Source organism: Oncorhynchus clarkii, chromosome 26 (genome assembly GCF_045791955.1).
Source record: "Oncorhynchus clarkii lewisi isolate Uvic-CL-2024 chromosome 26, UVic_Ocla_1.0, whole genome shotgun sequence".
NCBI classification, from domain to species: domain Eukaryota; kingdom Metazoa; phylum Chordata; class Actinopteri; order Salmoniformes; family Salmonidae; genus Oncorhynchus; species Oncorhynchus clarkii.
This window is the reverse complement of record NC_092172.1, coordinates 12,387,614-12,459,305: the sequence shown is the minus strand read 5'-3', so window position 1 is coordinate 12,459,305 and position 71,692 is coordinate 12,387,614. Positions and strand designations below refer to the sequence as shown.

The 71,692-nt window shown below is 42.8% G+C and overlaps 3 protein-coding genes across 5 annotated transcripts; 1 reads left to right on the top strand and 2 right to left on the bottom strand.

Moving 5' to 3' along the window:
* Positions 1-32,151: 32,151 nt before the first annotated feature.
* On the bottom strand, positions 32,152-45,356 carry LOC139384446 (two pore segment channel 2). 2 transcript variants are annotated; one of them, XM_071129212.1, is made up of 24 exons: positions 44,868-45,356; positions 40,932-40,987; positions 40,726-40,802; positions 40,236-40,413; positions 39,972-40,088; positions 39,735-39,841; positions 39,373-39,445; positions 39,003-39,102; positions 38,844-38,909; positions 38,675-38,739; positions 38,458-38,567; positions 38,288-38,369; positions 38,070-38,156; positions 37,785-37,904; positions 37,483-37,671; positions 37,021-37,070; positions 35,680-35,779; positions 35,340-35,411; positions 35,123-35,196; positions 34,874-34,979; positions 34,374-34,456; positions 33,867-33,948; positions 33,670-33,761; positions 32,152-32,923 (listed from the first exon to the last, which is right to left on the bottom strand). In XM_071129212.1, the coding sequence occupies exons 1-24, from the start codon at positions 45,004-45,006 to the stop codon at positions 32,848-32,850; spliced, it is 2,301 nt and encodes a 766-aa protein (XP_070985313.1). In that variant the 5' UTR covers positions 45,007-45,356; the 3' UTR covers positions 32,152-32,847. The 2 variants fall into 2 exon arrangements, with proteins under 2 accessions (XP_070985313.1, XP_070985314.1); XM_071129213.1 differs by having other exon boundaries at positions 34,874-34,961; positions 44,868-45,298.
* A 203-nt stretch (positions 45,357-45,559) lies between these two features.
* LOC139384388 (glutamine-dependent NAD(+) synthetase-like) lies at positions 45,560-59,003 on the bottom strand. Of its 2 annotated transcripts, none has more exons than XM_071129136.1 (21): positions 58,758-59,003; positions 58,412-58,472; positions 58,050-58,166; positions 57,859-57,912; positions 57,669-57,758; positions 57,247-57,298; positions 55,432-55,520; positions 55,073-55,190; positions 54,417-54,548; positions 54,136-54,207; positions 53,709-53,833; positions 53,190-53,238; positions 52,963-53,065; positions 52,649-52,817; positions 52,373-52,508; positions 51,982-52,088; positions 51,682-51,813; positions 51,502-51,571; positions 50,907-51,035; positions 50,333-50,509; positions 45,560-45,981 (listed from the first exon to the last, which is right to left on the bottom strand). In XM_071129136.1, the coding sequence occupies exons 1-21, from the start codon at positions 58,840-58,842 to the stop codon at positions 45,943-45,945; spliced, it is 2,106 nt and encodes a 701-aa protein (XP_070985237.1). In that variant the 5' UTR covers positions 58,843-59,003; the 3' UTR covers positions 45,560-45,942. The 2 variants fall into 2 exon arrangements, with proteins under 2 accessions (XP_070985237.1, XP_070985238.1); XM_071129137.1 differs by having other exon boundaries at positions 58,630-58,990.
* Positions 59,004-60,051: 1,048 nt separating this feature from the next.
* Positions 60,052-69,389, top strand: LOC139385094 (7-dehydrocholesterol reductase-like). The gene is made up of 9 exons (XM_071130144.1): positions 60,052-60,093; positions 63,083-63,194; positions 66,202-66,424; positions 66,534-66,624; positions 67,059-67,272; positions 67,366-67,570; positions 67,724-67,855; positions 68,068-69,199; positions 69,244-69,389. Exons 2-8 carry the CDS (start codon positions 63,085-63,087, stop codon positions 68,530-68,532), a joined length of 1,440 nt encoding a protein of 479 aa, XP_070986245.1. The 5' UTR covers positions 60,052-60,093; positions 63,083-63,084; the 3' UTR covers positions 68,533-69,199; positions 69,244-69,389.
* The last annotated feature ends 2,303 nt before the right edge of the window (positions 69,390-71,692 follow it).

Sequence of the window (71,692 nt, the reverse complement as noted above, 5' to 3'; positions counted from 1 at the left end):
CAGCTGCAGAGGGAGGTTTTTAGTGCCAGGATCCTTAGCTTAGGGATGAGCTTTGTGGGCACTATGGTGTTGAACGCTGAGCTGTAGTCAATGAACAGCATTTTCACATAGGTGTTCCTTTTGTCCAGGTGGGAAATGGCAGTGTGGAGTGCAATTGAGATTGCGTTATCTGTGGAACTGTTGGGGTGGTATGCGAATTTGAGTGGGTCTAGGGTATCCGGGAGGATGCTGTTGATGTGAGCCATGACCAGCCTTTCAAAGCATTTTATGGCTACCGACATGAGTAATCATTTAGGCAGGTTACCTTCGCTTCCTTGGGCACAGGGACTTTGGTGGTCTGCTTGAAACATGTAGGTATAACAGACTCGATCAGGGAGAGGTTGAAAATGTCAGTGAAGACACTTGCCAGTTGGTCTGCGCATGCTTTGAGGACACGTCCTGGTAATCCATCTGGCCCCGCAGCTTTGTGAATGTTGACCTGTTTAAAGATCTCACTCACATCGGCTACCGAGAGCGTTATCACACAGTCATCCAAAACAGTTGGTGCTCTCGTGCATGCTTCAGTGTTGCTTGCCTTGAAGCGAGTATAAAAGGCGTTTAGCTCGTCTTGTAGGCTCGCGCCGCTTGGCAGCTTGAGTTTGGGTTTCCCTTTGAAGTCCGTAATAGTTTTCAAGCCCTGCCACATCCTACGAGCGTCAGAGCCGGTGTTGTAGGATTCAATCTTAATCCTGTATTGGCACTTTGTTTGTTTGACGGTTCGTCTGAGGGCATAACGGGATTTCTTCTAAGTGTCCGGATTAGTGTCCCGGTCCTTGAAAGCGGCAGCTCTAGCCTTTAGCTCGATGTGGATGTTGCCGCCTGTAATCCATGGCTTCTGGTTGGAATATGTACGTACGGTCGTTGTGGGGACGACGTCGTCAATGCACTTGATGAAGCCGTATACTCGTCAATGCCATTGGACTGAGCCGCACCCCTGAGGGGATCCGTGTTGAGGATCAGCATGGCGGATGTGTTGTTCCCTACCCTTATTTTGGCTTATTTTGGTCATAAAGTCAGTCTCGTCTAAAACAGAGTTTGGAACCTCAGTGCCTAAACGAGTAAATGAAGGTTGGATTTGGATTACAGTTATGTCAACAAATCATGCCCCCCAACGTGCATATCACCCGTTCGCCCACTTCGCTTCCCTTAATTGAATGGGGCTCTGTTGTTTCATCTCCCCAAAGTATTAAAAGGTCACAGCCGTTTGAGACTGAAAATCCCTAGCTATACGGTTGACCAACTATGGTTTGCATGCCCTGCTGAAGGAACCTATCTTACGGAATAGGTGGTTGTGTCACGCCCTGATCTGCTTCACCTGTCCCTGTGATTGTCTCCACCCACTCCAGGTGTCGCTTATTTTCCCCGGTGTATTTATCCTTGTGTTTCCTGTCTCTCTGTGCCAGTTCGTCTTGTATGTTTTCCAAATCAACCAATGTTTTTCCAGTTCTCATGCTTTTTGCTATTCTACTTTTTCTAGTCCTCCCGGTTTTGACCCTTGCCTGTTTTTGGACTCTGTGCCTGCCTGCCTGACCATTCTGCCTGCCTTGACCACGAGCCTGTCTGCCACTCTGTACCTCCTGGACTCTGATCTGGTTTTAACCTTTTGTCTGTCCTTGACTATTCTCTTGCCTACTCCTTTTGAATTAATAAACATTGTAAGACTCCAACCATCTGCCTCCTGTGTCTGCATCTGGGTCTCGCCTTGTGTCATGATAGGTTGGAGTTCGTTGGTCCCTTGCGGTGGTGAGTATACTGGTAGCTAGACCATAGACTGCTGGTTATGTATCTGGTTATGTATATTTTGATAATCATTATCACCATCATCGCTAGCATAACTGACGTTAGCTACCTAACTAGCTAGCTCAATACAACTCGGATTTGATTTGTTAACATTTCAAAAGAAGGAAAATAATTAGTAGGAAAACCTTTTGTCACGGTTGTGATGTCGCCAGATTGACTTTCGATGCAGTATAATTTAGCCAGCTAACGACGTTTGAGGGGACCACTGTATTTTAGCAAGCTAACATTAGCATTGCTAGCTATCTTTGACAGACTTTGCTAGTAACAGTAATGGCACATTGCCATCTGTCTAAAGTAAATTTGACGACATCATAATATGGAAAAGTTGTTTCCTACTAATTCCTCCGAAGTGCAGCCCATGTCTAGGGCACAAAATAAGGACGCAGCTATGGTGGTACTAGCTAACTTATGTCAAGCAGCAACAAACCCAACCCAGGGCCATAGCAAAACATGTCACAGTTGGTTGAATAGTGTAACGGCGTCACCGGCCTGAATCTAATCCAATCTGGAACAAATCGGTCTACATCTTTAAAGCATAGAATTAGCTTCCAAAAGAGTTATTTCTCAAACTATGTTTATAACTGAGGGATGATGACAATTGCTGACCCTGTTTTTTGTTGTTGTTTTTTAAAACTTTGTTCTTATTGAGGAACACAAAGAAAGTACAAATAAAGAACAAAAAAGAACTGGCAGTTACAGCGCACATCATACAGTACGTTTATCAGATTAGTTACATTGATATCATCTTTCAATTAGACAATTGTCAAGTACGAAACCCATTTTTCCCAGCATTCCTCGTGGTGTATTTCCTTAGCAACATCTATCCATTGTGGGAGGGTCTTTTTGCAGCCATTTCCTAGCGATAGCCTTTTTACTGGCTGCCAGTAGGACCTTCAACAGGTAATTTTCTCTAGTGTGTAAGTTATCAGGTATTTCACCCAAGTACAAAGAAATGAATGTTTGTTCTGTCAAATCCCATTATTCTTCCAATGTTAGATCTTATTTCTGTTATGAAAAAACATATAACATTCTTCCAACAGAATTCTCTCCATGACCTTGAGTTGGTGGCGCTTTGTTGAGTCTCAAATACATTCAACCATGTTTCATCAGTTATGTCAATGTTAAGTTCCTCCTCCCATTTCTGTTTAATATAGTTTGTAGAATGTTTATTTGAGGCTTGAATACCCATGTAAAGATTTGAAATAGTTTTTTTGTTACTCCCCAAGTTGTCGGCGTTAGTGAATACTTGGATTCATTTTGGAGGTGCTCGAGGGTCAATCACTTTTATCTCCCTTTAAGAAATAGATTTGCGCTTGTAGGTATCTGTAAAACTTTACTTAGGTCCTGGAAGTTCTCTCTGTCCCCGTTCCTTATAATTGTACTGATTGATGTGATGCCTTTCTGCGTCCACTGTTTAAATCTGCTATCCTGAATTACAGGGATGAAGCTGGGGTTGTATGCGGGCCAATTCAGCAGCTAGACCTCTCTGTCTAAACATTTTTGCTTAACTACGCTAAACCATGTCTTCAGAGAGAAATTAATCCACTGATATATATTTCTATTACCATGTCCTTGTTTCCCAAAACTGACTGTATGGGTATCTCTATCAATGTAATCTCCATGTCTTTCCATTTGGATTCGTATTCTGAATTGCACCAACACACCAGAGGTCTCAATTGGTCTGACAAAAAATAATATTTTAGGCCATACCCCCACTGTTCTTTCGGTAATTGTAATGTTGTATAACTAATTATTGGTCTCTTACTGTTCCAGATCAACCTTGATATCCGTTTATCCCATTCCCTAAACTGTTTAGGCAGGATTTCTATGGGCAGTGATTAGAACAAATACAGTAATCTTGGCCGGATGTTCATTTTGATTGTTTAAATTCTACTACTAAGATCCAAGGGAAGTGAATTCCACCTGTCCAGGTTACCATATATTTTCTTGTTGATGTGATTGTAATTCATGTCCTAAAGTTTGGGGGTATTCTTTGGTAAATTTACTCCAAGATATTTCATGGATGAAGAGGTCCAGTGTAAGTTAATCCTACTCTTCAGCTCTTCCTGAGGGGTATAATTATATACTAGGGCTTGGGTCTTGTGTACGTTAAGCATATACCCTGAATATGTTCTAAATGTTTGTAAAACATCCATTAATCCATCAATCTTACACTTGAGCCTGGGTCTTTAAGGAATAACAGAACGTCATTAGCATACATGCATATCTTATGTTCACTTATTGTTATTCCCTCTAAAGATGGGTCCTGTCTTTATTGCCTGTGCTAAAAGTTTGATGTACAAGGAGAAGAGCGTGAGTGAAAGATTACAGCCTTGTCTTGCCCCTCGCTCTAATTTTATCGTTCGTGGCAAATGTCCATTTATCTTTATTCTAGCAGTCGGACATGAATACAGTGATTTTATGCACTGTATCACTTCTTTGTTGAAACCAAATCTTTCCATAACTTGGAATAGATTATCCAATCCGACTGAATCAAATGCTTTTTCTGCATCTAGACTGATTAATATAGCACTTGTCTTATTCTGAGTAATGTGGTCCATGACATGTAGAGTTCTTCTTATGTTGTCCTGTGTCTGCCTATTTTGTATGAAACCAGTTTGATCCTCGTCAATCAATTCTGGGATTACATTACTACAAATATTAATAGCTAATTATGGAAAATAAATTAACAGGATTTAAAAAATATATTTATTTATACAGTTGAAGTCAGAAGTTTACATACACTCAGGTTGGAATCATTAAAACTTGTTTTTCAACCACTCCACAAATGTCTTGTTAACAAACTATAGTTCGGCAAGTCGGTAAGGACATCTACTTTGTGCATGACACAAGTAATTTTTCCAACAATTGTTTACAGACAGATTATTTCACTTATAATTCACTGTATCACAATTCCAGTGGATCAGAAGTATACATACACTAAGTTGACTGTGCCTTTAAACAGCTTGGAAAATTCCAGAAAATTATGTCATGGCTTTAGAAGCTTCTGATAGGCTACCTGACATCATTTGAGTCAATTGGAGGTGTACCTGTGGATGTGTTTTAAGGCCTGCCTTCAAACTCAGTGCTTCTTTGCTTGACACCATGGGAAAATCAAAAGAAATCAGCCAAGACCTCAGACAAATAATTGTAGACCGCCACAAGTCTGGTTCATCCTTGGGAGCAATTTCCAAACACCTGAAGGTATCACGTTCATCTGTACAAACAATAGTACGCAAGTATAAACACCATGGAACCACGTAGCCATCATTACCGCTGAGGAAGGAGACACGTTCTGTCTCCTAGAGATGAACGTACTTTGGTGCGAAAAGTGCAAATCAGTCCCAGAACAACAGCAAAGGACCTTGTGAAGATGCTGGAGGAAACAGGTACAAAAGTATCTATATCAACAGTAAAACAAGTCCTATATCGACATAACCTGAAAGGCCGCTCAACAAGGAAGAAGCCACTGCTCCAAAACCACCATAAAAAAAGCCAGACTACGGTTTGCAACTGCACATGGGGACAAAGATTGTACCTTTTGGAGAAATGTCCTCTGGTCTGATGAAACATAAATATAACTGTTTGGCCATAATGACCATTGTTATGTTAGGAGGAAAAAGGGGGGGATTGCTAGCTGAAGAACACCATCCCAACCGTGAAGCATGGGAGTGGCAGCATCATGTTGGGGGTGCTTTCCTGCCAGAATAGTATGTCAACTCTCTCCTGTTTCATCTTTGCTATGTAACGCGATTCGTCTTCCTCTGACGAGGACTATGAAGGATCGGACCAATATGCAGCATGGTACGTGTCCATGTTTATCATTTATTAACATTGAACACCAAAAACAAAATAACAAGGAGAACGAACGAAAACGAAACAGTTCTGTCTGGTAGAGACAGAAACAATCAGCCACAACTAAAATGGGGAAAACAGGCTACCTATGTATGATTCTCAATCAGAGACAACGAACGACACCTGCCTCTGATTGAGAACCATACCAGGCCAAACACATAAATACTACATAGAAAAAAGAACATAGACTACCCACCCCAACTCACGCCCTGACCAAACTAACACAAAGACATAATAAAGGAACTAAGGTCAGAACGTGACATGCTTACTTCTCTTGATGGCACTCCCCAGTCCGTTTACATTGAGACTGATGACCTTAAATTCCCGATGACGCATCGATATTAAAAAAAAAAACTGTGCACCATAACTGCCTGCTTATCATGAGCCTGAAAATGAACGAAAAATCAAGAACGATAATAAAGTATACCAAAGTGGAAAAATACTTTGGTATTTGGACTCCTATGTCAGAGGACTGTCTCTTGCTTCTGGGGTTTGAGGGGATGAGCCTGTCCGCAGGAGGGGCCCCTCGCTCAAATATGAAAATGCGTGACGCAGTCGCAAACCAGACTTGTTGGAACCTAAAATAAAATGGGCGCCTATTTCATCGCTTATATCCATCGGTTAATTACAAGTGCAAACTATATCGGTCATGCTTGCATATCCTCCCCTTGATATGCCCTTCTGTCACCCCGTTGTCAATGTGTCATTAATCATAAGCTAATATGTTATTAACGTGACCATACATAATGTGTCCATAAAGAACACATACATATGGCTCATCACCCTTGCTCAGCATTGGGGGAAAATAGGGGAGACATTTTACCTATTGCAATGTCAACCCGTAACACCCTAATACGTCTTAACAGCTCACGGTAACTATTAAGTCTCGTTAAATCCGATTCAGTGTCTTCCATCTTCTCGTTGGAAATGCCTGAGTTTCTCTTGGATGTGAACATCCTCTCGCCGAGCTTTTTCTGTGACTCTGCTCGCCGACAACGATCCTTTGGAGGGCCTGCTCGAGTCTTTCCGCCGCTGAAGACACCTTTCTCCTGGCGGTATACTCCACTGGGACGCCCCTCGACTTCAGGTCCTCAGCTGCCTCGTCTGCATGCTTGTATGTAACTGGGCCATTTTCCAGAAATACCCGCATTTTTGCCCTGGAATGGTGTTTGGAAGCGAAAAACCCTTCTCTTTAAGTGCTTTCTTAATGGGGGTGTATTCCTTCCTTCTTTTCAGTACCTCTCCCGCGTAGTCATGATCAAAGAACACTCGTTGGCCTTGGAAGTTAACAGGCTTTTTTCAGGCTGCACGTAAGACGTGCCCTCAGCCACAGAATAAAGTCTAATGTTGTTTCGAAGTTCTGTCACTTTTGTCTGTAGTGCATGATGGCTTTTCAAAGACGGTTCAAGTATTTCCTTGACTGCAGTGTTCCATGTGTTCCATGTTTCCCCAATGCGCTGTTCTGCGTCCCCCATTCTTGTAGATAATGTCCTTCTTGAACTCCTTTGTTATTTTCGAACATCTTGAGGGTTATTTTGGGGATATTTTTGAGGGTTATTTTGCTGCTGCTAGCTTATTTGCGCTAGCATTAGCCATCTCTGTTTTGTCTACAATAATATATTCTGTGATAAGCTATTGTAACAACAGCTGTTTTTGTTACAGGCTGTTTTCCTATTTTCCCCTTTTCCATTTTGTGTAAGTTATTATAATGCTCAGAGTAAATTCTTGAATTTAGGGGGGAAACACCTAACCGATGTGCAGTACAAAAAACTAGGCAGCCATTTCCTAAATTGCGTCACCGGATGTCCCCGACCCTGTTTTTCTGTTAGACAAAGTGCACAGTTGGGTGCCAGACTGATCCCCTTGTCATGAATGGATCCTAGGACCTACCTGAAGGAGCAAAGGTGGCTATCAGAACATCTACAGCAATGTGATTGGAATGGTTTAGTAAATCACTGTTGATTTGCTATTTTTACAGCTTGTCAGGCAAGACCTGTTGCCAGTCTCCCTCGCCTCCTATGAAAAGGACATGCCATCATGAGGCCTCTGACAGTGGCCCGAGTTACAGCCCATTTGACACAGACGGCTTCATCAACAACGACAGGTAATGTTTGTTATGTGAAATGTGAAAAGTTGTATTCAAATATACCCAGCTTGATAAACTAGTAGCCTAATTCCCCAGCCAAGCAGATACAACTAGTAATTTTTGTTGTGAAATGCATTAGCAAAAAGCTTTGTATTTTCTATGGAACTAAATTCAATTGACCACTTGGCTGTCTATTATATCACCCTTTTACAGTCCCTCCCAGTCCACACCACCTTATAATATTGCCTGTTGCAGTTGTTCGAGAGATGTCCAGTTTGCAGCCGAACATGCAGCATAGAGAAGACCAGCAAGGGGGCCCTCATCAGCATCATGCAGACATGCCCTCACTGTGAGGATTCCTATGAATGGAACAGTCAGCCACATGTTGGCAAGTATCCGCCCAGCAACCTTCACCTGTCAGTGGCAACAGCTTTCACAGGTTCACCATTTGTTCAAATACAGAAGGTAACCCTCTTCATTACTTTGATACATTTGATAGCCCAATTGTGAAACCTAATATATGTAAACTGACATTACTTGTTGCTTATGTTCTACTTCTTAGATGCATATAATGTCCAGGGCATAACCTAGCCTGGTGGAACCAGTCTGATCGCTGTGTTCACCATTCTATTTCACTTCACATTTTATGACATCTGAAGTTAAATAGAAAGGTGACTGCAGCGATCAGGTTGTGTCAACCAGGTCAATCATAACCAACATTGATCATGTAATCAGTGCTCCGTGTGTGTGTGTGTGTGTGTGTGTATATGTGTGTGTGTGTGTGTGTGTGTGTGTGTGTGTGTGTGTGTGTGTGTGTGTGTGTGTGTGTGTGTGTGTGTGTGTGTGTGTGTGTGTGTGTGTGGGTGGGTGTGACCGACTGGTAACTTTGATGAGGGGCTGATCTACGCTGCTATGCCCGTCAAGGGGGCTCTGTCAAAGAATCTCACCTCCAGCATAACCACTTGCATGCTCACCAACGGTCGTCGATGGAGAGAAGAGAATTATGTAGGTTTAGTCTGACCTGTTCAAACGTCAGCATAGCACCTGTTTGTGTGTCAGATATGACCTCTCCTAACTGCCATTAGTAATAGAAAAGTGAAAGTGTGTGTTTGTGTTCACAGAAACATGTATGGAGCCAGCACACGGAGACTTGCAAAATTACGTGATGAAGTTCAGACTCACACTAAATCAAAGGAGATATACCTGGAGCTCGGCATAAACATTTTACTAGACATAACTTTTACTTGGGTCTTTTTTATTATTCAATTGAATGGTATCAGTCAATATGGGCAGGGAGAAACCCTGTGTATCCTGCACCAGGATCAGGGAACTCCTGTTGTACACGGGACGCCACACAGGAAGATATGACCACTCTGACATGTTTGCCAAGGTAGCCTCATTACCACCAGACAAAATGCCGATAGGCACAGTATCTGTATCGGCTGGGAATGACAATGGTGCACATTGTTATATGTGACTCGTTTCAGGCGTATGTCGCGTGTCACTACTTCACAGGAGAGCTATTTGAATGTAAACTCTTTTTTTAAATCAAAATGCGTTTTGGGGGAATAAAATTGTTAAATTACGAGCCTAGTTGGTTTAGCCATGGAAAAAGACAGCAACTTACCAGCTAGCCATGATTGGCTGAGATAATGAGTGGGCTGGACATGCCGAGAGATGAGTTCGGATTGGTCTACCATGTAGCACGCTTCTGTCTATAATATGAGCTGGTTAGTATGTGTTGGCTAATCCTTTTCAACGCGGCTTTTTTGAAAGATATCACGTAGTAGAACTGCATAAGTGTTGCTCTCCACTTTCTGGAGGATCGAGTTTTGAAATCAGTGGAATTAGAGTATGATAGCTAAGGAGATGGAAAAAAATCTGCCACTTGATTGCAAATATGCAGACAGAATTGAAAAGAGAACACAGAAGGCTCCGGATTACATCTTCAAACTAAGGGCAACCATGGCATCCCTGACAGAGAGAGAGAGAAGCGTCCATCCATGTATATGGGTAAGAGAGTCTAGCTAGCTACATTTTCAGATATTACGCATTTCTAATTTTGAAGTTAAAATGTACTGTTAGCTAGCTAGCTAACGTTAGCTGGCTGGCTATCTAGCTAATGTTACAGGTATGATATTTGTAGTATTACTAGTAGTACTATTTGCATTGCTAGTTATACCCGAATGTTAGCTAGCTAACAATGAACCTGGTTGGTTAGCTACCTGCAGATTCGTGCAGGGTAGTCATGTTATGAGTTGGGATTATGGTTAATTGTTTAAATGTCTAAACAAAAGACACCACTATGCAAGTAACTATTTCAATAGAATGTTTATGATGTCACTAAGACAACTGTCGATAGACGTAGCTGGTATATTTGCTCTGGATATCTACTCCAATTTCAGAGCACTCTCGTCTGAATGTGCCATTGCGCAGAATAACGGATGACTTTACAAACGCTCAATGAATATGGCCGGTGTCAGTAAATGTTGGCAAAAAATGCGTAATTAAATTGTTGTCTGCAGCACAGTTACAGTCATCAACACTTTGGATAACATAGAAACAGCCTAACCAGCTCTGCTAGGGCGAGTAAAATGGTCAGATTGAGCTGTTCTCTCATTTGTGTCTGGAAGTAGCTCGCAAGCTAGCCAACGTTAGCCAGTTAGCTTGGGTCCTTGACTGCTGTTGTTAGGTCAGAATGTTGGGATCAAACCTACTTTTCAGCCAGAGCGTTTCGCTCTCGGTGCTCACACTAGACGCTCTGGCTGAAAAGTAGGTTTGATCCCAACGTTCTGACCTAACAACAGCAGTCAAGGACCCAAACTAACTGGCTAACGTTGGCTAGCTTGCGAGCTACTTCTGAGTTTACTAATGCCCAGAGCACACTCTGGTACTCCAGATTAAATGTAAGAACACAACCGTAGTATAAACTAGCCTTTAGTCTTGAAATCTTTGGTTGTTTAGTACATGGCCTCACATGTGAATCCTCAAAGAGATGGATGGGGCTAAAGCTTAAGAGAGTGTGAATGATGCTGAATGGGTATAGACAAAGAAGAGCTCTCCAGTATGCACCAAAACATTCAAGGGCAATTTTCTCAAAAGTGAGGTTACAAGTTTATAAACTTACAAAGCAGAATGACTTTTCCATTGTTGTGCAACTGTAGTGTATGATATACCATTTTTTGTAGCTCTGAGTCTCTACTTTTATCCAATGTAAAAAACACAATTTCAAATTTTACTACATAAGACCGAATCGAGCCGGTCGGTCACATATTAGCAGAACACTTCTTCTATGGTATTATGTAAAGTGTTGTTTATTCTACATGGACATGTTACTACATTTGAAAGTAATCAAAACACTTAGTTTTGAATGTCTACATAAATTCAGCAATTGCATTCTCTTATTACTCTGTAGGCTGCTGACCTGTTCAAAGGTCATTTGCTGCCATTTAATTGCTGTTTTGTTTCATATTGTGTTTGATGGTTGTGTTGCCGTGGTCAGGGCAACACCTTGTGAATGAGACCCTAAAATAAATAAATACACCCTTCTTTTCCCGGCATCTTACCATACCATCTCGCCTGTAATTATTGAGTTCGACCTGCAGGAGGTTTGTTTGTTGTGACTGAGCGGCGGGAAACACAAGGTTCTGACAGATGGATGTATCTTGGTGCTGGCAACACACCCAAGAAACACCCGTATCAAACCACACCCCCAGGCCAACTCACGTTTGGTTTCTGTCTTGGCCGCCAGCATTTCTTGAAGAGCAAGCCAAAAAACGCTGGCCAAATCAGCGGGTGCAGTTCCCCTTTAAAATATTGTTGTCATTATATTATGCAATTTACAGTAGAAATATATGATAGGATGCATAAATGCATCCATGGGACTACCGAGTTAGGTTTGAATCATTTCACAATGTTAAGATTATGAACGTTAAAATAACTCAGTTTGCTTTCAGTTTATTTTATCGAGATACGCAGTCGACTACAACAATGTGAGGTACTGTGTCTGTAGACCACAGGAGGCTGGTGGCACCTTAATTGGGGAGAAGGGGCTCGTGGTAATGGCTGGAGCGGAATAGTTTCCATGTGTTTGATGCCATTCCATTTGCGCCGTTCCAGCCATTATTATGAGCTGTTCTCCCCTCAGCAGCCTCCTGTGGTGTACAGATACAGTACCTCACATTGTTGTAGTTGACTGCGTGGCAGATGGAGTTGGTTTAGGGAATGCACATGTTTTCCTTCTTCTGTTTTTTAACAGATGGGTAGCCTACACAGAGAGACTAATCCGAGTGGGTGTAGCCCTCAGAATGCATGCATTCAGTGATGCAAATGGGGCCACAAACAGATGTGGCTCTAAATAGCATCACACAGGGAACCCTGTGGCTCGGGCCCACTATGGCCCCTTGCTGCACTGGGTGGGGGAACCACAGAAATGAAAATAAATAAATGTCTCTGGGTTAAGCACCGGTTGGTTCGTGAGCATCGGAGGATGGAAGGGGGAAATCCGCATTTTGCACTGATGTGTGAAAATCTCTCATGGGTGAGGGGGATAGAGAAAGGGGTGAGGGGGATAGAGAAAGGGGTGAGGGGGTTGGAGAAGGGGTGAGGGGGTTGAAGAAGGTCATGAATACAGACTTGTCTCAGATACATCTGGGCACTGAACGGATCTGTGATTTTAATGGCTCAGTGGGTTAGGGTATGGTGCTGGAAACATCTGGGTTGTGGGCTTGATTGCCACATACTGAATATGCTGTTTGTATAAGTCCAATATATATATTTGGGTGGCAGGTAGCCTAGTGGTTAGAGTTTTGGGCCAATAACCGAAAGGTTGCTGGATCAAATCTCTGAGCTGACAAGGTAAAAATCTGTCCTGTTCCCCGGTAGGCCGTCATTGTAAAAAAGAATTTGTTCTTAACTGACTTGCCTAGTTAAATTAAGGTTGAATATCAGAAGTCTAATCCACTTCAGTCATTAAAAAGATCATGCCATAGAGGAGGCTGAGGTGAGATAACTGCTGTTCATCCTGTTACTGAATCAATGTTTCACCTTCCCAGTTCATAAAGCCGTTTCAGGCCACTAAGAATCTCAACAAAATCTCCAGCCAGGTGATGAGCCGACACTTTCAGTGTCAGTTGACAGCGAGTAACAACAGCTATTTTAGTAGGAGTGGATTGTGGACGGATAACACTCTCTTCACAGTGTCTTTGAAGTCATGAAAGCCTGGCTATGTGGCCACTGGGTGACGGGTGACGTCTGAGTTGAAGGAACCCCCCTGGTGTTAGACAGGCGAGAGAAGAGACTGGCTTTGTCCTCATGGGGGTTTGATTGGTTTTAGTGCATGGCCGTCTCTCCTAGATCCTTGAAGTGTCCTTTCCACAAAAATGTTGCAACTGCCTCGATGTCAATGAGTTACAAGTCCAAATAATACAAACTTCAAAACATTCCAATTAGAAGAGCAATGCTTAACACCATGTATGCAGTTGCATGCCAATTATGAGAATACCATTAAAAAAAAAGATAAGTAAACAGAAGAAACAGAAGAATGTGAGTGGCAGAGTAACAATAAGGACGTTCCTAGAGACGTCTGCCTGCTTAATCTTATTCCCCAATAAAGGGATTACGATTTGTCTTGTAAAGCTAGGAGTATTTTAAAGCATTTCACAGCCTTCCCTTACTGTGAGTGGAGTGGAAGTAAAGGCAGAATTTACAGGCTACTACAAGGATCCTGCCATCACTGGTGGTCCGATTAGGGGCCGATTAGGGGCCATTCGTTTTATTGACATTTTTTAAGGCCTTGGCATCCCAGTTGACCCAGAGCTTAACCCTACACTGGAGAGCACTATTCCAGAGCAGGGGCTGAAGATGCGGCTCGTTGGGAAGGAAGTCGTTTGAAATGCATCACAACGCAGCACCATTATCACCAGCACGGTGCTGGGGAGCGTCCACCCGGACTTGCCCCAGCCCCTGGCATCTCAGGAATCCTAATGGTGTCTTTACGATCTGGTTGGGGAGATGACAAAGACATCAAGGAGACATTTAGAGAACTGGCGGGCCATCCACCAGCTGTCTAGAGGTAGAGGGGCTAGTCTGTGACTCGCCACTGTCTCACCACCCCTGATGGTCAAGTCGATTGACCACTCAGTGTCGGAGGGGGGATCAATTGAAACGCTTTCCCAACTGAGATACAATATTTTCTTAGAGGTTAGGCACCAGGATGATGCCTACAACACAATGCCAATGACCTACAACACATTGCCAATGAACTGACGAACACAGTATGAGCACACCAGCCCATTCTACTATTGCATGCGTTCACATCTTGGCTGCTGTTTCGTGTTTGAATTGATATTTGTACTTTATATTCAAAGAGAATAACAACAGGCATACAGTATCGAACATATTCATCACCATTTGAAAATGCTTTTGTTGTTGTCTATACATAAAGAAAATGCTCCATAAAGCAAAACAAACAAACAAGGACAGCATGTGGCTCTTGAAACAGAGTGTTGTATCTCTCCTGGTTCCTGACACCATATCTCCTTTAACACCCTCTGTGTGGGTTTTGTTGACCCTTTTTGTTTTGTTATCCAATGCCCCAGAGTTCCAAGCAACACCCGCATTCCTCTACACACCCACCCCTCTGCTTCCCAGCTGAAAGAGTTTGTGCATATATAACGATTACATTTTGTGAGGTTTTTGTTCATTTTGGACAACATGTTTTCATGCAATTTTTTTCATTTTGAAATACTGCACCAAACATCTTAGTTAGATGTAAAATTGCACGAGATCTCGGCAAAAACGTCAAAATCAATGACAGATTTCTTGAATTATCTTAGAATAATTCTGACTATTTTGAGGAAGTGGCTATGGCGTCTCAAAATAGACATTTTTCATTATTCAAGAGAATGTCTTTCAAGAGAGTATGCGAGCACACTCGTTTGGTTCGCCTAGCCGACTTCGGCTAGCCGCCAGTCGAACTGAAGCAGGCTGACACCTTAAACCCCTTCCAACCCCCCACCTCTCCTCCCCCCTCTACCTCCACCATCCCTACCTAGATCCATATCCAGGTTGATCCCATCTGCACAACTCAACCTCCAAACCCACAAAAATGGAGGGTAATGGCTTCAGTCAGTCAGTCTCACAACCCCCTCTCTCCCAGGGCTATGGGCTACCCAGCCTTATCTACAAACATTTGTAGCAGCCTTTAGCATTGAAGAGCCTCGTAATGTTTTGCCTGCAAGGGAGGAAACGCTCTTTCAAAGAGCTCAGACCATCCTCAACGTCACCTTTAGGGCTGTTATAGTTCATCAGTTAACTCAAGTTAACTTTTTGTCATTTTTGTGCTCAAATAATTTCATTTTTGGTAATTAATCGTATTGTCTGAAATCATTAAAAATACACTGAAAACATCCAAAATACATCATATACACCGCTAAAAACAACAATGAGATGTCAAAACAAGTGTAACGACTTTCTTCCTCTTGAAAAGCTCACTTATGACCTCCACAAGAGACAGCCCAAGTTTGATAGACTCTGGTCTCCACTATTCAACTATATTTCAAACTGGACAGAGTGAACGGGGTGACTAGGGAAATGCGCAGATACATGTTGTGTAAGGTACTGTAAAACCTAAAAACGCATTATTGGCCCGTCGTCTCAGCGAATGCTTGAAATAGCTGATAAGAACCTTGATAGTGCTGCTGCAAGTGTTATATGTTATTTATTTTATTTTTTTATTTCGTTTTTGAGTACGTGTGCACATGTGTATGTATGTATGTATGTACGTATATATATATGTACCAAGGAAAATATATAGATTAAGAAAAATAAATGTTTTTATTTGACTTTATCATTCATTTTAATTGTATTTTAATTTTTTCAAAAGTATTATTATTTTTTAAATTTTTTTAAAGCCTGTCACATCTGTGAATGTGGAATGTGTTTTGTTGGTTGAATGAAAAACAAGAAAACTTAATAAAACTTTAAATTGAAAAAAAAACAAGTGTAACATGTGCGCTGGTGATCGGGAAGCAAGTTCAGGGAGTGCATAATTTAATAAACAAATGAACAAAACAAAAAACACGAACAACGCACAGACAGGAAACTGAAACAGAAACAATAATGCCTGGGGAACGAACCAAAGGGAGTGACATATATAGGGAAGGTAATCAGGGAAGTGATGGAGTCCAGGTGAGTCTGATGATGCGCAGGTGCGCGTAACGTAACGATGGTGACAGGTGTGCGCCATAACGAGCAGCCTGGTTACCTAGAGGCCCGGAGAGGGAGCACACATGACAACAAGTTGACATTGAGGTTAAAGAAAGTGTGCTTTATCAATCTACATTATTTTTCTAGCTGTTACTTTGGGCAAAATTAAAAGGGCAATATTGTTGTAACGATTTTGTATAAAAAATCTTAAACTACAGCTTAATTTGTGCAAATTCAGAATTTGCGGTCAATCGTGATTAATTACAGCAATTACTGCGATTAACTAGATCACATTTTTAAAAAACCATTTGACAGCCCTGGTTAACTTTATTTGCTTAAATAAAGCATCAAATCAAATTGTATTTGTTACATGTGCCGAATACAACAGGTGTAGTAGACCTTACCGTGAAATGCTTGCTCACAAGCCCTTAACCAACAATGCAGTTCAGGAAATAGAGTTAAGAAAAAATATTTACTCAATAAACTAAAGTAACAAATTAAAGAGCAACAATAAAATAACAATAACGAGGCTATATACAGGGGGTACCGGTACTGAGTCAATATGCGGGGTACAGGTTAGTCAAGGTAATTGAGGTAATATGTACAGTGGGGCAAAAAAGTATTTAGTCAGCCACCAATTGTGCAAGTTCTCCCACTTCAAAAGATGAGAGAGGCCTGTAATTTTCATCATAGGTACACTTCAACTATGACAGACAAAATGAGAAAAAAAATCAGGAAAATCACATTGTAGCATTTTTAATGAATTTACTTGCAAATTATGGTGGAAAATAAGTATTTGGTCGCCAGATAAATTCATAAAAAATCCTACAATGTGAATTTCTGGATTTTTTTTTTCATTTTGTCTGTCATAGTTGAAGTGTACCTATGATGAAAATTACAGGCCTCTCTCATCTTTTTAAGTGTGAGAACTTGCACAATTGGTGGCTGACTAAATACAGCATTCAAAAGTGACAAAAACATCAGCCAGGAAGCATAGGAACTGAGAAGTGGTCTGTGGTCACCACCTGCAGAACCACTCCTTTATTGGGGGTGTCTTGCTAATTGCCTATAATTTCCACCTGTTGTCTATTCCATTTGCACAACAGCATGTGAAATTTATTGTCAATCAGTGTTGCTTCCTAAGTGGACAGTTTGATTTCACAGAAGTGTGATTGACTTGGAGTTACATTGTGTTGTTTAAGTGTTCCCTTTATTTTTTTGAGCAGTGTACAATGAATGTATTAATAGTGCATATGTTCAATATGGAAATGAATACGAGAAGAAAGTTGACAATGTCTTTTAGCTGGAATATGTCTGGAGTGGTCAACAGACATGCTTTTGGTATTCCAATGGGAAGGCCTATGCCCCTGCAGACTGGTAAACCAGTCCCCTCTCCCTCCCCTACCTGCTTTCATCCTGGGTTGGAGCAGAAGCGAAACTCTGTAACATGGTGGGTGACTTTGTGCTGCTAGTCTCCATCCCTGTGTCCACGCACCTCTGGCAAGAAAAACACGGGCTGGAATTCATAGGGGGTCACAAAAGTTGATCATGGGGTCCAGATGCACTGTGTGTGTGTGTGTGTGTGTGTGTGTGTGTGTGTGTGTGTGTGTGTGCGTGCATGCGTGCTGTGTGTCGCAGCCTTTCCGTATACATAACACACTAACAGCTAGTGGAGGAAGTCACCCCTCCAGCTGAACAGTGGGAACATTACCTTCCAAGGTGAAAGAGGTGGCAGGAACAATGAGCACAAGTGTAGTGATGGACCACCCCATATTGCAGAGATATCATCTCCCTGCCTTCCAATAGGTGAGGCCCTTGACTTTTAGGGCTAATGAACGTGCCATTAAACCTATATCAACAACAAGGATCTGCTGAGGGAGAGGTTGTATGTAGTCACACCCTCCACATCACAATCCCCAACCCCACTGTGTTGTTCGTTCGGGGCAGAGTTATCACACAAAGAGGGTCTGTGCCCTCATTTACAAGTAACAAAACAACAGTCACAAAAAAGTCATAAACAAGGGGACTAACACAATGGTCCCATTTCAGCACAAATGAGAAAGAAATGCGGCCCAAGATCCGATTTAAGGCAGACGACCCATCTAGTAGAAAAGGGTCATTCTTTCACAGTAACCCCCTCATAAATGTGTCACTTCTCTTTGTGTCACATATAACATTCAGCTCATGCGTTGATTCATGTCTTTTTCCAGCTCTTGCTTCATAGGGCCCGAACAATCAAACATCCATTTTCCTCATCATAAACCAGCCTTACAAAACATCCCAGCTGCACTGTGTGAGTGTTCAGAGATTGAACAGAATGTCAGGGTTAGTATATTATGATTCCTGTTGACAAAGCTTGTGCTGGTAATTGGGCTCAAGAGTGGCCACACACCCAGAACCACAGGCCCACTGGATGCTAATATATTACAGCACCATTACAGCACTATTGTATTTCACAGACACGCACCAGGGTAGTAAATTAAATAATCTTTATTTTGTCAGAACAGCATTCAATCTTTTGCACCATTGTTATTTGACTATTTCTAGGTTGTCTGAAACGGCACTGCATTGTTCGCTGGTTCCTGCTAGACTACAACAAACCAGAGACCTTGAGACCAGTTGACCTTCTAAAAATATCCCCAAATAAAGTAACAATAAAATAAATGATTCCACAGTGATGCAATGGTCTCGTTTTAGGCAAACAAAGCCCACTGGTGCTTTTCACCAATATAAATAGTCTTCAATGACACATAGTTCTGCGATCACAGCAAACCTTCCCTTGAGATGTCCATTAAGTGAGAGCATGGGAAAGAGACTAACGTGTGTAATTCAACTCTCCGTATATGTATTGTACTGCATATAAGCCAATGCTCTGTTTTAAGGGTGCATTTTTCTGCTAGGGAAAGCACCATGACATTTTATTTCCTCAGATGTTTTATTTTTTATAACTCAATAAATAATTTCGGGCTGTAATTAAATATTGTCCACACAATGACGAAACAAAGAGTGAGTCACCCAAGTGCTCTCACACACACAGCCAGTCACACAAATGAAGACATGTTTATTTCTTTATTATTGTCACTGTGAGAATACACAGAATATCCACATATAAATAGTCAGTGAATGAAATTGAAAGCCATAGTAGTTATGGAAACAAATCCTCCTCCTCATCATGGATCAACTGCCTATTATTATTATTAATATGATGAAGAACCGGTGTGGCTGCTCTGGTCTTAGCAGGCCCGTTAAGCATCTTGTCCCCGATAACAAGGCAGACAGTATGCCATATGATCCTCCTAAAGAGAATCAGGGCCACCAGGACAACCATGAGAGCACCGGAGAACATGGTAGAAATAACAGCAATGGAACCACTAAACTCGGTTAAACCAGAACTCGAATCTCACAGAATTTGGTCAGATGTTTTACGTAGCCTCTGTCTGTCCACAAGATATTATGTAACGTTTACTCGTCTAGGACACTGATTCATTTCCATCAACCCTTCCAATGTTGACCTTTTTATACATTTCTCTCCCTCTCCCTCAAACATGTGAATCTATTAATCCTAGAGGAGAAATAGAGACAGTCCTGAGGAATGTGATTGTATGCTGCTCACAAACCCAGCCTACAGAGATAACTCAGAGGCGATGGAATGGGGTGCAGTGGTGGTGGTGGGGGGGGGCACAGTCCACAGCACTATTCATCGCTGTCTTCAGCCACTTCAGCCTGCTAACAATGATAGCTCTGTCAAGAGGAACTCCGGAGCAATCTCCTGCTCCCTTCAGAAAGGAGCCCTGATTTGTGGAGTGTGCCTCACACCCTTCTTCTCCCTGTGCCCCCTTTTCGATCCCTCCTTCCCTCCTTTCTTCTCAGCTGCTGATGTAATCCAAAATCATCCAGAGGAGCAGCTGCACAGCGAAACTGCGTTCCTCTCACTCGCTTGCACTCTCTCTCTAAATCACTTTCCTTTCTCTTTCGCCAGAGGCGCGCAGGGCTGTCACAGGGAAGGAGAAGGGGGCTGTAGAGACAATTGTGTCCTTTCTCTCGTCTATCACTTCAAATCTCCTTTTCTGTCCACCACTGTATCCTGTTTGAAGAGGTGTCCGGGTTCGGAACAGCCTGAGGGACAGGCAGTTGTGTGTTTGTAAAACAAAACAAACTTGAAAATCAACTGTAGCTATCTCCCTATTGGGCCACCAAAGCCTTTCTCCGATGTTGTAGTCTAAGTATACTTTCTAAGTATGCTGTGTAAATATCACAAAAGAATCTCACCTTGCCTGACTGGCTTTTCCGTCTGAGGGGAGACGAGTCATAACCGTCTGCTGTGAAAGGTGTTGAGTGCACTAATCTGCCAGTAGTGTGAAGAATAGCCTTATCTTGAATAAAGTATAGGACTAGTACATGGAGTTTACCCATAGGGGTGTGATTTAAAGACCTTGGTTTTGACTTTCCTGATAAGGGAAAACAGCCTGTCGACATTGAGATTATTTTCTTAGATCAGTTCATGGTACACGTATTCAGATGTTTTTCCGTTTCAGAGCAGTCAGATGCCTCCAAAAATTACATTGTCTGTCAAATCACGTGCTAGCCCCTTTCTCAGTTCCAGTCCTGGAGGTCTTGCTAGCCCCGTTCTCAGTTCCAGGACTGGAGGTCATACCAGCCCCTTTCTCAGTTCCACGCCTGGAGGTCATACCAGCCCCTTTCTCAGTTCCATGCCTGGAGGTCATACCAGCCCCTTTCTCAGTTCCATGCCTGGAGGTCATACCAGCCCCTTTCTCAGTTCCATGCCTGGAGGTCATACCAGCCCCTTTCTCAGTTCCAGGCCTGGAGGTCATACCAGCCCCTTTCTCAGTTCCATGCCTGGAGGTCATACCAGCCCCTTTCTCAGTTCCATGCCTGGAGGTCATACCAGCCCCTTTCTCAGTTCCACGCCTGGAGGTCATACCAGCCCCTTTCTCAGTTCCATGCCTGGAGGTCATACCAGCCCCTTTCTCAGTTCCAGGCCTGGAGGTCATACCAGCCCCTTTCTCAGTTCCATGCCTGGAGGTCATACCAGCCCCTTTCTCAGTTCCATGCCTGGAGGTCATACCAGCCCCTTTCTCAGTTCCACGCCTGGAGGTCATACCAGCCCCTTTCTCAGTTCCAGGCCTGGAGGTCATACCAGCCCCTTTCTCAGTTCCACGCCTGGAGGTCATACCAGCCCCTTTCTCAGTTCCACGCCTGGAGGTCATACCAGCCCCTTTCTCAGTTCCAGGCCTGGAGGTCATACCAGCCCCTTTCTCAGTTCCACGCCTGGAGGTCATACCAGCCCCTTTCTCAGTTCCACGCCTGGAGGTCATACCAGCCCCTTTCTCAGTTCCATGCCTGGAGGTCATACCAGCCCCTTTCTCAGTTCCACGCCTGGAGGTCATACCAGCCCCTTTCTCAGTTCCAGGCCTGGAGGTCATACCAGCCCCTTTCTCAGTTCCAGGCCTGGAGGTCTGACTCATGCTGGTTTCCATACTTTCATCCTAATCAGGAATTGATCCAACCCTGAGGCTCCAGGTGAAGGAACTGTCTGGCCAATCGGTGACATTAATCAATCAATTAACTCCCAGGGAGGAAACACTCCAGACCTTCATGCTTAAATGTGACTACCTCTGCTCTACCACAGCGCAACAGAAGGGAGAGCTAAGTGGAGTGTATCCTTAGTCATGATGAGGGATCCATCCAAAATGGCTTCCAAAACATAGTTACAGTACCGTTACATAAATTAACACTGCCTTGTCAATGTGGGGCGCAAAGCTCCAGGAAAACAAACTCTGCTCTCTCTGCTCGGTGGGCAGTAAATAAACACCAGCAGCCGCCCACTCACCAAACACACCAAACACATAAACCATGACCAGCAGTCCGACTCATCAGGACTGATGTAGACCTGGCCAGGGGCTCTGGGGCTCTGGAAGAGATTGGAATGTCATGGTGAAAGGTCACCGTTCAAAAGGTTCTTCATGTGCGACTGATTCAGAGGTGAAACAGACAAAGTGCAGAGAAACAGGGCATCCAGGAAGCAGGACAGCCAGCCTCATTTTGATGTGGAGGTCAACTAGCTGTGTTTGTTTAGTTCCATAGAGACGCACAGGAGTTACTTGGTATCAACAAGGAGTAAAAATAAGAATTTCAGAAAGAAAATCATATATGCCTGTCTGGGAGTTGAGTCTACTGAAGAACGTTCAGAAAGAAATATGACTTGTGTAGCCCACTTGTCCATCCACATCTCTCTCGAAGCTCCAGGGCGAGTTCTCTTGCCTGCAGAGACATGTTCTCTATCACTGGCCGATCTTTCTTACCAACACAGATGTCCACTGACCTTAGGGAATCCTTCTTTCACCTCAGACCTGATCAACATGATCAATGACCACACATGCTGTACACAATACAATTTCTTGTATTTTTTGTATTTAAACTTTGTTTAATTAGGCAAGTCAGTTAAGAACAAATTCTTATTTACAATGACGTCCTACCAAAAGGCAAAAGGACTCCTGTGGGGACGGGGGCCTGAAATGTAAATTTTTGTTTAATAATAAATACAATATAAATACAGGACAAAACACACATCACAACAGGAGAGACAACACAACACTACATAAAGAGAGACCTAAGACAACAACATAACAAGGCAGAAACACATGACAACAGAGCATGGTAGCAACACAACATAACAACAACATGGCAGCAACACAACATGGTAGCAGCACAAAACATGGTACAAACATTATTGAGCACAGACAACAGCACAAAGGTCAAGAAGGTAGAGAGAACGATACATCACGCAAAGCAGCCACAACTGTCAGTAAGAGTGTCCATGATTGAGTCTTTGAATGAAGAGATTGAGATAAAACTGTCCATTTTGAGTGTTTGTTGCAGCTCGTTCCAGTCGCCAGCTGCAGCGAACTGAAAAGATGAGCGACCCAGGGATGTGTGCGCTTTGGGGACCTTTAACAGAATGTGACTGGCAGAACGGGTGTTGTATGTGGAGGATATAGATGGTAGATATCAGTAGTAGATATCTCAGATAGGGGGGAGTGAGGCCTAAGAGGGTTTTATAAATAAGAATCAACCAGTGGGTTGCAGCAATATGAAATATCACAGTCTAAAAGTGACCATTGCAGTAAATGTCATGGCTTTCCTTGAAGGCACGCTATACTGTACTTCTAGCTTCATACAACAGAAAGCGTTGAACCGCGCAAGTGGAGAAGCAGCACGGGTGGTGTGTGTAGTCACTAAACACACAGTGGTGTCTCCAGGAAGGAGAAGAGAGAGAAAAGAGGAAGTGGAAGTGGCAGACAATAACCCCAAGTGGAGAGGGCAGACTTCTGCTCTGGCACAACTTGAAAGGATGAAGGGGGTTGGATGGGGGCGGAGGCGGGGGCGGCTGCTCCATTGCTATGGCAGGAGCAGCCGTCTGGGTTCCCATCCAAGATCCAACCTCCAGCTTAGAGCCCAGCAGCCAGGGCACAGGACTCACCCATGAACCATTCTGCAGCCGGGGAAGGCTAGCCTCCCTGTCTTCTATTCAGACCTGAGCTGATCTTCCAGAGCAGATCACAACATCATTAAGCTACATCATATTGATGGAATCCTGAGGTGTCACACCCATCTATTATTCACCAGGTCCAGTTTAGAGCATACGGCATCACAGTTTCTGCTTGTGATGGGTACTGCGAGTTTGGCCATTTAAAGAAAAAGGATTGTGGTTCCTAAGGATAATTCATATCTATGTCAATGGCAACACATTCAATAACTCACAAGCATTGCGCTGTCATAATCATCATTATCGTCAACGGAATAAATAATCAAACGTAAACAAATAATTGATCAACAATTACAAAGACTGTTGTGTGACTAATGGAAGTGGTCCAAACATGTTTCCTTCTAATCAGACATCCAATTCTTTCCATAGCTTTAGGGAATGCCCCCCGCTCCCCCCCAGCGCCCATCTTCCTTCTCCCCTGAACAGTGTCAGAGAGGGGAGCCAGACAAGACCAGGAATGCCATGTTTCACCAATCACCATCCGACACCCATTATGCAAATCCAACATTTGCCTGCTGAGGTCACAGTAAATTTCCACTACCAGACTTCCAAGCATACCATGCAACAGTTGGGCCATTGATGATCAGTCTGGTGATAGTAGGGTGAGAGAGGGAATAATCCTGATCTTAACTATGATCCTATCTCTGTAAAGAGAAACGTGATATCTAGCACAAGTTATGAAATGCAACGCACAGACCAGTTTCATCCTTTTTAAGCTTTTCAAAAGTATGTCTGAACAAGTAATTTCCTCAGTGAGAAGTGAAGTTACATTCCTTTAAGTTGTTACTAGTGTATTTAGATGCCTGTTTAGAATAGGAAGGGGGGTAGGGTTATTGACAGAAAGGGGGCAACTAATAGTCGGCGCCATTCGAGCCCCACTAGTAAAGGGAAGGTTTAGTCAAAGAGAGGGTGTGTGTGTGTGTGTGTGTGGTTGGGTCAGGGTCTGCCTGTGCCCTGAATGCAGAGCTGTTCAGGGCAGATTTCACGGCTGGCTGATCACAGGCGTCCATGGGCCGACCCTCGCGACAGCTGCAAAGCCCCGCCGGCTGCCCCTGCTTCCCCCTCCATCCCTCCCTCCAACACCCTCCCCACCTTGGCACAAAGGAGGCCCTACACTGCACACCAGAGCGCCTGACAGGCTACTGCCGCCGCTAACGATGGCAACTGTGTGAGGCATGCGCGAGGGGGGGGAGCTAAAATACTGCACACCGTGCTAATCGAGCAGACGAGCAAAGTGAGGAGCCCCCTTCTCTTCAGCACCCTGTCTCTTCCCCCCTCTCTCCTCCCGCCTCCCTCGTTCATCCATCCAGACTATGAGGAGCTTTCTTTTCCATGAGATTATTCCTCTTCATTATTCTCATTTGTTTCATTGACATAATTTCCACCCTCTTTTATTTCCAGCTCTCCCTTCATCTGACAAGTCCGGATCCATCCGAGATCCACACCAGAACATTATGCACCGAGACGTCCATGTTCATTGCTTTCCCCACTTCACTTTTCACATCCCTGGCCTGGTGGTGGTCTGATCTGCCTGGGAGAGCCATGAAGACTACCGTTCACAAGGGTTAAGGTTGGAGGCCAGGACAATGTTTGGACTTTGCAGCCAAGTCATATCAGAGACGTTGGACATTCTAGTGAGAATGTCTGTTCCTTAGCTCCCCATCTCCACACCAACCATTCACACAACTTCACCCCAGATTCCCATAGACTCCCTCCTTTTCAGGGTCATCAATGAAATCAAGTTGGATGGATGCATTCAATTTATAGCTCAGGGGTTTAGATCCAGAATAGAGAATTGTTAGCATTGTCCCTTGGGAGCTCATGTTTATCATGTCAGCCTCATTGTATGGCACCCCCTCCGTTGACCCTGCATGTTGACCCCACGACCCTCAGGGGTCAGCAGGGTCGACCACTAGACACCACACCGCTGCCCACAGGACTGTAATGAGCTTGGGTGGTTCCGTCAGCCTCTGAGATAATGTATTGGAGCCACTAACAGTCTTAAACAGTGGTGACATGGACTTAAAGCAGAGAATAATCCTTGGCTTTAACAGGATGGGCCACTAATATGGCAAAGACACACACGTCCATCCGGCCAATCCCGCCACATTTCCTCAAGGCACTTGGGTAGGCTACAGTCCTGCCAAAACGACACTGCACACCGAACAATACATGTAGTTCATTAAGGACTACAACGCTACGTTTTGAAACACACCTGAATTCACTACCTGTAATTCTCCCCACCTACCGTATAACCAGTGCAAAAACATGATTAAGAAATCGTATTCCCTAAAAATCACTGAAACAGCTTTGGACATTTTCAAGGTAAGGTTGTAGATCTATTAAAGCCAATATAAACAGTTTCCTTCTCGGGGTATCCATTACATACCCTATGCGAAGAGACTTGATCTATGAAAATATGAAGGATCCCTTTCAATGGAGAGTGATTTGAGAGATTGGGAGGGAGAGAGCGAGTGAGGGAGAGGGGTGGCAGGTAGCCGCGTTCCACTAACCAAGACTAGACTCATTGTCCTGTCTCTGTGGGAAACTCTGAACACTTCCTTCAAGAGCGATTACCAGGAAACTTAAGATGCCACATCAGTGACCCTTCTCACGTTCACCGCAACTAAGTACAACTCTGCCCACAGGAGATGGCTCCCCCTCATCTATACACACACACACACACACACACACACACACACACACACACACACACACACACACACACACACACACACACACAAACGAATGTGGACGATGAACAATAGGCCCTTATATGGAGAGTAGCTAAATAGGTTTTATATCTAATGGGGGGGGGGGTCAATCAGCATTAATCAAAATATGAGGCTTTGTCATGGTGGATTACTGAGAAATCAGAACAACATTGGGATGGGAGTAGGGGCTGCTATGTAGGGGTGATAAGAGCTGGGCCACAATGGACATCATATGATAACCTCATCATTATCATAGCAATGCAGAGCAGTCCTTCTATTTAACCAGGGTCCACCAAACAGCATGACTAAACAGCCAGCTACGTCCAACAACAAGGAACTGGACTTTTTCCATGGTCATGTTTGCACACCATGCCTGATAAAACTGGTAACACCGTAGGCCTGGGTCTTAAAAACTTCCATAAACTACAAGTCCTTTGTTTTCTCTTCATAGAAAAAGTGGGGGTAAGATGGTCTCATAGAATTCACCACCTGTTGCATCTAGGACTTGTTGCATCTAGGAAGCAACTACTGCCATCTAGCGGTGAGATCCCGCTCATTAAGTATGGAAGCTCCCAAGAGCAGCTCTGCTCTGACAGAGACTAATGGCTGCCTTGCCTCCTACAGACAGAGCCCAGAGGACAGCTGCTGGCTTCTGTCTACATGCCAATGTTGACCTAAATCTTTCTGAGGGAAAATCCCCCTCATTCTGTTCCCAGAAAAAAACCTTTGCTTCTTACTCTGCAATCATCGCCCTGGTCGTTCCCTATTCCCTTTCTAAAGACCTGCCTCATCTACTTTCTTCTTCTCACCTGTATGCTAATGAGCCTGCTCTCTAAGTGTTTTGAGCGGGAGAGAAAGGGCAGTATGGGCAGACTGATTGCTTCCGCTGCTGAAGAATGCATTCCGCACTTTGGCCACAAGTTAATTTATTACTGGAGAGTTACAGTGCCAGACACAGAGAGGGGTGTTTGCAGAAATCGCTTTTCATGTCATTAGGCTGGCAGAGCAATCAACAGTGCTTTGAACAGCATCTCGTTTTTTCTGAAGTCTGCTCTGCCATAAAGTGTGGAAGAAACTTGATGAAAGTATTCTTGTGGGTTTTTAACTGAATATTCAATCAGAAAAGGGCACTTCAATAAAATATCTGTAACTAATGCTTAGTCATTTCAACAAAAATTCTTATTATGGTGTCATGCAATTTGGAGTATTGATCAAGGCAATGCACTTCTCTCTCTCCCTCACACACCCAGAGTGGGAGAGAGAGAGAGAGAGAGAGAGAGAGAGAGAGAGAGAGAGAGAGAGAGAGAGAGAGAGAGAGAGAGCGAGAGAGAGAGAGAGAGAGAGAAAGTGGGCGAGTGAGAACCAGCTGCTGCTTGCTAAAGATGGGCAGGGCGTGAGACAGGCTGAAAGTGGAATGTCCTGAACTTTTCCCCTCTCTTTCTCCCTTATTGTTTACAGCCCTCCTTATCCTGCATGGGGAGTGAAACCGGACAGAGGCGAGAGGGGGGGGGGGGGGGGGGGGGGGGGGTAAAGTGATAAAGTGGCACCTGGCTGGCAGGTGTTGGAGGAGGCTGCCAGAGTGCACCGTGGCCCAGATCAACGGCCCCGCTCACCTGAGTGGGCACCAGCCCCAGCTCCGCCTCTCCACCAGGCAGAGAAAGGAGCTGGGCAGGGCCTGACAGGCAGGTGCATCTGCTCCCACTCAGTAGGGCAGACAGGCAGCCATTGAACAAAAGAAAGAGGCCAGGTCGGTTGGTCGGTCCGTTTAGTGGGCGGCTGAGTAATTAGTCAGGGAGACCTCATATAGGACCTGGAAGATGTGGTGACGAAGTTGTGAGGCAGTAGGTGGTGAAGGGGAGGTGATATGTGGTGTAGGTCATACCTCTCCCGTGTGTCCAGATATGGGTGGCCTGGTCTCAGAGTAAAGGGTACAGGCTATATGGAGGTGTGGGCATAGGGACATCTCCTTCTATTCTGTTCCTGTGGCTTCACAAAAGGTGAGAATGGCCCAATACCTCACCATAAAGACCTGTGGAGTTGGATCCCTTTAATTATATAAATCCGCATTTTCCCTGGGCGAAACATAAGATCGCACCCTGGTGCGGCAACTTCAAAAGGTCCTGTAAAAGCAGGCCTCCCGCATTTGGTGAAAGGGGTGAGAGAACGGGCCGGGGCCAGCAGGTATCATTAGAGCTTATAGAGGCAGGTTAGCTAAGCCTTCAGGTGAACAGGGGAAGGTGGAGAAGTAGGTGGCGACTAAACCTGCCCCTCGACAGTTGCTCCTGGATCAGTTTCCTCGCTCCTCCTCTATTAACTATGGTGGCGGGATTTAAGATGTGAAAGATGATCCACAATCAGCAGCTGGATGGTGAATGGAATCTTTTTGTTCAATATTCTTCAACTTTCTAGATGCCACACTACTTATAAGGGTGACAGCTTGAGATTCAATAGAGGGACAGAATTGGCAGTTCAATTGGATTTTCAATAGCAGATATGTTGGTATTAGGTCTATTCACCCAAATAAGAAAGACCTTGAGATACAGTCAAACCACCTGATGGATCAGGTGAAGCATATTGATCAGGAACAAAAAAAGAGTAGTAATTCCCTTATTACAGAACGAGAGAGAGAAAAGACAAATAATGGAGAAAAAAACCTCAGTAATCAGTGAGAACATGGTGCAGCTGTCAGAACCCTTTCAGGTCAGTGAGAATGACAAGAAATTAGTAGAACAATTCTGGAAGGACTGACGACCGCGATAATGAGCTCACTAGTAGGGAAATACAGGTTCAGAAGCAGTGTGAATTATGATATTTTTGCTACTCCAGAAACAAAAAGGGTTACCAGGGGGTCAGTCCCACGTGCTGTAACTAGCGTTGGTAGTCCTGTGAGCAACAAACACCACCTTCTTCAAGCAGTAGTAGGCAAGACCAACTAGTCTGTTTGTCACTGCATGTGAATGCCTCACTTTGTTTCCAATATCCTCTTTAGTAAAGAGAGAGAGAGGGAGCGAGAGAGCTAACCCTGTTGGGTCCTCCTCCCCTGTCAGCACCTGCATTCTTAAAATGCTTGGAGAACTGACATCTCTCATCCATGGCCTTTCAGCGCACAGAGCAAAAGGTCGCTAGGCTATGACATCATTTAGTTTGGCAGGTAACACAGAGTGCTAGCTTCCCATGAGCATCTTCTGCAGGGAATGTGTGAGGGGGGGGGGGGGGGGGGGGTTAGAGGCACTGACAGCTGGCGATCAGACAGAGAGACACGTGACTCATTCAACCAATTACTGTAACCCTGATTCCTCATGCTGTTTGGTATGCATGTAGGCCTAGAGACCAGCGTTTCCCAAACTGGGTTTTTGCCCTAGCACTACACAGCTGATTCCAAGAGTCAGCTCATCATCAAGTTTTACATTTGAATCAGCTCTTTCGTGCTAGGGCAAAACCAAAAACCTTTGCGTCCCGTTGACTGAGTTTGGGAAACACTGGCCTAGAAGTTGATGAAACTGAGTGCCTAGTGAGAAGTGAGGCAGTCCAACACTGAGGTAGCAGAAACAAACTCCGCCAAGCTCAGTGACTGAATAAACGACAGGGTAAACAAAATATGGTCTGGTAAAGAAACACACTGCAGTGATATAGTAGGTTCCTAGGGGATGTAATGACTATAAATGCCACCACAGTCATTACAATACAACTGACTGAGGTCAATGAAACTACAGCAACCACTGGGGATCAACCATTGTCCCGTATCCATGTTTGAGCAGGAGGACAGCATGTCTAAAGTCTACATCTCCACGTACATACATCTGCCCAGCCTGCATTCCTCTAGCACAGTCCTTTCCAGACTGTGGCCCCACAGCTAGCCTGCATGATTTTGTTTCATTTTTAAGGAAATCCGGCTTTCAACCTACCTCTGAATGTTGTAATAGTAAAATGCAAATGGTGCAATTTCGAAATTGGGTAGTGCATCAGCGGTTCCTCTTGTCCTGTCAACCATTGCAGACCATTGAGAGCTATTTATAACTTTTCAGATATGTATAGATCATGTCAGTTCACATTTCTTAGCTAGGTTTTTTAGCCCATTGATTTTGTTGTCATGTTTGAGTCACTGAAATATCATAAAAATATAAGACAGGAAAATGTGGAGAATTCCAGGAAATTTACTTCAAACTGCTAAATGTTCTCTGCACCGCACACCATAACAACATCTGTAGAATTGCATTTTCTCTTCGCCAACAAGAGGAGTCTGAACAGTTTGTATCGTGAACAGTGCTTGTGCCAATATAAAGTGCGCAGGGGGAGGGGGCACGGGATGTTCTCCAATGCTGGAAAGGGGGCCTGAGTAACAAAGTTTGGTAACCCCTGCTCTACCACACATCACCTAGGCCTATCCCTCCTGCTAGTGTTGGCATTCCAGACAGCCAGGCTCTGTTGACCTAATCTGTCCTCATCAAGCTGGGTAAACAGTAGTCATTAGTCTGCTGGACTCATTAACCACCTGCTTCTAATTATCACCAATTATGCCTCATCTGGGATGCCTCTGGCTCTGCCTTCACTGCAGTGGTGGGATCTAGATAGAACATGGCTGACATATTGGCAAAATTGATGGAAGCCTCAACCTTTTAAGTTTAAGTTTTAAGTTAACTTCCTGCAATTCTGCACATCTTGCCATGGGCGTAGAGAAAAATGTTTTGTTTTAAAACTAATTTCATGCAATTCTACACATTTTGCCATGGGTGGAGGCAAATGTTTGCAGTTTTTAATATGATATCTGGTGATCAATGGGAACCACGCCGGTTGGTAATTCGACCATGCTTACTACAAGTTTAGATAGCTGGCCGCTAAACTAACTTACCAATAAATAAAAAACATGTCATGGGGTAATTGTGTGACTTCCGATGCACAACCAAATCTCCAAATTGCATCTTGGGTATTCTATTATTCTAACTCTAAAAAGTAAGTTCAGACCCCGACTGAGTTCCCCCCCCCAAAAAATAATTGTAATTGGTCCGCTGGCCTACAAAAGTGGGCCCCCGCCAGTTGCCCATCCCTGTTCTAGAATGTAGAACTCACTACTCTGAAAAGACTCAAAGAGAAGGGTCCAGATAGCCCTACACAGGCTAGCTAGCCTACATCATATCTCAATGGTCTGTCATATTGTCATGCAATGGGCTTTTAACCTGATATGTCCCTGCATTCTATTGTGGTTGTGGTAAGGTCTTGCACGAGCCCAAACTCACCAAGAGGAAAAGCAAACAAATAGTGGGAGGAGAGGAGGTCAGAGCTTTGATGTCAGGCCCTCTGGAGGTTGGCTTGTTTGCCTTCGTCTGTTTCCAGTAAACATGATGCTTGAGTGTGTGGGGTGTGGGGTGTCAACACCAGTGTGTGTGTGTGTTTGTGTACTCTATTAGCATAGAACCACAGAACAAACCCCAGGGACAATGCCTAGAACGGTGCCATGCCTCGATCACCGTAATTACCTTTCGGATTGCATTTTATTATGATCTTGTAAAATGTGCTATTTTTATTATTCACAAAAAAAACATGTTTCTCCCGCTGCCCTTCAGGTAGAATAACAGTTCTCCATTCCATTCTATACCATGCCATTCCGCAGTGTGAGCAGGATTCCTCAGTCAAGACTTGCATGCCCCGGGGAGAGCTAATTACCCTTATCTGAAATGACCATCACCAGGATGCATCAGCAGGAAATCTTCATTTAATCTTTAGCACTGGCCTGATGAGTGTGGAAGAGGGAGACATAAGTTGGTGCTTATGGTCAGGAAGAAAAACACACAATGCCGGCACCTTCCAACTGATTGCAACAGTCAGGTAATTATGTAACTTCAAGATAGTTAAATAAAGGTTGAATAAAAAATACAAATAAAAGATGAAATTGTAGAGAGATTTTATCTAATGCATAAAAACAACAGGCGGGCCTTGTCTAAAATTTGTTTTACACATTTGAAAGAATAATTTTCAGCCATACTAAACACATATTTCATAATTTATATAAAGTTCACTGAGATTTCTTTATTTAGCTAAAAGCACAAATATAAAATGCATCCCATGTTTCCCCCCTGTACAGCTTTCTTTTTATAAATTGCTTAAAAATCCTATTTACATTGCAAGGCAGGTAAGCAAAAGAGACAGCTTTCATGACAAATATACAAATATATGAATAAAAACTAGTCCTTTCCCCTTTTTACTCCCTATTAAATAATTTCATTAAGAACAGAGGTGTATTTTGTTTTGTTTGATGGCATATAGTGATTGCCATCAAACGAAAGTGATAACAGACTTAACATGAACAAAACGCTTAGCAACGTAATCTTTCAAACTCACTTTTAAAGGAACAGGGAGATGCAGGGAGAGAGGCATTTTTTCAGTGGTTTGAGTGCAAAAACATACAAAATGTGACAACATAGGACGAATCAGAATTGAGAGAGCACTAACAATATAGTCCCTTTTGAGTCCCTGACATTCACACAGAAATACGTGATAGCCAGTAAAGGCCCTGTTTATTTTGGATTGGCACAAGCCTGGTCGGACGTAGGGTCCAATGGTGTGTGAGGGGTGAAGGGTCATCAGCTGAGATGCAGGTGAGGGTGCTGGTGGAGTTGGGTGACCAGCTCCTCCTCTGTAGGCTCCTGAATTTGTTCTCTGGAAGGAACAGTGCAGTTTTAAAGACAGGACACGAAACTGTGTCAAGAGACACACAACGAGTTGAAGCGGAGCACGCTCATGCAAGCGGCTGCTGTAGTCCACAACGTGCATTTAGGGACGGGCATTAAGGGTTGCTCTTCTGACTTGCCCCTGCTAAACATATCAACCACACCTTCAGCAAATATTTCAGCGACATGCGTTTAGTTAAGTGGTTAAAAAGGGGGGCGGATGTTTTTGCTACCAATTATATTAGTGATGGGGTAAAAATTGATACAGTTACATATCGCAATATTATTTGTGACGATATTATCTCGATACTTTGACTAGTAACATATTTTTTTTTGAAATGCTAGTCGGCTGTACCTGCACCTATCCTATATAATACATGATCTGCAAGCTAGGTCACAAAGAAATACATGACCTTTAAGAGTTTGTAATCAGAAAGCTCCCCAGACACAATTGCACAGATAAAAGCATTTCCAAAGATTTGGGGGAAAAGTGATACAGTAGTGAAATGTGAGTAGCCAAAGAGCATGGTTTAAAGCAGTGCCTTTTGATACTAAATGACATACAGCCAAAACATTTGACTGCATTCACAGAGAACTGGCAGAACCGCTGACAGTCAGGGCATCCCCGTTGGTGACTGGGATAGGCCTAAAACCAACACCAAATAGTAGGAATATGCAGCCGCCCAGACAACAAACAGAAGCAAAAAGCCAGAGCGGAGTTAAAAAGCAACCTACCTGAACATGAGCTGGACAGTGGTCTCATAGCCTGTTCGCTCAACGTCCGCCACTGAACATGTGACACTTCGGTCCCACTTATAGATGAAGTTCTTTCACATAAAACGGAGGATTCATTGAGCTTACATCTTTTCAGAAAATATCTTGCACTTAAACTACAGTAAGTACAAATCAGGCCAGCATAAGTTGATACATACCTCCAAGATGAGAGCCACAAACAAGTTGACCCACATGACAGAGGAGGTAAGCCACCAGGAGACAAAGTAGACCTTGGACCACCTGGGAGGAGAGAAGAAACCTGATCAACTGTCTACATGGACACATCACCATTACCCATAATCACTGTTTTACAAACGGAGCCCCATGCACAATTAACTTGTCTTCATCCTCTTTAAGCAGGGCAAATAACGAACGTGAACTATGGCCCCACTCCTACATGTATTTTCACTGTTACTAGCCTTGTTCCTGAGTTGGGTACAAAAGCTTATTTAACCAACCAAACAGTTGCAATTCTTTAGGGAACAACTGAAATTAGATAAATATTATGAAGTGGGAGCTCACTAAAGTAAGGCTTGGCCCAAAATGAAAAGGACTGATGTGCTTCACCGTCAACCGCTGCCCTCTAGTGGATAGGGAAACGAATTGAAGCGTCTGACAGTTGGATCATAAGAATCATGTACGGATTTGTATTATTGTTGGCTTACTCTGTGGTGTATCTGGTGTAGGCATCCATAAACACCTGCCAGTTATTCACCACCATGATGTTGTAAAGGAGGACGAGGGAAGACTGAGCAAAACCGAGGGAGAGGAGAAAGAAATCACAGGTTAGTGTCCACTCTCTCTCTCTCTCTCTCAACATTTAGACACAATTTAAAGATTCCTTTGATTGATCAGGACTGAAATGTCAACATACCCACCATGGTATTTTACGGGTGTCTTTTAAAAGTTACTTCAGTGCATTATCCCCTTGAAAGGTTACCCTCACAACACTAGCCTTCCCAGTCTGAGCCAGTACACATGAGTCACAGATAGAATGCCAACCATGTGTGTTACAGTTTCATTCCCTCCAAAGTCTATTCTCATTAAACCGGTCTCTTACAACAGTAGACAGAATATTCGCCTTGAGCTAAGCCTCCCCTGTGTTCTCTGTCTATGATTCTACTTCACGGGCAGGCAGAGCAAGAGACAAGAGAAGGGCACCCACAGCAAAGTCGTCAAAGTTGTTTGGCCAGTAGCCCAGCTGCTCGTAGGAACCACACTCCATGGTGAAGTTAATGGTGATGTTCTCCATACTGGAATTGGACATCACACTGTAATGAATACGTACAAAACAACTTACCTCACACAGTAAACACATTACAACAGCCATATTAGCTACTGTATGAGGCCATTGCTACTTTAAATGTTTGTGAATAGTGTACAAGCGTTCAAATACATCATTGTCAAACTGTACCTCATCTTCCCTGGAGCTGTGATGGCTCCCTGGAACAGCCAGATGCCAAGGACAGCAAACACATAGAACACCACCTAAAGAACAAACAGAATGTTAGCTGTGATAGGGAATCCACGATGTCCAGCAAACAGACGCCTAGTGTATGGAGATGCATTTAAAATGACTAGCTGGATGAGAGAACGAAAGAGAAAAAAAACAGTGTCATTGTGTCACTCACCACTAGTATTCCTGCAAAAGCTCGGAGGTTTTTCACCAGGTCAACCAAAGTACTCGCTACAAGGGCCATCAGCTAAAAGAGCCATTAAAACACAAATATGACTATTTTTATATATTGTAATACCAACATGCATAACCAGAGATGATAAAGACATTGGCTGTACCGGGCATTGATTTACAACAATACAACTCTATTGACAATAGAGTACACCAAAATAGAGCAAGTCAAGCAATAAACCATTTCCACCACTAGGTGGAGCCAAATACAACATATACAATGGTCTTATCACATATATTGAAAATGATGGCACTAATACTACCCAGCGGCACCACTTCCTCACCTTGATATCAGGGATGATTCGAAGGAAGCGGACGACGATGAGCATGTTGACCAGACGCACCATCTCCCACAGAGACATCAGACCACGCGACGCTGGGTTCCTGGGACAGCCACACAACACAAAGGTGTATTCAATCTCACAGTGTTACTTAGTTTCTTATCTGTCATCGTTCATCCATTCCAAGCATTTTATTCAGTAACTCTCTTCCTCTGCTATGTTTATCACTATGTAACATCTCTTCATGTCCTTGTTTCTGTTTTAGACCATTCCCATGTACCTGTGTGTGTGTGTGTGTGTGTGTTACTCCTTTTTCCCCCCCTTTATTTTCATTTTTTCCCCCTTTTATTTAACTAGGCAAGTCAGTTAAGAACAAATTCTTACAATGACGGCCTCCCCCCAGCCAAGCCCAGACAGCGCTGGGACAATTGTGCACCACCCTATGGGACTCCCAATCACAGCCAGATGTGATACAGCTTGGAATTGAACCAGGGACTGTAGTGACACCACTTGCACTGAGATGCAGTGCCTTAGACCGCTGCGCCACTCGGGAGCCAACAATTCTTCACTATTGTTGCTGTATTGTGAGCACCATCCTTCAAGACATCCTTCCTTCTACAGAATGTATTTGTTGAGTGAGAGATATGACCAAAGGGTTCCTGGGACAACCACACCACACAAAGGTGTATTCAATCTCACAGTGCTACTTAGTTAGTTACTTATCGTTCATCCATCCGTAGTGTTTTACTCAGTAACACTCTTCCTCTGCTATGTTTATCATGTCCCATATCTATATGTCCATGTTTCTATTCCTGTTTTCAACCATCCCCATGTACCATATCTATATGTCCATGTTTCTATTCCTGTTTTCAACAATCCCCATGTACCATATCTATATGTCCATGTTTCTATTCCTGTTTTCAACCATCCCCATGTACCATATCTATATGTCCATGTTTCTATTCCTGTTTTCAACCATCCCCATGTACCATATCTATATGTCCATGTTTCTATTCCTGCTTTCAACAATCCCCATGTACCATATCTATATGTCCATGTTTCTGTGTGTGTGTGTGTGTGTGTGTGTGTGTGTGTGTGAGTGTGTGTGTGTGTGTGTGTGTGTGTGTGTGAGTGTGTGTGTGAGTGTGTGTGTGTGTGTGTGTGTGTGTGTGTGTGTGTGTGTGTGTGTGTGTGTGTGTGTGTGTGTGTGTGTGTGTGTAAACCAAATTACTCTTTCATCACTATTGTAACTGTATATACAAATGAGCAACATCCTTTAAGACAATTTCATTCTACAGAATGCATTTGTTGAGTGAGAAATATGACCGAAGTGAAGACACCAACCATTTAGGAAATGGAAGCCTGTAGGTGGCAAAAATGGTGATCTGAAGGACCTGTAAAAAAAATATATAAAAAAATACTTTCAGTTATATAACCAAGACAGAAATATGCTTAAAGGGGCAGTATGTAGCTTTTGGGGCGACCCGACCAAATTCACATAGAAATGTGAGTTGTAGATTTGAGAAGCGGTAGACCCATTCTGTGTGCGCTTTTTCTATGCTCCCCGTTAAGTTACGTTTTAGCGTCTTTTTTCTTTCGGTTTTGTACACTAGCTTCAAACAGCTGAAAAAAAAACAATATATTTGGTTATTGGTTAATATATTTCAGAGCAGTTTAGATTGTACAATGATTCTTTACACACACTATACATTGTCAAACTGAAATTAGGAGAAGCATCGAAATGGTCGAGTGATTTCTACATATTGCACCTTTAATATGTTTCCTGTCATTTTCAGAATATCTTACCAGAAGGCAAAATGTGAGAAGACCATCAAAGATGTTGTTTCTGTATGACAGGTAGCCTCTCCACCCAAAGGCTAATATCTTTAGACTCATCTCCATCAGGTAGTATAGAATAAAGAAGCAGTTAATAACTTCCATGTAGTAGTCATCCCGCTCTGCCATGGACTTCTCGGAGTCAAGCACCAGTATGGTCTGCAACACACGGAGAGAAACAGAGAGACCAAACAAGTTGAGCCTCGGTCTAATTTGCTGGAAAACCAAACAACAGGAACAACATACTGTCTGTGAGAAGATCCTGGACTTACACAGATGCACATGACATTGGCCAGGGCCACGGCGTTGCCCACTATCATTACATAGTAGTGGCTGAAAACCAACTGAAGCTTCTGGAGGAGCGGAGAGTTGTACTCTGGCTTCGGAGGGTGCTGCAGGAGAAAGACAAAGAAGACTCGTCAAATCATATAGGAGCAACCTAGCTATCATTTAGACAGGCAAAATAAGCCAGTTTAGAACCAACAATGAAGTTCATCCAAAACAGTAACATTGATCCGGTGAAGAAGCACAGAGTAGTTAATGAGCTGTGGCCCCACCTCTTTGATGCGGTCCTTGTCCAGCTCATCAAAAAGACCCCGGAAGGCCTCCCACTGGATGAAGCCATCTGACAACTGCTGCAATCTCTACAGGAAGAGAGAGAGAGAGACAGAGAGAGAGAGAGAGAGAGAGACAGGGAAACAGGCAAATTCAAAGGGAGTTATATTCAAATGTTTATCCACATGTTCTAAAGATTTGCACTGTAGTCTTTTCTCACCTTGATGATGGCTTGTCTGTAGTAGGACTTCATTTGTACCCTCGCCATGACCTGCAAAGAGGCATCCACCCGCACACGCTCTCTGGGAGGGACAAGATGTAAGGCCATTCAGTGTGTGTGTGTGTCTTTGTGTGTGTAGGGCTTAAGGGTAAGAGAATGAGCAGTCTTACACATGCTCCTCTGAGTGTGTAGCGTCCTGACCCCGCCCCTGGCAGGACATGACCTCAAAGGCAGCTCTGACGCCCAGTCTCCTCCTTAGGATGGACGCCTGGACAGACATCTGCCACAAAAGAACAGTTTCATCATGATATTCTATGGGGTTTACGCTGTACCTTAAAATGCTCTGATATTTAAATCATATCAGTCCAGTGCCAGTCTTAAACTCACCAGCAGGTATCCCCTGAACTGGTTGTAAATGATGGCAGTTAGTAAGTTCATCAAGAAGTAGGTTCCTGGAAGCAGTAAATAGGACAAATTAACAACAGACTGTATTACCACTCAATCTGTTTCATATTTCCCTTGACCCTGAACAGTTCATTTGGTGGCTAGCTCTTACCAAAACCACTAAAGAGAATAAAGAAGATGGAGTATCCTCGGTTTAAGGAATAGGCCGGAATCATCACTGTTAAAAACACGAAGACAACTTTAGGTGGAGTAGACAGCTGACAGCAGAAAATATATGTTTAGTTCACTATGACCTGCACAGTGAAATTACCATCAGGGTTATTGGCTGTAGTGAGGAGCACCAAGAGAGAGGAGAGAGACGTGGGCAAGTCTCTGAAGTAGGTCTCCCACTCCCCGTTGTGCTTTGGGTTCTAGGGACAAAACAGCGGTAATACGGAGATACTTAACTCCCTTATAACAACAATGTTAAATGGACATCCATTTTGCTTCATCCTGGTCATGTGGGGGTGAGTTTCTGTACAGGTCTCTATTCAGGCAGTTGTAATACTACACATCTACAAGCTCTGTTAAAGCCTGTACCACCGAGTGAATAAAACAGTCGTGAGGTAAGGTAAAAGGGCACGTTCAGGCTTGAGAACTGGGCGTCAACAGTACAGCCAGCAGGGTGGAACAGAACGTACCTCTCCTTTAGCAAAGAGCAGCATGCCAATCATGGTGAAGAGGCAGAGGTGGAGGGCCAGGAGCAGGATAACACTGGGAGGTAAGAGAGAGGGGAGTGGTGCATTAGACACACACCTCTGCAATGACAGTCAGGTCTATATACATGTACAAGTAGATTAGGGTGCCCTCTGCGTGTCTCACATGTACTGAAACAAGAGTGAATCATGTATCAGTATATAACCCTACATATACCCTACAAAGCAGTTTTAGGGAACTATGTATGTGATAACAGAAGTGAGAGTATTTTGAGGTTGACGATCATTGTAAAGCTGTGAAGTGAAGATATGAGATTGAACAAAGTGTTGGTGTTTAACACAATTACCTGGCTATCTCTGGGAGAGTCCTCTTGATGCACTTTAACGTTTTCTTCATCAGGGAGGAGTTTTGAAGGAGGAAGAAGGGCCGAATGAGTCTCCTAACTCGTAGGTTCTGACACCGAACAACAAAGGGAAAGAGCCATATTCCGTTTGAGTCTTTGTATTGTAAACCATGTCTTTATCAACTGTCAAGAGACATGTTACAGAGGACGTATAAACCAATATTTTGAATATGATCTCACCTGATCACAATACATGCTCAACGTCAACGTCCAATCAATTACAGATGCTGAGACGGCCAAGATGTAGACAATCAACCACTTGCATTTCCGGAACTCGTCCCAGCCAATCAAATAGCTCTAAGGACAAAAGATTAAGCTTGAGCCATATATATATATTTATTGCAAATAAAGACACAAAATGGATGTTCATGTACTTTGAGATTTCTTGTTGCCCATCTACTCTCTTCCCCGTTGACATTGTCAGAAACATGGCCTGATGGTTACCTTGGTAGTGAGGTCAATGGCAAAGATGATGAGGCAGACAATCTCTATGCCCTCTGTCAGGCCACAGGGGGGCTCCCAGGGGGGAGGTCTGAAGCGGGGGTCTGATGTGTAGGAGAAAGACGAGGGCCTCTCGATGAAAGCCAGCATCAAGACGACCGCAATAGTCAGGCCCAGCCCCCTGAGCAACACAGAGAGTCGTTTAACAATGACACAAAACCCGCGATAGGGTTTCAAACTGAGAACGGGAAGGGTGATGGTTGGCTTCACCGTCATAAAGTGCTCTTCTCACTACACTTAACCACAGAGGAAGCTAAGACAGAGTTAAGTCAGCAATGACTGACGACATTACTGAATACTGCACATTGCAGTGAGATGCAGTGCAGAGAGGATATAAGGATTGGCTTTAGAGGATAGGACAAATATAATAATAGAAACATGCAGAACAATCCAGAACAATATACTTTGACTCATCACGACAGTAGCGGCTTACCATTGCCATAACCTGGAGTAGTACCACCTGTACAGACGTAACGAGTTTGTATCCACTCTATGATTGATGGATCGGTACTGTAGAACGAGAAACACATTTCATTGTTTTGAAACCGCAGTTTAGGGACAGTTCATAATCAAGTCATACAAATAATATATTTCAATCAGTTACAGCGAGAGTTCACACAAAGGATATATATGTTTCACCTGTATGGCGTCCTCAATAAACACAACAGCTTGCTGGAGGTAGAGATCCACATCACCTGTGTAAGAGGAGAGGGAAATGATTCAGCAAGTGATGTGAAACAATAGTTTTTCTCAAGCAAATGAAGTCATACTTTGTGTTGGTTGAAAACAAAACATTGAAAACAAACCTATCGACCTATCTGTAGTTTTTCTCAAGCAGAATAATAAACCACAACCAAAACCTTGCATCTCATGCTCACCTTTTATCAGTGGCCACTGATTATACAACAAAAACAGTACTGACTGTTCCACAGAGGTCAAAGTCTGAGCACATATCCTAATCCTAGGATAGGCCTGTGTGCATGTGTTTGCAATAAAGTTCAATACTAGCGTGTCTGAATTCATCTTAATCTTTCAAATATTCCAATTGAATTATAACCAAGTCTGGATGGATAGTGTGCTTCAAACATCCCTCGCCAAGTCAGATTAAATTAGCTACTGATTCCAGGCATTTTTCCACAGACCTGATCACACATCTAAATGTCAACTGAACTCTCTTTCACTTACTGGACTATCACTTCAATTCAATTATTATTTTCAGTTTGGGTCTACAATAATATATCACATTCATACAGCTATTTTGATCTGTGTCAAGAAGCCATATTATCTCCTGGATTTGTCTTTGTCCCCATTTGTCCCCCTACAAATGAGTGAATTTGGCTGATTCAGCTAATTCAGTTAGTCGGGAGCTTCATGAAATGGGTTCCCATGGCTGAGCAGCCACACACAAGCCTAAGTTCACCATGCACAATGCCAAGTTTTGGCTGGAGTGGTGTAAAGCTTGCTGCCATTGGACTCTGGAGCAGTAGAAATGTGTTCTCTGGAGTGATGAATCACACTTCAGCATCTGGCAGTCCGACGGATGAATCTGGGTGTGGCGGATGCCAGGAGAACGCTACCTACCCGAATGCATAGCGCCAACTGTAAAGTTTGGTGGAAGTGGAAGAATGGTCTGGGGCTGTTTTTCTTGGTTCAGGCCAGGCCCCTTAGTTCCAGTGAAGGGAAATCTTAACGCTAGAGCATACAATGACAATCTAGACAATTATGTGGTTCCAACTTTGTGGCAACAGTTTGGGCAAGGCCCTTTCCTGTTTCAGCATGACAATGCCCCCGTGGACAAAGCGAGGTCCAAACAAAAATGGTTTGTCGAGATCAGTGTGGAATAACTTGACTAGCCTGCACAGAGCCCTGACCTCAACCCCATCGAACACTTTTGGGATTAATTGGAACGCTGACTCTGAGACAGGCCTAATATTTGCCCGATCTCACTAATGCTCTTGTAGCTGAATGGAAGCAAGTCCCTGCAGCAATGTTCCAACATCTAGTGGAAAGCCTTCCCAGAAGAGTGGAGGCTGTTATTGCAGCAAATGAGGGACCAACTCCAAATGAATGCTTATGATATTGGAATGAGGTGTTTGACAAGTAGGTGTCCACATACTTTTGGCAATGTGCTCTATTTCATTACATGACTGCCTCAAGCAAAAAAAGCTTTGTATGGGGTGTAAAGTAGAGCTGCACATCATCAGTAAAACGGGACGTTTGAAAAGGGCAGAGTAATCTAGGGCAGGGCCATCCTTGTTCAACAGGACACAATGTGGAGCTTGGCATTTCAACCTGGCTTCAGGGCAATTCATAGGATTTGGGCTGTTTATTGTTTCCCTCCATTTAGTATGACAAGAAAGATAGGCTTCATTCAAATTCTCAACATACAGCTGAACTGTTTACCCAGAATCCCACTGCCTCTGCAATGTCACTCCACTGGTCTAACCTTTAAACGTACATTTTCCAGTCATAATACATGGTCACATGCATGTTTGATAGTATTTCCCTTTTCAGGTGACTATTATTTTCTTTACATATTTTGAAAGAACATGTCCTACCCATAGAGCAATTGTTCTTAACCCAGACTGGATGACTCATATTAGACTTTGTTTCCCTCCACACTACCACTGCTGACTACAACCACATTATGTGTCATCACTCATCATGGCTGTCTCTGACAAGGGCAACTGTTCTCAAAATCAGTCCACAATATGCTGCCAAAGAAAACTTCCTTTCAACTTCCTGTCACCAAGTATCTTAAAGATTTTTTATAAACACATTGTGGACCACTCAAATAGAGTTTTGAGACATTAAAAACAATTGGTAACACTTTACTTGTAGCATAGCGTCATAACACCTTACAACACGGTCATAACCATGTCATGACCTGTCATAACACTGTCATAACACATATTTATGTGTGTTGTGACATATATTACAATGTTTTATGGCTGGTTATGACACCTACTTAATAGTGTTAAAACCCACAAAACCTACCACACAACATTGGGGTAGGCACACACCAAAATGGTCAATTTCCTGAAATTGACAATTGTATTACCATGGCAATTGCACATACATTGATGTCAAACGTGTGCTTACCCCAATGCTCTGTTGCTGATGACTTGCATGATTTCAAGAGCAGGACAGCATTTTTGACTTAAGACTGATATATGGTGATGTATGTGATAGGTCTCTAGACATTATGAAATGATATATATATATATATATATATATATATATATATATATATATATATATATATATATATATATATATATATATATACACAGTGGTGTCCGAAATGATTGACCACCTTGATAAAATGAACAAAAATTACTGTATAAAATAAATAATTTAAATACTGAGCTACATTGTATTCTCAACAAATGGGGAAATGATATTACTTTATACAATGGCTCAGAAAAAGATCTTGTTTAACAGGTAATACCTTTTTTCTCAAAAAGGTAGGGCTAAAAATGATTGACACCACTGTTTTCAATACCTCACCTTGCGGGATAATAGCTGTAGTACTGTTGTTGCCTTTAACGTTACAATGCATGGGTGGATATTTACCTAGTAGTTGTCCACACCAACATATGTAGTGATTAACAAACACTAGCTAGCTAACTTGGTACTGTAGTTAGTTAGCTACATGAATAGTTGAGAGCTAACGTTAGCTATATGTTATGAAAACGTTAAGAAAATAAGATTTTAATGTGTTTGACAATGTGTGAATTCGTTAGCTATTGGTATGTAGCCTTAGCTTTTAGTGTCTTTCTTTAGCTGTATTACCCCATTGTTGCATAGTCTACTCTGATTTCTGTTCCTTACTTATATTTTTCAGAGAAAGTAGCTAGCTCATGCATCTGTATCCATTGTGGAGGTTAAGGCTTTGAGGGAGGCAGCCATAAAAAAAAACTTGGGAGTCTAACTTCCTGTGAGTGACCTCAAAGACAAATGTCCGGGCCTGTTTCAGCCCACTCGCGTCCAATTACAGTTGAATGACAATAGACAATAATGAATGTAATGATTCATCATTATTCTTTGTTGTTTTGATCTAAGATACGCATCACAGCATCAGTCCCATATCTCTGTTTCTTTCTCTCACAGATTGAGAAGGAATTCAGAAGGATTATAACCATCCGGTTTTCAGTCCACCTTCATGGAGTAGCTGGATCATTACAAGACTGTTGTCATTGTTCAAGATGAGAGGTGCTGCAAAGAAGGAGATGCAGTGCATCCTGGGAATGCTACGGGGTATGCGCTCACGATAGTCACATTACAGTCAATAATTAGATTTGGTTGACGGTAGTATACAACCATTTTAATTCCATCTCATGTCAGTGTAACACCGTCCAGACAAGAAGAGACTGGGTGATCAGCGGCCTGATCGTATACTTCGGCGAAAGGGTAGAGGACCGTATCATATGTCACATGTCACAACATGTCTAAATATGTGTAATGCCAGCGTTGTGAAAATATTATGTCAGTCATGACATGAAATGGTTATGACCGTGTTATAACATGTTATGAAACTATGCTTCAAATATTGTGAACAACTGAAACGCTTACCCCCTCCGACACAGCAATACTCTGCAGCAACCGAGTAGGACAGACGTCTTGTCTTTGGGGATCCCTTTTCAAGGTGATCATTGTTGTCAGGGTGGGAGCCGTAGTTAATGCTTCCAGTCAGCAGTGGTTCCGATTCCATCTAGTAAATTTGACCTAACTAAGCGAGTGTAAACTTGTTTATGCGGCGCCTGTAACTCAGGTAAAACAAACTGAACCTCCGCCAAGTGTAAATGGCCAGTTTTAGGGAAGAGAATGAGAACTATACTGGAACTGTCAGAGAGACAGAAAACATGTTATGCTGTCAAAAACGTGTAAATTCGTTAAATCCATAGTTTTATATTTACAGACAGTTTCTCCACTTAGTTACGACTGTACGGGAAATCTGTTTTTAGGAAACGAACTCCTCCCTGTGTTCTCTCAAGTATCACTTTTCACCAGCGGGTGACTCACCGCGCCACTGAGCTATACCGCGCGTAACTCAAGAGTAGCTCTTAATTTAAAACAATGGTAGTCTACTTAAGGTCTAGTGGTAGTTTACTCTCTATTTTGTTAGTCAGCAGCTTTCTACGCGCCAGTAAAAGTGGTGCGTTAGAAGACGTTTCACACTTACTCGTTTTCGCTTGGCCACTTCCTTGGTAGTAAATGTTACCACTTAGACTCATGTTATACACATATTTGATAACAGTACAAAACAAGATAAAAACGTGTTTTATAGTAAAGCTGTACATCACTATTTCAATGAACAAGTGTATTGTATTTGAACCTGAGAGAATAGACTGTTGTGAATATTTTTAACAAGACCGCCAGTTTAAGCTGGCCTAGAGCATGTAGAACGACAACATAATTAATGCACATCATGCTGAACCACTGACACAAAAAATACTTATTTTGAATACTCTTCATTGTTAGAGTCTATAATATCAATCAATAGCCTAGGTCTATTTTCAGAAATTAGAATACTGTACAGTAAGAAGGCATTCTGTGTACAGTAAGAGTGTTTGGAGTTGCACTACAGTGTTTATTGTCACAATTTAGATGAGTTCTTTGGGATGTTGCTCTGCCATTGGGATGAGCCTTAGTCGTGGTAGTCATTCCCAACCTCCATCTTGGACACCTGTGTATGAAATAATAATATTTATTTTATTGAACCTTTATTTAACTAGGCAAGTCAGTTAAGAACAAATTCTTATTTACAATGGCGGCCTACCCAAAGGCCTCCTGCAGGGCAGAATAAATAAATATACACACACATACATACACACATACACACACCGTTCAAAAGTTTGGGGTCACTTAGAAATGTCCTGTTTTGAAAGAAAAGGCCAGTTTTTGTCCATTAAAATAACATAAAATTGATCAGAAATATAGTGTAGCCATTGTTAATGTTGGAAATTACTATTGTAGCTGGAAAGGGATGATATTTTATGGAATATCTACATAGGCATACAGAGGCCCATTATCAGCAACCACAGTCTGTACCCGCAAAACACCAGTCTCAACGTCAACAGTGAAGAGGTGACTCTGGGAAGCTGGCCTTTTAGACAGAGTTGCAAAGTAAAAGCCATATATCAGACTGGCCAATAAAAAAAGATTAAGATGGGCAAAAGAACACAGACACTGGAAAGAGGAACTCTGCCTTAGAAGGCCATCCCGGAGATGCCTCTTCACTGTTGATGTTGAGACTGGTGTTTTGCGGGTACTATTTAATGAAGCTGCCAGTTGAGGACTTGTGAGGAGTCTGTTTCTCAAACTAGACACTAAGGTACTTGTCCTCTTGCTCAGTTGTGCTCCGGCGCCTCCCACATCTCTTTCTATTCTGGTTAGGGCCAGTTTGCGCTGTTCTGTGAAGAGAGTAGTACACAGCGTTATACGAGATCTTCAGTTTCTTGGCAATTTCTAGCATGGAATAGCCTTCATTTCTCAGAACAAGAATAGACTGACGAGTTTCAGAAGAAAGTTCATTGTTTCTGGCCATTTTGAGCCTGTAATCGAACACACAAATGCTGATGCTCCAGATACTCAACTAGTCTAAAGAAGGCCAGTTTTCAGCTGTGCTAACATAATTGCAAAATGGTTTTCTAATGACCAATTAGCCTTTTAAAATGATAAACTTGGATTAGCTAACACAACATGCCATTGGAACACAGGAGTGATGGTTGCTAATAATGGGCCTCTGTATGCCTATGTAGGTATTCCATTAAAAGTCAGCTGTTTCCAGCTACAAGTCATTTACAACATTAACAATGTCTACACTGTATTTATGATCAACTTGATGTTATTTTAAAAATGGACCATTTTTTCTTCTTCTTTTCTTTCACAAACAAGGACATTTCTAAGTGACCCCAAACTTTTGAACAGCAGTGTATATACAGTGGCAAGAAAGAGTATGTGAACCCTTTGGAAATACCTGGATTTCTGCATAAATAAGTCATACAATTTGATCTGATCTTCACCTAGGTCACAGCAATAGACAAATACAGTCAGCTTAAACTAATAACACACAAACAAGTATACGTTTTCATGTCTTTATTGAACACACCGTGTAAATATTCACAGTGCAGGGTAGAAAAAGTATGTGAACCCTTGGATTTAATAACTGGTTAAACTTTCTTTGGCAGCAATAACCTCAACCAAACGTTTTTTGTAGTTGCGGATCAGACCTGCACAACGGTCAGAAGGAATTTTGGACCATTCCTCTTTACAAAACTGTTTCAGTTTAGCAATATTCTTGGGATGTCTGGTGTGAACTGCTCTCGAGGTCATGCCACAGCATCTCAAATCGGGTTAAGGTCAGAACTCCAGAAGGCGTATTTTCTTCTGTTGAAGCCATTCTGTTGATTTACTTCTGTGTTTTGGGTCGGTGTCCTGTTGCATCACCCAACTTCTGTTGAGCTTCAATTGGCGGACAAATAGCTTAACATTCTTCTGCAAAATTTCTCGATAAACTTGGGAATTCATTTTTCCGTAGATGATGGAAAGCTGTCCAGGCCCTGAGGCAGCAAAGCAACCCCAAACCATGATGCTCCCTCCACCATACTTTACAGTTTGGATGGGGTTTTGATGTTGGTGTGCTGTGCCTTTTTTTCTCCACACATAGGGTTGTGTGTTCCTTCCAAACAACTCAACTTTAGTTTCATCTGTCCACAGAATATTTTGCCAGTAGCGCTGGGGAACATCCAGGTGCACTTTTGCAAACTTCAGATGTGCAGCAATGTTTTTTTTTTGGACAGCAGTGGCCTCTTCCGTGGTGTCCTCCCATGAACATCATTCTTGTTTAGTGTTTCAGGTATCGTAGACTCGTCAGAGATGTTAGCATGTTCCAGAGATTTCTGTAAATCTTCAGCTGAAACTAGGATTCATCTTAACCTCATTGAACATTCCGCGCTGTGCTCTTGCAGTCATCTTTGCAGGCCGACAACTCCTAGGGAGAGTAGCAACAGTGCTGAACTTTCTCCATTTAAGGACAATTTGTCTTACCGTGGACTGATGAACATCAAGGCTTTTAGAGATACTTTTGTAACCCTTTCCAGTTTTATGCAAGTCAACAATTCTTAATCTTAGGTCTTCTGAGATATCTTTTGTTCGAGGCATGGTTCACACCAGGCAATGCTTCTTGTGAATGGCAAACTCAAATTTTGTGAGTGTTTTTTAGATGGAAAGGCAGCTCTAACCAAGATCTCCAATCTCATTGAATGGACTCCAGGTTAGCTGACTCCTGACTCCAATTAGCTTTTGGAGAAGTCATTAGCCAAGGGGTTCACATGCTTTTTCCAACTTACACTGTGAATGTTTAAATTATGTATTCAATATAGACAAGAAAAATTCAAGAATTTGTATGTTATTATTTCAAGCACACTACGTTTGTCTAATGTTGTGACTTAGATGAAGATCAGATCAAATGTGACGACCAATTTTTGCCGAAAAACAGGCAATTCCAAAGGGTTCACATACTTTTTCTTGCCCCTGTATATAAATATAGGACAAAACACACATCACGACAACACTACATAAAGAGAGACCTAAGACAACAACATAGCATGGTAGCAACACAACATGGTAACAGCACAAAACATGGTACAAACATTATTGGGCACAGACAACAGCACAACGGGCAAGAAGGTAGAGACAACAATACATCACGCAAAGCATCCACAACTGTCAGTAAGAGTGTCCATGATTGAGTCTTTGAATGAAGAGATTGAGATAAAACTGTCAAATTTGAGTGTTTGTTGCAGCTCGTTCCAGTCGCTAGCTGCAGTGAACTGAAAAGAGGAGCGATCCAGGGATGTGTGTGCTTTTCGGACCTTTAACAGAATGTGACTGGCAGAACATGTGTTGTATGTGGAGGATGAGGGCTGCAGTATATATCTCAGATAGGGGGGAATGAGGCCTAAGAGGGTTTTATAAATAATCATCAACCAGTGGGTCTTGCAAGGGGTATACAGATATGACCAGTTTACAGAGGAGTATAGAGTGCAGTGATGTGTCCTATAAGGAGCATTGGTGGAAAATCTGATGACCGAATGGTAAAGAACATCTAGCCGCTTGAGAGCCCCCTTTACGTAAGGGGGCTCTCAAGTGATGCCTTCGTAATCTAGCATGGGTAGGATGGTCATCTGAATCTGGGTTAGTTTGGCAGCTGGGGTGAAAGAGGAGCGATTACGATAGAGGAAACCAAGTCTAGATTTAACTTTAGCCTGCAGCTTTGAAATGTGCTGACAGTGCACCGTCTAGCCATACTCCCAAGTACTTGTATGAGGTGACTACCTCAAGCTCTAAACCCTCAGAGGTAGTAATAACACCTGTGTGAGGAGGGCATTCTTCTTACCAAATCACATGACATTTGTTTTGAAGGTGTTCAGAACAGGGTTAAGGGTAGAGAAAGCTTGTTGGACACTAAGAAAGCTTTGTTGTAGAGCATTTAACACAAAATCCGGGCAGGGGCCAGCTGAGTATAAGACTATCATCTGCATATAAATGGATAATACAGCTTCCTACTGCCTGAGCTATGTTGTTGATGTAAAATAAGAAGAGCGTGGGGCCTAGGATCGAAGCTTGGGGTACTCCCATGGTGACAGGCAGTGTAATTTACCATGTTCCGTGGACATTCACAATTCTTGTGAGATTAAATAAAATCTGATAAAGCCGTTGAGGAGGGAACAACCAAATGTGAGAGATCCACAGTAAAAAAACAAATATCCTGAGTGGCGCAGCGGTCTAAGGCACTGCATCGCAGTGCTAGATGCGTCACTACAGACCTAGGTTCTATCCCGGGCCGTATCACAACCGGCCGTGATCGGGAGTCCCATAGGGTTGCACACAATTGGCCCAGCGTCGTCCGGATTAAGGGAGAGTTTGGCCTGGGGTAGGCCGTCATTGTAAATAAGAATTTGTTCTTAACTGACTTCCCCAGTTAAATAAAGGTCAAATAAAACAAAATGTCATGTTGACTGTCGGATCCCCACCTGATTATCAATGGCTCTGAACTGCCAGGACCAGCGAGTGTTGTAGAGGAATGGCCTGAGGTCAAAGCGGTTGTCATCGGGGCCATAGCTCTCAGCGTGGTAGGATGGTGTCACAGTTGTCATTTTGTGTCTGTTCACAGAATACATCTGGAAAAAGTGTTTCACTTTGGCCGCCACCTGAAATGTCAAATGGTCAGAAGAAGTGTTATTCTCAAATCATAGAAATAGATAGCGTACACTGAGTGTACAAAACATTATGAACAGCTCTTTCCATGACCGACTAACCAGGGGAATCCAAGGGAAAGCTATGATCCCTTATTGATATCACTTGTTAAATAAACTTCAATCAGTGTAGATGAAGTGTAAAACAGATTAAAGAAGGACCTTAAATCCTTAAAACAATTGAGAGACATGGATCGTGTGTGTGTGCCATTCAGAGGGTGAATGGGCAAAACAAAATATTGAAGTGCCTTTGAACGGGCTATGGTAGTAGGTGCCAGGCGCACCGGTTTGTGTCAGACATCTAATAGTATGAAAATAGTAAATGGTGTGCGATACAGAGGTGTTGAGTGACCTGTAGAGGGGAGAGGGCCTCCCTCCACGTGTGGATGAGTTTGCAGAACATGCTGTACGGGCCGCACTTGGAGATCTTCCTGAGCCGACCAATCACAGACAGCTCCGAGTAGGTCATCCCCATATCAGACTAATGAGAGGGGGACACAGAGAGAGCAAGAGAGAGGACAACAGCAAGGGATAAGGAAGAGGTCAGATTACACCACAACTGAACAAACCATGTGCGCAGATGACATCCCTGAAGAGACATTAATTTTCCAAGCTTGTGAGGTGGTATATATAGACAGGGGAAGTTGAGTCACACAGTCACAGAAGAAAAACATGGCGGGACAATAACAACAGTAGTCAAGCTGAATAGAGCTGAGGGTTTATGGTATGACTTTCACCTGCAAGTCTGAAATGTCAACTTTTCTTAATACGTATAAAGAACGGTCAATCATAGCAGTGTGTGCACAGCATGTGAGGAAAATAAATAAATAGAAATAAAAATAAGTTGTCACTTCGTATGTGGTTGGCCCACACCCACAACAATCAACATAATCAGAGGGCTCAAGACCACATCTGGCTCCACTTGAGGTGACATGCTGACTCGTTACCTCATCAGTCTGCGACACCTGGCCGTCCGTCAGGGGCTCCAGCTCTGCAGTGGGAGGCGCAGCCATGATACTACAGAGGACATAAAGACAGTTGCCAACATGGTGAGTCTCCTGACATTATAGTGACTGTTTTGTATTGTCCCAGAGAAGAAGACGGGATTGCAGAGCAGCGTGCTTCACCTTTTGAGGGCGGTGAGCTGGAACTGTTCGACACAGTACTGCAGGAAGCTTTTTAGGTCTGTCTTACTGATGCCCCCAATGGGATTGATGTCAGCACTGGAGCAGTCATACTTAGTGAAGTAGCCAGTGAGACTGCAGAATAGAGGGTTATTGAGGTGTATGTCAAATACAGAGAGGGGTCCATACAGAGATGGATCATACACTTTTTGTACTTTTCTGTTGGACTGAAGCAGATAGCACATAGTTTAAAAAAAGAGAGAAAAAAAAGAGAAACATTGACATTCTCTAGTACTCACTAACCTCTCATCCACATTGGCTGAGCCAAGGACTAGGAGGCCACCAGGTTTCCCCTCAGCCCACTGACTGAGCTGAGCAAAGAGATAGGCCAGAATCATCCTGATTCGGGCCTGGAAGGGACAGGATAGTGGATAAGGGTTTCATACAATTCACACACCACACAATTGCTTACTCAGATCAGACCGTTTAACTGGAACATGATAGTGTGAGGATGGTGGTGAGCATGTGTGAAAATGCAAGTAAATGGTGCGATTAAAGAGAAATGCAAGCGAGGGGAAAAGCTCTGCTCATCTCAGAAACCATTTTTTTAATTAATTTTGCAATAACGGGTTTCTGCTTTGTTGAAGTGTTTCAGGTAACACCTGAACAATGTACTCCTTGACACTCAACCCACCTGCACATTCTGTAGGGCAAGGTTTTCTCTTGTGCTTCCACCGTTAGCACGGAACTGGGGACACTTTCCCGTAACCATGGAGAAGATTCCCAGCATGCCTTTCACTGCCATGTCGATGTTGAGGTTCATGTGTGAGCTGAATAAACAAGATAAATACAAAGAAAAATAACTTTAGAAGAAAAGCATAAGGTGAGATTTATAACAGATGTGAGTCTCATTGTGTTCTAGTTTGTTAGTCTGTAACTGCCCAACTATGATAGGGCCAGTGACGCTCACCTGCCAATCTGAGAGGCCAGGTCTTTGGCCCTGTTACGGGTTCCTTCTGAAGAGTTCTCACTGGCCATGTAGCAGGTGGTAAAGATGCGTCTGCACAGCTCCCGTGGGTCCCGGGGGGTGTAGGACACATCATTCACTACCCGTTGAACATCCTCCAGCACCTGGGTGTCTGATACAGGGAGAGAAGAAACTGAAGCTGTAGTGACAAACGCTGAATGCAATGTCAAACTTTAGAATAGGAGCCATGTGCTTTTGTGTCACACAACAAAACACTATTGGCCTGTTGGCACCCCAGTATCCAGTCCAGTACTCACTGCCATCTCTGACTGCCTGGCAGACCAGCACACACATGGAGTAGACAATGCAGGCTGTAGAGGAACTGTCCACACCACCACTGAGAGGCAGGAGGAAACCAGCCTGGAGCAGGGAATAACAGGAGTGTTTATGGATAGAGATAGACAGACAATACCAATAATCAGTAATAAGCAGGTACGCATAAGCACATTTACACATCATTTGAACCAAATATAGCCCTACTCACCTGACCACTTCTCCTCAGGTAGTCCCAAAGCCAACATGCTGGACCCAGGCTGAAGACACCAAAGACAAGATCACACACACACGCATGTGCATGTATTTGACATGGGTCAAATTGCAGGTTAGAATGAAGGCCCTGTGCTGTTTGTCACCTGAATGGAAGGGTATGTATGTGTAAACTGTAAAGAGGTGGGCAGTCACATGATCTGGAAAGTAGCTTTAAAAAAACGTGATTCTCTAGTTAACTTCTCTCAGACAGAGATTGGCTCCACCAAAGACAGGCAGCTCAGTTTCAGACACAAAGGGAGCAGTCAGGGTAAATGAATGTCACACGCCAAGCTCCTGAATCCAATGTGTGGCAATATATATATAGTAGGCTGCTATCGCTGTCTGTTTCCAATGATTCCATGGTGAAAAAAACTAAATACAGGGAGACAGTCAAAAATAGCTACTATTTATTATGGGAAGCATATAAAGCACACAACACTCTTGTGATCACAGTCTTTGTCAGGAGGTGCCATACCTAATCTCCTCCTCAGGGGTGTGGAACTGCCACTCAATGGGCTGGTGAGTGGGGAGGTAGACATCTTCACAATCAGACAGGGAGAAGTCCACTTTGACTCGATGGCACGGCTTGTGCTCATACTCCTGGACACAGTGGAGCAGAGGACATATCAGCAAACCATGTGACATTTCAAATGTAACCGGCATGCTATTTTGGGTCCGAGTCAATAATTGAAGGGACTCTCTCTGTGTGTACCCAGTGTAGGGAGGAAAGACGACACCGGGCAGAGACAGAGCCTTGGGTTGGGGAGTTGAGTGTTGAACAGGATTACCTCTGGTTCCCCTTGTGTGGCTAGTTTAACTTGGGGAGTAATGTGTTTCTGAATCACACCTACCGTTTCTGAGAAGTAAAAAGTGTCCTGTTTTGAGGAGAGGTGTCAGCTCACCACATGTGGGTGACAATGCTCTCCTTTGTAGCTGCGGACATCCTCCAGATCCAGAATGGCAGTCACAACCTCCTGCAACACACACACACACACACACACACACACACACACACACAGTCCAAGAGTTCACTTCGGGAATGGCTAGCATTATACAACATGCTGACTTGGCCAACCCATATAATCAAACACAGCTCACCCTGGTGTGTGAAGTGAGGGTGAAATAATAGGCTGTAAGATATTCTTCTCACATGTACATTTTGTTATGTTTAACCTGTCCTTACCACGTCATCCAGGGAGAACTGTCTTCCCTGGGCCACTATGTCCCCGTTGATGGCCACCATGGCACAACCATCATAGTAGAGTCTGTCTCCATCACAACCCTTCTGATTGGCAAACATGTAGATCCCCCCACTCTGTGCAAAACAACACACTTGTAATATCAGAAACCGCTCAACTTCATTACTATGCAATAACAATTGACTAAAATAACATGTAAGAACAATGTTGTTATGTAGTAGTGTTATTACACATGTCTACGATCAATGCGATGATAAGTGTTACCCAAACTCATACTAATCCAAATATACATGTAGGCAAAACAATGTATGAAATGGAGCAGTATTATAATGACAAAACAGTGCCTCCAAGTGGTTACTGGGCAGGCAACATGCAGTTCCTCTATTCTCACTAAACATACTGCACAACAGAGGTACTCAGCTCTTACCCTACGTAGTCAGGAGCCTGCTGGTTTTCTGTTCTACCTTATAATTAATTGCACACGCCTGGTGTCCCAGGTCTAAATCAGTCCCTGATTAGAGGGGAACAATAAAAAAAATGCAGTGGAACTAGCTTCCAGGTCCAGAGTTGAGTTTGAAGGGCTGTATAACATGCGCGTGTGTTCATGCATGTGTCCGTCCGTTCGTGTGTGTACGATCACCTTTGTGGTGGCTGATTTAACCAGGTTGACTCTGTGGTCTGCCTTGCGTAGCTCGTGGTAGCTGGCTGAGGAGTTGGTGAAGATCTCCACGCCGTCCAGACCCATGTCCACATGGGGGCTGCCAAGCACATGACATTCCCACATACATCATTACATACCGTAGCTTACTAGAAAAACACACACACAGTATATATTTATTCACGTATGCAATCTCACTTCATCTCTCAAAAACATTTGAGCTCTCCTTCAATCCATTACACAAATAACTAAGGGCACACAGTATTACACAACTCATTACAGAAATTGAGTAATGGTTTGAAAAGAAAAGGCCTTCATTTGAGACTCTTCATTGAATGTACCTCCTAGGGTTCCACAGCTCTGCACACATCTCACTCCCAATGCAGGTGTCTTTGGTTGAGAGGACGCAGTCACCAAAGGGGACAGTGTCCTTCAGGAGACAGAACAATGGAAAGGAATTTCATTAACGATCACATTAAATGGATGATACTATTGATTGCTGCACATATATAGTACCATTCTAAAGTTTGGACGCACCTACTAATTCCAGGGTTTTTATTTTTTACTATTTTCTACATTGTAGGATAATAGTGAAGACTTCAAAACTATGAAATAACACATGGAATCATGTAGTAACTAAAAGAAAGTGTTAAACAAATCAAAATATATTTTATATTTGAGATTCTTCAAAGTAGCCACCCTTTGCCTTGATGACAGCTTTGCACACTCTTGGCATTCTCTCATCCAGCTTCATGAGGTCGTCACCTGGAATGCATTTCAATTAACAGGTGTGCCTTCTTAAAAGTTAATTTGTGGAATTTCTTTCCGTCATAATGCGTTTGAGCCAATCAGTTGTGTTGTGACAAGGTAGGGGTAGTATACAGAAGATAGCTCTATTTGGTAAAAGACCAAGTCCATATTATGGCAAGAACAGCTCAAATAAGCAAAGAGAAACGATAGTCCATCATTACTTTAAGACATGAAGGTCAGTCAAAGCAGACATCTTTACGAATTTTGAAAGTTTCCATGTTCAGTCGCAAAAAACATGAACCTGGCTCTCATGAGGACCACCACAGGAAAGGAAGACCCAGAGTTACCTCTGCTGCAGAGGAAACATTCATTAGAGTTACCAGCCTCGGAAATTGCAGCCCAAATAAATGCTTCACAGAGTTCAAGTAACTAACACATCTCAACATCAACTGTCCAGAGGAGACTGCGTGAATCAGGCCTTCATGGTCAAATTGCTGCAAAGAAACCACTACTAAAGGACACCAATAATAAGAAGAGACTTTCTTGGGCCAAGAAACATGAGCAATGGACATTAGACCGGTGGATGTGAGATTTTTGGTTCCAAACGCTGTGTCCTTGTGAGACGCAGAGTAGGTGAACGGATGATCCCCGCATGTGTGGTTCCCACCGTGAAGCATGGAGGAGGAGGTGTGATGGTGCTTTGCTGGTGACACGGTCAGATTTATTTTGAATTCAAGGCACACTTAACCAGCATGGCTACCACAGCATTCTGCAGCGATACACCATCCCATCTGGTTTGCGCTTAGTGGGCCAATCAGTTGTTTTTCAACAGGACAATGACCCAACACACCTCCAGGCTGTGTAAGGGCTATTTGACCAATAAGGAGAGTGATGGAGTGCTGCATCAGGTGACCTGGCCTCCACAATCACCTGACGTCAACCTAATTGAGATGGTTTGTGATGAGTTGGGCCTAAGAGTGAAGGAATAGCAGCTAACAAGTGCTCAGCGAATGTGGGAACTCCTTCAAGACTGTTGTAAAAGCATTCCAGGTGAAGCTGGTTGAGAGAATGCCAAGAGTGGGCAAAGTTGTCATCAAGGCAAAAGATGCCTACTTTGAAGAATCAAAAATGAAATATATTTAGATTTGTTTAACACTTTTTTTGGTTACTACATGATTCCATGTGTTATTTCATAGTTTTGATGTCTTCACTATTATTCTACAATGTAGAAAATAGTAAAAATCAAGAAAAATCCTTGAATGAGTAGGTGTGTCCAACTTTTGACTGGTACTGTATATTAATGGTGCAGATTCCCTTTAAATGAAGAAACGTGCAAATAATCCTCTTATCACTGATCCTTGTTAGTGCATACCAACACTCTGCCATTAGAGAGAGATGGATCCTACCTGTCCTGTCATGTCCTGGATCATCCTGGGCAGGTAGTACTCCTCCACATGTCTGTGGCAGACAAACACAATAATGCAATGTTCAAATCAAAGTTGAATGGTCACGTAGAGAGATTTGCAGGTTTTTTGACAGGTGCAGCAAATGTTATTACGTGTGATGTGAAAAATATGGATTTGTGTCCTTTTCCACGTACCAAATCGTGAGAGAGAGAGCAAAGACATGGTGCACATATCTGAACATATGTGACATAGTATGCAATTTTCTGAGACTACTTTTGGCTCGTAAGCCTTACTTTCCAAACTACTGGCTAAAAAGTATACAAAAGTACCTGAGAATCTCTCTAATTTCACTGTTTATCAAAGTATTATCATTATGTTCAGAAGGAAGGGTTTCTTGTGCAGATTCAATGTTGATCACTTACCTGAGTTTATTCCATGGTGAAAACCAGCGGAACTCCCGGTTGTTTCCATAGTTGGCCAGCAGCATCTTGGGTCGGATCAACAAGATTTTCCTTTAAAAAGTGGGTAAGAATTGTGAACAATTACACCTATTTACTATTGACAATGCACATAACCTACATCAATGCAGAATTGCTTATTTCCGAGACTTACTGGTTGAGGAAAATTACTCTGCAGTTATACCGAACATTATGATGCATGATGGGCCTGAGGGGGACATAGAGAACATTAGACACAGGTTACGGAAATCTTACTACAACATACACTGTTTAGCGGGGTATGATAGTCCAGGAGGCAAAGAGAGGGACAACCGAGCTGAAGTGCTTGTGAGAAGTGTGACTGACATGCCAACATCGCAGATGATGTCCTGGTTGACAGGTGACTCCAGCAGCTTCCTGAGTACCTGGAAGCTGTGCAGGAGGGTGTCTGACTCGTAGAAGTGGTCTGCACAGCCATACCCACTGATGACCAGGGACAGAAAGAGAGGAGGTTGAGGGAGAGTTCATGGAAATTTAGAGCAGGCATGGCAATGTAGGATGCTTATTATATGCAAATGCACAGAGCTTTATAGGAGTCAAATAAAAAGACCACAAACAAAGACATACATTTGTCTAATAAGCTACATTTTTGTTCTAGTCTACATACTGTATACAGTAATGTACTCAACAATCACAACTTTGATGAAGGAGATGTAGATTACATATACCATATTTCCAGTTCTGGTCCCAGTCTGTATTTAGCCCCCTGAGACTTGGCTATCGCGATACCTAGTCATGAGAAAGATATCATTAGTAAAATGAATGGCATGTCCAGAGTCCTGATTGGAAGACTTGCATGCTATTCCCGCAGAGCAAGTTGCCTAGTATAGTATACTCCAGGCTTCTAAGTGGAATGTCTATAAATCATTACAACACACCATATTACCTTTAAAACAACTATGTATATGAACCCACTACAGTTTAAGTTAAATGGACAATGCATCTTCAATTCGACGATTTTTACTTCGGAGAAGCTTGCAGAGTGTGATTCTCAATTATTTTATTCGGACTTACTTCTCAGTATTCTCTCTAAGTTTCCGTCAAAATCTAGTGCCCATTGATTCAAGGAGCACGTAGCTAATATAACCTTTCGTCCCATTTCATAAAACGGTGCAACAAAGTAGCCTTGCTGATATTCAAACGTTGAAACCTTAGTTTAAATTCTCAAATGAGTTACTGTAACACTCGACTCAAAAATATCTAAGTTGGAATTGTGTCACTTCGATCCGGGAACCTCTACCACAGATAGAACAACGAGACAGATATTTCACCGGATGCATAAATGTGAAGCACCCGAGTGGCTTTTCCACTCGCTGAAATAATGTACCAAATATGACAGTGAGCGGAAGCCGAGAGGCCGGCAGTGGGAGAAGATGGAATGCTATGGATTTTGCCAGACATTGTGCTAATTTTCTCATCATTTTATCTCAATACAGTCCCCCCCCCAAAAAAAATATGTTACGAACAGAGTGGATAAGGTTTTGTAGACTTTACCCTTTGACAAAGTTTCAAAACATTGCTAGAACGCGCCAATAGGATCTCACTAATTCGTTATTGGCCCTGCCCACCTCCTTGCTTGTTCTGCCCACTATGAACCATTTGAAACGACAGGCTGTGGTTTATCTTGGTTTAGGGATACAAATCTTTGCTTAAACTGCCCCTCCTCCTCGTATGTTTTATTAAAGAGACAGGACACTTATTTATACAACAAGCTGCTGTGCCTCTTCTGTACAAAATCAGGATGCCTGTATTGAGTAGATCTACCGGTCGTTTTCATATGTTTTAAAATTTGTCCATATTTCAGACTTAAAAATGTTGATGCTTCCATAAATAAAAATATTGTGGAAACCAAGATGAAAAGTAGATCTCATACTTCACATGTTGTATAAAGTTGCGACTTCATGAAAAAAAAACAATATAAAAGTAGCCTACTATTTAATCTATAAATATTTGTATTTATTTTAGCTACATCATCCTGTATTATTCTGTCATCATCTGACAGCTGTATGCAGATATTGTCATCATGAAGACAGTGTGACTGTGTGATGTTGTCCACTTATTGGTTCAAAATATGTTGAGGATTTATTTGGGTCTGTCGGTTTGTTGAATGTGGATGTATTATTTTTAATGGCCCAACTATTCATGAGCTCATCAGGCGCTCGTGGCTTCAGATCAGTGTTATCCAATCAGAGGTCGATATGGCAGTGCGGCGCGTACCCTACTGAGACGTTATTGGCTGTACGTTCGCACGCATTTATTATTTGGGCGGAGTTGTTGTTAATATAGAACCTTTTATTCGTTATATCATACACATCTGGTCCAAGAGTTTTCCCATAGGTCCTAGAAGTTGGTGAGTAGCCTACGAAATTATATTTTAGACAGACCTATTGAAATTCAATGTCTGCATATAATGCTTATGTTATTTTTCCGTCTATGATCCTCGACATTATGCATTATCTATTGTCCATATGAGTTATGGCTTTTTCTGGAGGTGCGTTATGGCAGCGTTTGGCAATTTGTTATCAATTGTTTTGTGAGAGCCTCTATCTAACGTCTATTTATTCATTCGATCCGTTGTCTACATTTCGTACAGAATTATTGACAATACCATTTCAGGGACTTGCGGGTATGTATTCAATAATCGGGTGTAAAAGCAGCTGACGCTTGTTGTAGGCCTATCAGTCATTTTAAGTAACGTTAAAAGGGTGGAGAATGAAGTCTATGCTTTTTATGAAACTCACCTTCTACTTACTTCAATCAGTCTTGTATACAAAATTATTTGAGTGGTCTATGTGAATGTGTGACAGCCGTCACTCTGCCGAAAGTGTTGTTGTCAACTACGTACAAAAGGTGTTCCCCTCAGCATTATCGTTGTATCTGTATGTTGGATTTTGTCCAAAAACGTTTCCGCTGACATACAGTGCCTTGCGAAAGTATTCGGCCCCCTTGAACTTTGCGACCTTTTGCCACATTTCAGGCTTCAAACATAAAGATATAAAACTGTATTTTTTTGTGAAGAATCAACAACAAGTGGGACACAATCATGAAGTGGAACGAAATTTATTGGATATTTCAAACTTTTTTAACAAATCAAAAACTGAAAAATTGGGCGTGCAAAATTATTCAGCCCCCTTAAATTAATACTTTGTAGCGCCACCTTTTGCTGCGATTACAGCTGTAAGTCGCTTGGGGTATGTCTCTATCAGTTTTGTACATTGAGAGACTGACATTTTTTCCCATTCCTCCTTGCAAAACAGCTCGAGCTCAGTGAGGTTGGATGGAGAGCATTTGTGAACAGCAGTTTTCAGTTCTTTCCACAGATTCTCGATTGGATTCAGGTCTGGACTTTGACTTGGCCATTCTAACACCTGGATAAGTTTATTTTTGAACCATTCCATTGTAGATTTTGCTTTATGTTTTGGATCATTGTCTTGTTGGAAGACAAATCTCCGTCCCAGTCTCAGGTCTTTTGCAGACTCCATCAGGTTTTCTTCCAGAATGGTCCTGTATTTGGCTCCATCCATCTTCCCATCAATTTTAACCATCTTCCCTGTCCCTGCTGAAGAAAAGCAGGCCCAAACCATGATGCTGCCACCACCATGTTTGACAGTGGGGATGGTGTGTTCAGCTGTGTTGCTTTTACGCCAAACATAACGTTTTGCATTGTTGCCAAAAAGTTCCATTTTGGTTTCATCTGACCAGAGCACCTTCTTCCACATGTTTGGTGTGTCTCCCAGGTGGCTTGTGGCAAACTTTAAACAACACTTTTTATGGATATCTTTAAGAAATGGCTTTCTTCTTGCCACTCTTCCATAAAGGCCAGATTTGTGCAATATACGACTGATTGTTGTCCTATGGACAGAGTCTCCCACCTCAGCTGTAGATCTCTGCAGTTCATCCAGAGTGATCATGGGCCTCTTGGCTGCATCTCTGATCAGTCTTCTCCTTGTATGAGCTGAAAGTTTAGAGGGACGGCCAGGTCTTGGTAGATTTTCAGTGGTCTGATACTCCTTCCATTTCAATATTATCGCTTGCACAGTGCTCCTTGGGATGTTTAAAGCTTGGGAAATCTTTTTGTATCCAAATCCGGCTTTAAACTTCTTCACAACAGTATCTCGGACCTGCCTGGTGTGTTCCTTGTTCTTCATGATGCTCTCTGCGCTTTTAACGGACCACTGAGACTATCACAGTGCAGGTGCATTTATACGGAGACTTGATTACACACAGGTGGATTGTATTTATCATCATTAGTCATTTAGGTCAACGTTGGATCATTCAGAGATCCTCAATGAACTTCTGGAGAGAGTTTGCTGCACTGAAAGTAAAGGGGCTGAATAATTTTGCACGCCCAATTTTTCAGGTTTTGATTTGTTAAAAAAGTTTGAAATATCCAATAAATGTCGTTCCACTTCAAGATTGTGACTTGTTGATTCTTCACAAAAAAATACAGTTTTATATCTTTATGTTTGAAGCCTGAAATGTGGCAAAAGGTCGCAAAGTTCAAGGGGGCCGAATACTTTCGCAAGGCACTGTAACATGACCTATACCCAGAGACCTGCTATTACTATCCCTGTGTGTCTGCTTTACCCCTTCTGTGGATTGTTACAGTACATGTGTAGGCCCTACCTCTGATGTATGGTATAATGATATAATATATGCCATTTAGCAGACACTTTTAACCAAATCGACGAAGTAATGCATGCATACATGTTTATATTAATGGAGAGGATGAGCAACATTAGAAGTAGTTTAATAATGGGGGTGAAAAAGTTTGTTTGGTTCTATGGGGTCTTTGAGCCCATGTAGTAATCATATGCAGTTATGGTGTTATTAAAGTGTACTTACACATTTTTCCAGTGTGTTTGATATGTTTGAACATTTGCATTAGATTTGCTAACATACACAACGGTGTTGTGCTAAAACCTCTCATTGTAGAATTATCATTCTCATGTCTATTCATAAACCTTTAGAATTGTGCATGTGTCAAACAGACAAACTGTAGGCCTTACCACACTGGGACCAAAAGATTTGTGACATTTTGATCTGTATTATACAACATCCTGTGTGCATCAAATAGTAGCCATCTGGCTTGTCATTATCACTCTTGGACACACACCCCATGCAGCCTTGTGTAATCGACTTTTGATCCTTAAGGTTTACTAATAATATTTAACCATGTATCATGTACAGCACCATCACATAATGTTTTAGGTCAGGTCCTCAAAGGCCACCAGATGTCCTTTGATATCCCACATTACCTTATTGGCTATAAGGTACAGTCGGTCTGTTATGTCTTGGTCACTACCATGACTCTCTACTCTCTCTCTCTGTTTCTCTAGAGATGTCTTCTGCAGTGGCCATGGAGGCCACCCGGAGGCGCCAGAGGCTCAGCTCTAACTGGGGGGCGTCTGAGACAACAGAGGAACCTGCAGGGCAGTGGGGAAGAGCATGGTAAGATGAAGCTGACCTACTGTAGGCCTATAGTCATTAATGCTCTACTCGGGTAACTGGGTTCACATGTAACTATGTTCACTGTCTGTTGGGTCAGGACTGATTATGATACGATATACTTAAAGCTGCAATCCTTAATGGTGAAACTGACACATCTGTTTGCAACAATGTAGTTACTGCAAAGAGCAGCAAAGAGCAGCGATTTCTTGTACACTCCCCACCTCTGCTTCATCAAAGAAAAACAAAAACGGCTTTGGGCAGACAGTGGCGCTGTTTCCCCAACTGCGGATTCCATCTTTAATCTCCATTTATATGGAAATTAATTTTGTGAAATCAGCATACAAATACCTAATACAGAAAACACTGGAAATGTCATAGTTAATGCACACATATGCACAGTCCCTGTGGCCTACTGTCTGACCATTGGACCTACATCTGTCCTATGTCCCACTGTTCAGGCTGTCGGAATGAAACTTGCCCTGCTCCTATTCTTGCTGAACAGTGGGACCTTATATTTCTTTGGGGAGGGCAGCTGCTCAAAATATTGGGCAAGATTGTGTGTGGGGACCTGCTTAATCTTCAGTAGACAAAGGTAGTATGAAAAGGAAGTAAAGTATTTGACTGGGGAAAATAAACAACCAGTTTGAATCAGTTCACAAGCTTCCATCACCCACACATTATATTTCCATTATATGTCTATTCCAGGTTTCATTGGGTTATGGGTCGCTGCCACTGAAATAAGTTAAAAGGTGACAGTGACAAGGAAAGTATGTGAACCCTTTGGAATGATCTGGATTTCTGCATAAATTGGTCATAAAATTAGGTCTGATCTTCAACTAACACAGCCTGCTTAAACTAATAACACACAAATTCTTGTATTTCTCTTGTCTCTATTGAATACAGAATTTAAACATTCACAGTGCATGTTGGAAAAAGTATGTGAACCCCTAGACTAATGACTTCTCCAAAAGCTAATTGGAGTCAGGAGTCAGCTAACCTGGAGTACAATCATTGGGACGAGATTGGAGATGTTGGTTAGAGCTGCCCTGCCCTATAAAAAACACTCACAAAATTTGAGTTTGCTATTCACAAGAAGCATTGCCTGGTGTGAACCATGCCTCGCACAAAAGAGATCTCAGAAGACCCAATATTAAGAAGTGTTGACTTGCATGAAGCTGGAAAGGGTTACACAAGTATCTCTAAAAGCCTTGATGTTCATCAGTCCACGGTTTGACAAAATGTCTAAAAATGGAGAAAGTTCAGCACTGTTGCTACTCTCCCTAGGAGTGGCCATCCTGCAAAGATGACTGCAAGAGCACAGCGCAGAATACTCAATGAGGTTAAGAAGAATCCTAGAGTGTCAGCTAAAGACTTACAGAAATCTCTGGAACATGCTAACATCTCTGACGAGTCTACGATACGTAAAACATGAAACAAGAATGATGTTCACGGAAGGACACCACAGAAGAAGCCACTGCTGTCCAAAAAAAACATTGCTGCACGTCTGAAGTTCGCAAAAGAGCATCTGGATGTTCCATAACACAACTGGCAAAATATTCTATGGACAGATGAAACTAAAGTTGAGTTGTTTGGAAGGAACACACAACATTGTGTGGAGAAAAAAAGGCACAGCACACCAACATCAAAACCTTATCCCAACTGTGAAGTATGGTGGAGGGAGCATCATGGTTTGGAGATGCTTTTCTGCCTCATGGCCTGGACAGCTTGCTATCATCGACGGAAAAGTGATTTCCCAAGTTTATCAAGACATTTTGCAGGAGAATGTAAGGCTATTTGTCCGCCAATTGAAGCTCAACAGAAGTTGGGTAATGCAACAGGACAACGACCCAAAACACAGAAGTAAATCAACAACAGAATGGCTTCAACAGAAGAAAATACACCTTCTGGAATGGCCCAGTCAGAGTCCTGACCTCAACCCGATTGAGACGCTGTGACATGACCCCAAGAGAGCGGCTCACACCAGAAATCCCAAGAATATTTCTGAACTGGAACAGTTTTGTAAAGAGGAATGGTCCAAAATTCCTCCTGACCGTTGTGCAGGTCTGATCCGCAACTACAGAAAACGTTTGGTTGAGGTTATTGCTGCCAAAGAAAGTTTAACCAGTTATTAAATCCAAGGGTTCACATACTTTTTCTACCCTGCACTGTGAATGTTTACACGGTGTGTTCAAGGAAGACATGAAAACATGTAATTGTTTGTGTTATTAGTTTAAGCTGACTGTTTGTTTGTCTATTGTTGAGAAATGTTGTCACATTTTATGACCCATTTATGCAGAAGTCCAGGTCATTCCAAATGGTTCACATACTTTTTCTTGCCACTGTACATGTTTTTGCTATTGTAGCCCTTATACAAAGCTCAGGTTAGCGAAAGGATTCACTACGGAATTATTTAAAAAAGGAAAAACTAGGCTCTCAGGATTTATGTTGATTTGTGCTGTACATAGACAGCACAGTAGGCTTGTGGCACCTTCATTGGGGAGGATGGGTTCGTGGTAATGGCTGGAGCAGAATAAGTGGCATGGTATTTTGATGCCATTCTATTCACTCCGTTCCGACCATTATTACGAGCCATCCTCCCCTCTGCAGCCTCCACTGATGGACAGTCACTACATGGACAGACAGTCACTGAAATGTTGGACTATATCATTCTTGTCATATAATCAGTGGTTTTCAAATGAGCCTGTAAGATAAACTGGTCATGCTTATCTTTAAAAGTGAACTCTAGCAAAGTTGGCAGTACACCACAAGGCAAAGTCCTCGGCCCATAGTGTTTATGTTGGATTAGATCTACAGCCTAATAATAACAACTCTCAAATAAATTACAGTAAGGTGTCAAGTGTTTTTTTTTTTTTTTTATTAACATTTTTTTACAGATTCTTTTTTAGGAATGATGAATTATTATAAATGCTCCAATGATTATGCATTTTCACCATTACAACTCTGTATGTTATTTCCCCCATCTCCTCCACACCTACCATTCTGTTAGGGAGGTGGACTGGTTCTCTCTGAGCGCTGTGATCCTGCTGCTGTGCACAGCCCCCTTCCTGGTGTTCTTCTTCGTCATGGTGTGTGACCAATACCAGTGCTCGGTCAGCCAGCCCCTGGTAGAGCTCTACAGTGGAGAGGCCACCCTGCGCTCCATCTGGGAAAAGGCCCCCTCCTTCACCTGGACCGCTGCTCAGATCTACACCGTCTGGGTCTCTTTCCAGGTAAGGCCATAGGTAGGGCCGTGTGTGTAAATGACATTTTATTATGGTTTATTGCATTAGAATATTTCAACGATGGGAGTTCTGTGGAATGACACTGTTTCTCCATCAGGTGGTGCTCTACATGTGTGTTCCTGATATCACTCATAAGTTCCTGCCTGGCTATGCTGGTGGGGTTCAGGATGGAGCTCGCACCCCAGCAGGTAAGGCACCCGAGAAGAGAACATTTTAATTTTTGGAGATTTCTTGCATGAAGGATTGGTTTCTATTAATATTTACAGATATTTTATGTGCACAATAGTGTTGAGTGTTGTTGACTGCAAACACTTGGCTCTTTTCTACCCGGGAGAACTACTGCCCCCTCTCATTGAAGCCACAGAAGTTCAAGCCTGACCACGGTACTGCAGGCATTGTTTTCAGAAAACATGATCCCCCAACATGATCCCCCAACGCCACTTCCAGGAGTAGCTCAAACTGCGCACGTTGTCTCCATGAGACGCTATCTGAAACAACTTAATTTGGCTTCAATGCGCTATTGAGTCTTCACATAGGAATGAATAGTCTCACGTGATCGATGGCTTTGTCCATTCATATATGCAGTCATTGGTTTCACCCCACATTGTTTGTTCTCTCCTAGGCCTCATAAACAAGTATGAGATCAACGGTTTACAGTCGTGGCTAATCACCCATGCCCTATGGTATGCCAACGCTCAATACTTCCACTGGTTTTCCCCCACCATAATCTTCGACAACTGGATCCCACTGCTGTGGTGCACCAACATACTGGGCTATGTTGTGTCCACCTTTGCCTTTGTCAAGGCCTACCTCTTCCCCACCAATGCCGAGGACTGGTGAGGACTAGATGCGTCCAATAATATGTTATATTTCATTCAAACTTGTCACTTTGGGCCTATTTAATCTGAATTGCCTTTATCATTTTCCAGCAAATTCACAGGCAACGTCTTCTATAACTACATGATGGGCATTGAGTTCAATCCCCGCATCGGGAAATGGTTCGACTTCAAGCTCTTCTTCAACGGGAGACCTGGTATTGTTGCCTGGACTCTAATCAACCTCTCCTATGCAGCCAAACAGCAGGAGCTCTATGGCTATGTGACTAACTCTATGATCCTGGTTAATGTGCTGCAGGTGAGACACTCCTCTCCCTTTACCACTAGATGGCAGTGTATGTTAGCGAGTGACCTAGCTAAACTAGACCTTAGAGTGGTAGCTTTGACTGAACCAGTTTAGGCAAGCTTTACCTCCAATGAATGGCTACTAATGTAATAGCTACTCCTCCAGGCAATCTATGTTCTCGACTTCTTCTGGAATGAGGCATGGTACCTGAAGACGATTGACATCTGCCATGACCACTTTGGCTGGTACCTGGGCTGGGGAGACTGTGTGTGGCTGCCCTTCCTCTACACGCTGCAGGTAAGTCACATCATCGTAAAAAAAACAACTAGTCAGACACCCAACACAGAAGCCACTGCAAAAATGTGAATAGGTCATGGAAATTGTAGTTGAGTTGATGCGCTTCGATTATACACCCTGAGTTAAATGTAGCTGTTATGGAGTCTTTCTTGTTTTCCGTTCAACTGCCAAGACATCATACTGTATGTTTGGCATCATGTCTCTTTCTACAGGGCCTGTACCTGGTGTACAACCCAGTCCAGCTCTCCACAGCCCATGCTGCTGCTGTCCTCCTCTTGGGTCTGGTGGGTTACTACGTCTTCCGCTCCACCAACCACCAGAAGGACCTGTTCCGCCGTACCGAGGGGAAGTGCTCCGTCTGGGGCAAGAAGCCCACCTTCATTGAGTGTGCCTACCGCTCGGGTGACGGCGGCCTGCACCACAGCAAGCTCATGACCTCCGGCTTCTGGGGCGTGGCACGCCACCTCAACTACACGGGCGACCTGATGGGCTCGCTGGCCTACTGTGCAGCCTGCGGCTTCGGCCACATTCATCCCTACTTCTACATCGTCTACATGACCATCCTGCTGGTGCACCGCTGTGTGAGAGACGAGCATCGCTGCAGCAGCAAGTACGGCAAAGACTGGAAGCGCTACACGGATGCAGTTCCCTATCGCCTGCTGCCTGGGATCTTCTAGAGTCGAGTTAGAGGTTGAAGGAATCCCTGCATCCTGAAAGAAGTTTGACAGAAGAAGGAGATGTGTGATAAATGGACGGTTCATATTCCATGGGAAAGAGGTTGATGACATTTTGAGCAAAATGTGTGTGTGTGTCTGTGTGTGCCGTGGTGTCTTTGGATCTCCATGTGTGTTTCCATGTTTCTCTGTATGAAAATATGTAGTACTCAGAGTGAGATCTTCACATGTAGTCAGACTGCCAGCTTTGTGCTCTAAGAAGCAACCCTCAGGTACTCTCAGAACTTCTCTCACTGCTGCCTAGGAGCATTTCTCCGTAAATGTTGGTACTATGGTACATAGACACTATGAGAAACTCAGAAATGGATTTCTAATTCAAATCTGTATTGAAGTGTGAACACCACATAACCATACCGTAGCAGTTAGTTGCCATGGGTAAAGTAACTACAGCTACAAGTGAGCAATAATCTAGATGTTTTTGTTTTTTTGACATTGCACTGTCTGACAAATGTCTCTTCTACTTTGGGATCAGTACAACATTAAATGATGCTAGCAGCAGACTAGTATATTATGTTCAAGAAGCAGTTACAACCATACAATGATTGTTCCTGCGAAAATTCATTTCTCTTTATGTCTGTCAATATGTTTGAGGTACCTGTTATTTTAAAGTGTTGTGTTGTGTTTGAGGTACCTGTTATTTTAAAGTGTTTAAAGTGTTGTGCTAATACTTTTACTGCTTTTACTTTATCCAACAGTGTTTTTTGCCATTTGATTTCAGGTGTTTTCCTTTTTTACCTTATCTGCCTTTCCTAAAGTGATAACTTAGAAAAGTAAATAAACCTAAAATTCTGATTTCTTTACTTTGATTCTAATCATTTCATATGTATTTTGTGAGTGGAGGAAATGACAATGACGGAGGTGTCATTGCATCATCACAGAGTTGTTCCTGTGCTTTGAAGGGTGCTGACACGGCCTTAGAGAGGTCAACACTTCCTCCTGCTGTGACTGAAGAGGTTGATCAGGCCTCCTGTCCCTCATGCTGGCCTGCCTGACCCCTAACCCCTTCAGATTGCCACAGCTGCCAGGAAAAGAGTTAAACAAACACAGACGGTTGGAGCTGGATGTGAGGCTAATGTTAGGCTCTGACAGACAAGAGGAGGGAGTGGGAGGATGTGGAAGCGGTGGATGGTGGAAAGACCCCTGGAGTGGGTATGACAGGGATCACTCACTGGTAGTGGTGGTGGTTGTACTAACGTCAAGAGTGCACTCTTCACTTCCATTGACTATTTTCTTCCTCTTTGTTCTTATGTCTCCCTAATCCTCATATTTATATCCCTCTCTTCCCTCAAATCTGACATTCAGCAGCAGGTGGCAGAAGAACACCGGTTCTAGGGGATATAAAACAATCAAAGAGCGTTGGTGAGTCATTTTAAGTACATTTTATATATTTATAGTTGATAAAGATCTTAAAGAATTTGATGTTAGAATAGCCTGAACATAGATAATTATTTATTTATTTTTACCATTGAAGTCTATGGCCCCTTTTTTTCCCCCATTGAAATGCATTGGGAGCTCATTTTCAAAAGTAGAAATGCTATCCAAAACGTTTTCTCAGACAATCTAAGTTGGGGCCGTCTGTATGTTTTGGAAATTGGTTTCGTGTTCATAGAGAAAATCGTTTAGGCTTTAGAGCGGGCTAAAGTCATCAAATTATAATAATAGGAGTATGTAAGAAATCAAGAGCTGTGCTTTGCCTTCAGCAAGCACACCTAATGATGAACATCTCCTCAACATGAACTTTAAAGACAACACAAAAGATCCAAATGATACACCCAGACACACGTATCTTTACTCGTTCTTCACACAGACTTAGACAAATAAACACAGAGCGCTCTTCTACTCCCTGTTCAGTCGTTCACATACACACATACTCAATCACCTCTCCCATCGCTTTTCACACCGACACAAATAAACAAACACTGGACCCTAACGTCCTATCCACAGAAACACTACACGACTACTCCCAATCCTCAAACTACACAGCATACAGAGACATTCACACACCAATGACCAATGGTGATAACCAAGGGGGAGAAGGGGGTATTTCTCATTCAAATAAACGGTCCATTACACAATGTAAGCACTTGCCCAGAGACTGTACCACACCACTGATAAGATGCTCCACAAGGACAATAATGGACGTAAGTCAGTTAAGGTAATGGAATATGCATCGATTTCCCCTGTCTTTATTCAGAGTGAACCCAATGTACAGCAAATTCATTACATTGTCTTACATAGAATAAAATTGCTTTTCTTTTTTTAAATGAATGCCACTTAGAGGATGACTGAACTGAAGAAGAAGAGACAAAGCCATGACAGCGGATTGAATATGACATTATTACTAATGTCCTAGTATACATGATTGATTCTCATTACAAAACGGAGTAGAAAAAACTGAGGGATAGTTTTGTGAGAATTAGACCAAATATCACCCCACACATGACTTCCACATGCAAATAGCCTGAACATGTTGACTTCTTTTGACTTCCTCTTTATCTGTTTTTCATTCTGACTTTAAAGACAATATGGTTTTATCTGCAAAGCACTGAGGATCAGCCAGACAAAGAGAAAGAGTGAGAGAGTGAGAGCGAGTGGAACTAAATAAGATATACAAAAAGTACAATGAACTATTTGGACTCAGTGCCAATTATGAATAACATCTGGATGATTTCCCAAGAGGCCAAATTAGTTTTTATAGTGGAGTTTGGAGGCAGAGGGTGGATGTGGGCTTGATGTGTGTGTCAGCAGAGAAAAGCAGTGATCTGAACAGAGGATGTCAGATTGTGGTCATTGGGGTTGGTTGACTGGCTGATCTGGTGGGAAGGAGCTAATGGAGCAGACATTTTGAGTAGTGGGCTTCTATATTTCTCTTGGGAAGGAACTATGGTGTATTTAGTGCTAATGTACTTTCTCTATGTCTCACAGTGTGTGGGAGAATCTCAAATGCATATGTCTCGCGTCCTCTCTCCTCATCTCCTCAAAACCCATTGGATGAGAAAGCCAGAGGTCCCTCCCTTCTGACCGTTTCCTCCAATGGGTTTTGAAAAGGAGGCGAGAAGAGAGGACACGAGGAGTATGCAACTGAGATTCTTCTCTCTCACCC

Coding starts and splice junctions, on each gene's coding strand:
- LOC139384446 (XM_071129212.1), bottom strand. CDS start 45,006: ATGGAATCGGAACCACTGCTGACTGGAAGCATTAACTACGGCTCCCAC. Junction 39,103..39,372: donor TGCTCTTTGCTAAAGGAGAG/GTACGTTCTGTT, acceptor TTTTGTCCCTAG/AACCCAAAGCACAACGGGGA. Junction 32,924..33,669: donor ACTGTCCAGCTCATGTTCAG/GTAGGTTGCTTT, acceptor TGTTCCTTCCAG/AGAACAAATTCAGGAGCCTA.
- LOC139384388 (XM_071129136.1), bottom strand. CDS start 58,842: ATGGGACGAAAGGTTATATTAGCTACGTGCTCCTTGAATCAATGGGCA. Junction 57,759..57,858: donor AGAGTAATTTTCCTCAACCA/GTAAGTCTCGGA, acceptor CACTTTTTAAAG/GAAAATCTTGTTGATCCGAC. Junction 57,299..57,668: donor TCACCATGGAATAAACTCAG/GTAAGTGATCAA, acceptor TGTCTGCCACAG/ACATGTGGAGGAGTACTACC.
- LOC139385094 (XM_071130144.1), top strand. CDS start 63,085: ATGTCTTCTGCAGTGGCCATGGAGGCCACCCGGAGGCGCCAGAGGCTC. Junction 67,571..67,723: donor TCCTGGTTAATGTGCTGCAG/GTGAGACACTCC, acceptor CTACTCCTCCAG/GCAATCTATGTTCTCGACTT. Junction 67,856..68,067: donor CCTTCCTCTACACGCTGCAG/GTAAGTCACATC, acceptor CTCTTTCTACAG/GGCCTGTACCTGGTGTACAA.